This window comes from Panicum virgatum, chromosome 8N (assembly GCF_016808335.1).
Source record: "Panicum virgatum strain AP13 chromosome 8N, P.virgatum_v5, whole genome shotgun sequence".
Lineage (NCBI taxonomy): Eukaryota > Viridiplantae > Streptophyta > Magnoliopsida > Poales > Poaceae > Panicum > Panicum virgatum.
This window is the reverse complement of record NC_053152.1, coordinates 17,575,137-17,647,225: the sequence shown is the minus strand read 5'-3', so window position 1 is coordinate 17,647,225 and position 72,089 is coordinate 17,575,137. Positions and strand designations below refer to the sequence as shown.

General features: G+C 43.8%; 1 protein-coding gene and 1 non-coding gene across 3 annotated transcripts; both read left to right on the top strand.

Annotated features, from left to right (window-relative positions):
• The first annotated feature begins 17,292 nt into the window (after positions 1-17,292).
• Positions 17,293-32,292, top strand: LOC120685829 (light-inducible protein CPRF2-like). Of its 2 annotated transcripts, XR_005679788.1 has the most exons (8): positions 17,293-17,487; positions 18,763-18,970; positions 28,393-28,480; positions 29,281-29,455; positions 29,883-29,958; positions 30,043-30,168; positions 31,016-31,197; positions 31,863-32,292. XR_005679788.1 is itself a non-coding variant. In XM_039967934.1 (7 exons), the coding sequence occupies exons 2-7, from the start codon at positions 18,839-18,841 to the stop codon at positions 32,079-32,081; spliced, it is 816 nt and encodes a 271-aa protein (XP_039823868.1). In that variant the 5' UTR covers positions 17,294-17,487; positions 18,763-18,838; the 3' UTR covers positions 32,082-32,292. The 2 variants fall into 2 exon arrangements, 1 of the variants encoding a protein (XP_039823868.1); XM_039967934.1 differs by lacking the exon at positions 31,016-31,197 and having other exon boundaries at positions 17,294-17,487.
• A 38,925-nt stretch (positions 32,293-71,217) lies between these two features.
• LOC120687087 lies at positions 71,218-71,324 on the top strand. Its single transcript, XR_005680586.1, has one exon. It is a non-coding gene; the product is annotated as a small nucleolar RNA R71 (small nucleolar RNA).
• Positions 71,325-72,089: the final 765 nt, after the last annotated feature.

Below are 72,089 nucleotides of genomic sequence, written 5' to 3'. Positions count from 1 at the left end.
ACCAAAATATCAAATAATTAATATATAAAATCATAATTATACGTCTTTGGAACATCATTACTGAATTTAGATACAATGTAAAGTAATTGTACATATCTATCCAAATTCTAAATTCCTAAGTACATTGAGCGACATCATCATATTTTAATTAGAATCTACATTCAAAAGTTATTAGTCATTCCTAAGAGAAATATTCTAATTTAAACCTAAAGTTGGTAAAACCTATTGCAAAGTAATTGTACATCATTATTGAATATATATATATACAATGTAAAGTAATTGTACATACACTTAATGAAAATGTAAATAAAAAAAGTTCTCTAGCTAAATAAAAGAAAGCTCTAACTATATAAATTATAAACAAGTTAAATCTAATTTCTAAATAAATAAATCAAAATTCTATCTATATAAATTATAAATAATGTTCTAAATAAATCTAATTTCTAAATAAATAATACAAATTTCTATCTGAATAATTGAATTTTTTGTCTGTATAGATTATAAACAAAATAATTATAAATAATAGAAAGGGGTCAGCTGTGGCGCCCTTACTTTTAGTGCTCGTGGCGCTTGCAGGAGGCGCCGACCCATCAGGTGGCCGTGCGGTGGTGGGGTGGCGCACACGCAGTGAAGTGGCGCGGTCGGGGGCCTAGTGGCGGTGCGTCCATGCGATGTGGCCAGGGCGCGAGTAGAAGGCGCGCGTGGCCGACCGGATCGAGGTAGAGGGCACGCAGTGGCTAGGGCACGGGTTGAGGATGCGAGCGTGGAATTGGAGAGGAGCGCGGTGATGCGGAGGCAACGCAGACGGGCAGGCGCGGCCAAGAGGAGGGCAGAGAAGAGATGGCGGGCGCGAGCATCCACGGAGGTGCGCGTGGCTGCTGGCGGAGAGGAGGCCGGGGCGGGCCCACGTGGAGGAGGAGCTAGAGGTGGTGGCGGCGCGGACGCGGGGTAGGGCGGCGTGACCGCACGGATCGGAAAAGACGCGGAGCGGGCATAGATGGGGGCGACGGTGATGATCAACAACAGGATGTTGGCGAGGAGGAAGAAGGGGCACCTCCTATAGAGCTCGGGCCTTTGACGCTGCATGAAAAACTGCATCGATACCTTAAGGCTCGTTAGGTACTAAGTGGCCTTTTCACCTGTTACCAAGGCCCTCAATGGGCGAGAATGAGAAAATACCCCCATTTGGTACCGGGTGACTTTTTCACCTAGTACCAAAAGGTGGGGGTCCTTTTTCCTCTCCCGCCCATTTGGGCCTTTTCATTATAAACCAACTAATTTCTTAAAAAAGGAATACATATTTAGACAATTTAGAAAAAAAAATGTTGAATGTTTTATTGTTTATGTATAAGTAGGGAAAATATTTTTCTTTAGTTTTTTTGTCCTTGTTTTAATTTCTTTGCACAAAGTGTTTAGTTGTGTAAAAAAAAAATCAACTATGGGTTTAAAAGTTCCAAAATTTTAATGGATGTTTTATTGTTTATATCTAAGTAGGGGAAATATACTTCTTTAGTTATTTTTCTTTTTTGTCTCAAATCCTAAATAATGATAGGCTAAAGAAATTACCAAAATTATATGAATGCTGTGTTCTTTATACCTATCTAAGGAAGATATTATATATTATTGAAGTGTGGTGCGTGTGTGAGTGTGTGTTGGCGTGAGAGAGAGAAACAAAGATAGAGCGTGAGAGTGATTGGGTGTAATTAACAATTTAATATTATAAATAGTTGAAATGCGTGAGTGAGTGGTGTTTTCTTTCCTTTTTTTTCTTTTCTGCTCCTCTAATGAATTTGTTAATTGCCTAATAAATCAAATATAGCTTCAAAAAAATCAGAATTTATTTGAACGAGTATTGTTCATATATACGTTACAAAAATATTTTTTATTATGAAAGAGTGTGTTGTGTGAGAGAGAGTGAGTGTGACTAAGTTGAGAGAGTGTGAGTGTCCATGTGAGAGAGTGTGTGTAATTAACAAATAATATTACAAATAGCTGAAACTAATGTAATATTAAATGTTGAAAAGAAATATTAAATATTACATGATGAGCAAAAATACTAAATGTTGATGGAAATATTACATGAGATAATTATTCCACTAATTAATGGAATATTAGTTATGGATCACTTTATAATCGTCCCTTCATTATGATCATAGCATGCGTAGGGAGCCTCCTCTTCATATAAAAGGATACATGTCTCAACCTCCACTGCGAACGGAGTCTGTCTTCAATCTTGTTATATTCTTCATTTGTGACATCGTTAACTCCCGCGATTTTTCTTTTATCTTCCAAAACCATGTGGCGCTTTGTCTCATCACCTTCTGATAGTCCTTTGTTGATTTATTACTAGACTTGTCCTTCTTGGATTTGCTAGACATGTACTTAACATAGAAAACTTGAGTGACATCCTTAGCTAGGACGAATGGTTCATCTTGATATCCAAGCTTTTTGAGGTCTACTGTTGTCATTCAGTGCTCATAAATATCAGCACGTTTTCCAATCAGCTTCACCCATTGGCTACGAAATTGAGGAATCTGTAACCAAAATATGAGTTCCTTTTGTCATTAGAATCTACAGCATCCATATGGACACCACTCATTTGGTTGGTGCTCTTGTTGTCTTGGGCTCTTGTGTAAAATGCGTACCAATTAATTTCATATCCTTGGTACGTCAAAATTGAATTGGATGCTAGCTAGCCAGGCTAGTTCCTCATGAATTTCAATATTGCCCATGAGCTCCTTCTGCAACTAGGTGGCAATGCTAAATTATTGTTGTGATGCTTTGAGGTTTCAGACTTCATAGGGCACTTGCTTCGGACCATCTGCATGTGCTCCTCCATATACGGAGCTACCAAGGATGATTGTTGCAGAACTGTGAGGTGTGCTTTGTGGAACTGTATTAGCATTTACTAATTTCTTTCCAAGTGTGCCCTTTCTAATCAGCCACACCTCATGCCGTGATACTGGAATCCCAATCGAGCAAAGTTCATCCACAAAATCAATAGAAAATTCAATGGCCTCCTCAATCACATAACCCTTAGCAATGCTTCCTTTTCGGATGAGTATGATTACGAATCTATTTCTTTAAGACTGTAAAGTATCGTTCAAAAGAAAATATATTATGGGGAAAATAAGACCGAGAATACTAATTTCTTTGACTAGGTCAACCAGGAGATGCATCATAATATTGAAAAATGATAGAAATATCATCTCAATGTTCTCTAGACCTCCAACATATGATTTAGATCTCTCGATTCCTATTCAATTTCGTAGACTTCCTCCGCTTCGCGCAGCGTATGACCAGGATCATCTTCTGCAGCATGTCCTCTAGCATCCTCTTCCGGCTCACTCATTGCAGTATCTTCAAAGTTAGTAATCCTACCCTCTTCTTCGTCGTCACTATCCAGCATTTTCTCTCTTTCTCCATGCTTGGTCCAAACATAGTAGATGCGCATGAAACCTCTTGCGAACAAGTGACTGTGGATGGTTCTTACTGAGGAGTAATCCTTCTCATTCTTACAGAAAATTTAAGTGGACAACGAATGAAACCGTCATACTTGTGTTTCTGGCCACATCATTGAATTCATGCACACCATTAATGAACTCAATTGAGTGCCGATCGGCATTGTACATCCATCGCCGACTCATCTGGAAAAAATAAGGAGTAAATCAACAAATTTATTATGTTCAAATGGATAGAATTCACTACACTTATCAAATAAATGTAAAAAAATTGATAAATCTACTAATGCATCGTGTTGCAAAGTCATTTCTATGGATTAAACATTAGTTACAAATTAACCGATAATTGGATGCACAAGTCATTACTAATATTTTGGCACTCTTTATTTTGTTTAGACTTTCTTAGAACATTGATTGCTCGAGGATAAGGGATTAGTTCAGAATGAGTTGTCACATTTACAATTAGTTCCTTATTTTTGAACAATTAGGGTTCACAATTCTTTTACATACGTCATTAGAGTGTCCAAATAACTCTTTCATTGTACAAAATTTGAACAAAAATTGAATACGCTATCTCACGTGTGTAATAATTATTGTAAAAAAAATAAATTATATCACTTGCTAACCCCATCTAAAAAAATATCACATGTATAAGACAACAGTAAACTAACACAATTGGTAACTACATCTAAACAAATAATTATTATATGCATAATAATTAATATAACAATTATAAACTAAATTGGGTGCTAACTGCATCTAAAAAAATTTATCACATGAATAGTAAATATAACAACTATAAACTAAATCAAGTGCTAACTACATCTGAAAATAATTAATTTTGACACTCTTCAGTTTGTTTAGACTTTTAGAGAACCTTGGCAGTTTCGAGGACAAGGGATTAATTCAGAATGAGTTATGTCATTCACAATTATTCTCTTATCCTTGAAGTGTTAAGGTTCACAATTCCTTTATATACATAATTAGAGTGTCAAAATAATTCATTGATAACAATACCAAACTAACCCAATTGCTAACTACATTTAAATAATTAATTATTATATGCATAGTAATTAATATAATAATTATAAACTAAATCAGATGCTAACTACATCTAAAAATAATTATAATATGTATAAAAAATAATATAACTTCACAAGTATAAAAATCAGGTGCTAACTACATATAAAAATAATTATCACATTTACAAACCAAATTACATCTAAAAAGATTAAATACTAAGTCACAGAGATAATTGCTAACCTTTTTGACTAAAAAAATCCAAACACCCCACTCCCCTCCCTCGCTCCGCTGCCATTAGCCCGTTTTCTAGTTGCGATGGCATCAATCACCTGCAAGATATCAGTAATATTTTATCAATATCAATATTTTCCGACCCGTGGATTGAACGTATGTTTAACAGTTAATACAGGTGAGCGTACGTGTGTCTATACATGTCCATATTTGTGTTGAAAAAGATGGAACGTTGGATTGCTACACGACGTACGAGTGGGACATTTTCATATGCCGTGATATTTGGTTCTTGAATTACGGAATCTAGTTTGCAGAAGCTGTGTTGTGAATAATTGTAGGTTAAAAAGTTAAAAGGTACATGCATGTCTGGCAAACTGGATTTTGTATGGATTGGGTTGTTAGGGCATTCCCAACCCTCCATGAAGCTGGGTTGTGAATCTAGGAACCCGAAGTCTTTATTGTTCCATTCTTCAATTACCCAAAAAAATATGGTAGCCACTCAAAAAGTTTCATAAGAATTGGAAGAAACTTGGAATAACTTGTATGCAGGTTATATCAAGGGAGATGCATCCAACTTAGTCCTTCAATCTTTACTCGAGGACGAGCAAAGAGCTAGTGTGGGGGTGTTGTTGACGGCTGTTAAGTCCAAAATATATGCCGTCAACTCCTGCATAAAGACATGAAAAGAGAACATCAACAGTAGTGGTAGGAGTTATTACTAACGAATTCCATGAGTGTTGGTGAATTGTTGATTACAGGGACACAAGTCGGGAATAACATGAAAACACGCAGAAGACACAACAGAGATACACAAAACATCGCTGCTGCGTTACACATCCAAAAGAGGCCCATTTGACATAGAAAACAGACGAACAAAGCCCCGGCACCGACATACACAAGTTGGGGGCCCTCTTAGCAGTGTCCAAGACGAAAGGCGGCGCGAGAGGCGACACTTATGGGCCGGCCGAACCACAGGGTCGGCCGGCCCCATGTCGGCCCCTCTCGGCCTCATCTTTGGCGGAAAGGTCATCCTTATCCTCATGAAGGCGGTGCCCAGGGTTTCTATATTTAATTCTGGCGGGAACCGACCTTCTTGGGCTATAAAAGGGGGCCTCCATCACCCCTCACATCACACGACCTTCGGGTGATACTTTGATAATGATACGATGACCATTAACCTCCCAATTTGGTTAGTAACTAGATTTTTTTTGATGAAATAGGAGGGGCGCTGTCGTTGTAAACCACATGGGGGTTAGGATTAACCGCTCTTTTGAGATTCGGACAGGGGATGAACATGGTGTAAACTCCTACAATAGCTTGTGAGAGAATAAAGAGCACACGGGGGCCTTTTACCCAGGTTCAGGCCTCCTGGAAGATAACAGTCCTACATCCTGCTTGTCTGTATATTTCTTACTGGAGAATCAATCAGAGAGTACAAGGGCAGAGCTCGTGCACCAGCTCTGCCGTCTCTTTTTGGGGGGAGAAGAAGCCGTCCCCTCCCTTTTTCTGGGTCTCTCCTCGAGCCCCTCCTCGCGCCACGCGACCTAGTGCGTTCGTGTGTTGATCCATATAAAACGTCAACTCTTTCATCCTTATTTAGCGTGCCATGATGTATCGCCTGGGACTGCTGTGCACCGTTTGGAGCATGGTAGCCTTCGGCTCCTGTCTCCCGTCTGGTGCGTGCGCAGGCTTTGCAGCCTGTTGCCGTCACGCGCGCATCATGTTCTTCACATGCATGTATCTCCTCTTGATATCTGTTTCCACCAAATCAATGGGGTCAGTTAGGACAGTTTGGCCTACATACTTGCAATGCTTCTCGCCTACATATCCCTCTCTATCACTCTGTACCTCTTGCGTGAGAAGCATCCTAGCAGGGCCTGAAGGTTGAACAAGATGGGATCTGGGAGATGCTTCCCAATGCTGTGGAAGATTCAATAGGTATAAATTTGTAACTCTTTTTCTATGTAGGCCATTTTTAAAAGGGGTTTGATTCTTATAAAATAATTAAATAGAGCCACGACGGAAGCAAAATTCCGTGTCCATTCCTTGAAAAAAATTGCTCCAAGCAAAAAAGTAGGGAGACGAACTCAAAGCCTTTATGCGGCTTCTGCACTGCCAGAGAGAGAGAGAGGGCCGAGGTGCACCGTGCTTTGTGCCCCCCGTCGTGGTCGGCCATACCCATCTCTGTACCCGTACGTAGTGTAATGCGGTGGCCCATATCTGTTGTTATTAAAAAGGGACTGGCCCAATGCAACCATGCCCGAACAAATTGGATTCTCGTGGCGTGCAGAACTCAGAGATATTTGGACGAGTATCAGAGCTATATTTTTGCCCAATTCCTACATCAGATCACCGATTTCTGGACTTGAGAAAATAAAAAAAAAATCCTGGGCAACTACCAAATAGTATCAAGGCATTCTCAACCTTCTATGTAGGATGATTTTCATAGCATTAATTATACCGCTGTATAGAACTTCTAGCTTAATTATGTGACACCATAATAAATAAGAGAGAAAGACTGGAAAGGGAGGAAGAAACTGAGTTTCATACAAGACTCAGTGTCAACATGTAAACCAATACGTTAGACAGTACAATTTGAACATTAGGAGTGAGGTGGTTGTTGACAGTTTGTAACGTCATCGCTAGAATAGGGTTGTTAGGCCCATCTCCGGCAATGACACCAGAAATGATTGTTGGCATTTATCAGTGCCACCGTTAGGTTAGGTGCTCCTAGGCAGCCACACTTGCAGATTCCGAACAAGGTGCATGTATTTCATTAACCATGGATAATTCCGCAAGCGCAAGAATACCGCTGTAGCATTTTACCCGAGAGTATTTCGAGGTGTTATTTATATTTCCGCAGGAAAGGCGGCGACCAATGAGTATAGGCAGGTTGACTAGAGGTTAAAACAGAATAATCTAGAGCCTCTAATATAAATATTTAGTACTGAATATAATAAAATATGTAAATATGTAAAAAACCTAGGGGCCTTTGTGTGAAATTGTAGATGAGATCAGGAGGCCCGGCTCAATTCCGCCAGCTTGGCCAGTTCGGCCTGCTGGCGAGGCTCGTTTGCGGCCTGCTGGCGGCCTGGCGGGCGGGCAAAGCCCGCTAGCGGCTTGCTGGGCGGGTGAGGCCCATTGGCCGGTTCAGCCAGGCTGTGGCGGCCCATGCAGGTCTAAGAAGACCCGCATAAAGATGTAGGGGCGGTTTGGCAATGGCCCAAGCCGCCACCTCCCCTTGAAGCACCGTCATGGCCCCTCGGGGGCAAAGGGCGCCGCCGCCGCTGCTTTGCGGGTGTGCCGCCGGTTCCCATGTGCTCCGCCGCCGTTGCCCCTGCGCCCCTCCGCGAAGCGCCGCCCCTTGCAGCGTGCCGCCGCCGCCGTTTGGGGCCGCGCGCCGCCCCTGCGCCGCACGCGGTGCTGCAGCACCGCCGCCTCTTCAGTGCCCCGCCGCGCGGTTGCCTACACCGAGCGCCGCAGTCGCCGGTTGCGTACGCCGCTGGTGCCGTTCACACCCCCCGTCCGCACCTCCTTTTCTCCCCCTCTTACTTTGGTCCGCCAACACCCCATGCGCCGGCCATGGCTGGCCCACGGCCACCGCCGGCCATGGTTGCCGGAGGAGAGCCCTAGGGCGGCGGGGCTCCATGTGCCGCGCCAAATCCCCGGCCGTTCTGCTATGGAGGACTCGGTGGTGTCCTTGCTCCACAACACCTCTGCCACCATGAAATCGAAGGTCTGAATTCCTGTTTCCGGGGCTTTTGTATCCTTACCTTTGAGGAATCCTCGAATGGATATGGTGAATCCGTCATGGTGGTGCAGAGGCCATCGTGCCCGGTGCTTCATCTCGCAAGTTTTCTTGGGGTGGGCCTCGGCGAGATGTTTCTGTTCTCGCATGAACTCGGCGAGTTCTCCGGCAAGACTCTCTGGCCTCTTCGCCTTCTTACTCTCAATAGAGAGTATGCGTGCGTGATAACGTGTTAACATTAAGAGTAGAATGGAATGATTGATTCTCATTGATGGGATTGATTACATATATATATATATAAATATAAAATAAGCCGAAAGGATACGGTGTCCCTTGGAATTGACCCTTTCGTGATGACCCTTTGGTGAAAAATAACCGCCTAATGACTAATCAAACTAACTATTATAAAAATTGATAACTAATCCTAATTTCTTCATAACACAAAGAACTGGGCCAGCCTAGAGAAGAAAAGAGAGGAAGATGGGCTAGGCCAAAAAGAAAGAAAAGGACAGAAGAAAGAAAAATGGATTTCTTTTAACAAAAACAAAAAGGCTTCTCTTTTTTGTGAAATAAAAACAATTCAAATTCAATCATTTTTGTTTGGTGTTACATTCAGCGATGATTCGGCGGGAGGCATGTTTAATTTTGTGCGAACGTTGAGTGGTGCAAGCATTTCCGATAATCACTTCTATGAGCCAAATAACTGTCGTTCCTCTGAAATTCTAGAGCTTCTTCGGAAGCTTCTTGGTAAACCGGCATTGTCACTGACCACATGCATGAACGGGGACGACGTACTTGTAGTACTAGGAGTCTATGAGCATGACAGCCGAGCAAGGCTGCGATATTTGGATAACGTACGAGTGGATAGGGACCGGGCGAGTGGAGTGCAAAGACGCCCCCTGTCAGGACACTTGGACCTATCCAGACGGCCACTTGGGACGCAAGTTGGGGTCGGGAGGGGGATGAACCGACCGTGTACCTTTTTTTTTGGGGGGGGGGGGGGGGGGGGATGAACCGAGTACCTTTTAGTTGGGTCGCCTGATGACCACCAGTTCAACTACAGGAGATATTCTTTCTATGGTTCCCCGAAAAAAAAAATATTCTTTCTATGGTGTATGCCCTCTCTGCTTCAGCCTTATTTAATTTGCACACGACGAAATATGTTCAAGCAAGTGTAAGTAGTTTAAATTGTCAATTCTTGCAAATTTTATGCTTGTTTTGATTGTGTTGTCATCAATCACTAAAAAGGGGAGATTGTAACGAATATGGCACCATTTATGCCATTTCGAGTGATTTTGGTGATCGTATGACAGCGCAATCAATGGAACTAATGATTTTGTTAAGTGAATATTTCTAGATCCCAGGAATGAAGCAAAAAGGCCATACAAACCAAAACACGAAGAAAGAACTCAAAGAGACGCTGAATTGGACGAGTTCTGCAGAAAACAGAGGCACCAGAAGAACCGATGAGTATCGGTGCATCCGATGGTTGTCGGAAGATCCGACGCCCTAGTATTTGGTGCAAGACTGAGCGCCTCTGGAGATCAAATGAAGAGCAAGTAAAGCACCGGTTGAACCGACGATATCAAAACAAGCATCGGTGCATTCAACGTACCATGTTCCAGAGACAATGTCAAGTGCCCAGGAGCCAAGCCTTCAGCACCGGTTTAATCGACGGTGCATCGGAGCATACCATCAGAGCAATGACGACAGCAGAAGAGGGAGGCCCAACGGCTACTTCAGTTGCTGTGTGTGACCGATTGAACCAACACCTTCAGCATCGGTTTAACCAATGGTCCCTGGAGTTACTGCAACTGTGTCAGAGAAGCCAACGGCTACTTCAGTTGCTGTGAGTGATCGGAAGATCCGACGCCCTGCATCGGAAGTTCCGATGCCTACGCAGAAATGTGTCCAATAGCTCCAAACGGCTAGTTCAAGTTTGTGGCCTATATATATATAAGTTCCCCGGCCATTTGAAGCTTGCTGTAGTCCCAAGACATCTCATACACACACAAGAACACCTCCAAGCCATACAAGAGCTCATTAATCATATCCTTAGGTTTTAGCACTAGCTTTGCAAAGTGTGAGTGCTAGATTAGCTCTTGAGTGAGTGAACAAGCAAGGTTGAGATCCTTGTGGCTGGTTCTAGAGTGAACCATACTTGTATTACGGTGCGCCGGCCCCTTGGAGCAATTGGTGGCTCGCCGGCAAGTTAATGACTCTCCGGCTTGGTGTGGAGCGGCGTCGACGACATTGTGCGGGGAACGGAGACCCCTTCTTCGTGGGCAATCTCCCTTAGTGAAGATCGGGATCAAGGTGATCGTGATTGTGTTTGCGGAAGAGACTTAATTGCCGGGAAGCGATACTCTTCGTGAGTGCTTCAACAACGTGGACGTAGGAGCGCCTTTGTGGCAATCCGAACCACAGGATAAATCCTCGTGTCGAGAGTTCGCTTTTTCTCATCCCTCCCTTTAAGCTTCCGCATTTCATATTGCAACTTATGTGCCTTTACTTTCTTAGTGTAGTATCTTACTAGGATTGGCTATTGGTTGCAAAACTCTTTTGGGATGAGGGTTTCATACTAAGGTGAACCGTAGTTGTACATCTAGATAGCTTGATCTAGTTTAATTTTTGTACAAATTAGTTGGAGCCATAAGTTAAGGTTTTAATAGTGTCTAATTCACCCCCTCCTCCTCTTATATTAGAGCACCCGATCACTTTCAAACTGTCGTTCCTCTAAAATTCTAGAGGTTCTTCGGAAGCTTCTTGGTAAACCGGCATTGTCACTGACCACATGAACGGGGACGACGTACTTGTAGTACTAGGAGTCTATGAGCATGACAGCCGAGCAAGGCTGCGATATTTCGATAACGTACGAGCGGATAGGGACCGGGCGAGTGGAGTGCAAAGACGCCCCCTGTCAGGACACTAGGACCTATCCAGACGGCCACTTGGGACGCAAGTTGGGGTCGGGAGGGGGATGAACAGACCGTGTACCTTTTTGTTGTTGGGGGGGATGAACCGAGTACCTTTTAGTTGAGTCGCCTGATGACCACCAGTTCAACTACAGGAGATATTCTTTCTATGGTTCCCCCCAAAAAAAGATATTATTTCTATGGTGTATGCCCTCTCTGCTTCAGCCTTATTTAATTTGCACACGACGAAATATGTTCAAGCAAGCCATAGAGTATCAAAGTTCGTTGTTCTGCTCGACAACATCTAAAACTTTGCAGTTCCCAATATTTTGCATCTAAAAAAGTTGGTTGTTCTGCTCGACATTATTTTGCATCTAAAAATATAGTAGAATATTTAGAAAAGTTAGTATAAAAGGGTAATATTCATTGAGCAGTCATAAGTCAATGTGTAGCGTAGTAGTATGGAGTGGTCGTGCAACTCACGATGTCGTGGGTTCAAATCAACATGGATGCAATTTATCAAATCACCATGGATGCATTTGGATGCATTTTATACATATTACAATAAGAAAATGAGGACGTTGTATGTTGAAATTAAACATTTAGAGTATCTAAATCTAAATTACATAAAATGATTAAATCTACAAATAACACATGCGCATTCATGGAACACTTTAACAAGAAAAAATATTATATGTATGACTCTTTGAAATTACATCACTCGAATAATATATGTACACGAAATTCACTAAATGCTAAGTTAGCTAATTAACTTAAACTAAATATAAATTCTAAATAAACTGAAATATCAAATAATTAATATATAAATCATAATTATACGTCTTTGGAACATCATTACTGAATTTATATACAATGTAAAGTAATTGTACATATTTATCCAAATTCTAAATTCCTAAGTACATTGAGCGACATCATCAAATTTTAATTAGAATCTACATTCAAAAGTTATTAGTCATTCCTAAGAGAAATATTCTAATTTAAACCTAAAGTTGGTAAAACCTATTGAAACGTAATTGTACATCATTATTGAATATATATATATATACACACACACACACAATGTAAAGTAATTGTACATACACTTAATGAAAATGTAAATAAAAAAAGTTCTCTAGCTAAATAAAAGAAAGCTCTAACTATATAAATTATAAACAAGTTAAATCTAATTTCTAAATAAATAAATCAAAATTCTATCTATATAAATTATAAATAATGTTCTAAATAAATCTAATTTCTAAATAAATAATACAAATTTCTATCTAAATAATTGAATTTTTTGTCTGTATAGATTATAAACAAAATAATTATAAATAATAGAAAGGGGTCAGCTGTGGCGCCCTTACTTTTAGTGCTCGTGGCGCTTGCAGGAGGCGCCGACCCATCAGGTGGCCGTGCGCCGGTGGGGTGGCGCACACGCAGTGAAGTGGCGCAGTCGGGGGGCCTAGTGGCGGTGCGTCCATGCGATGTGGCCAGGGCGCGAGTAGAAGGCGCGCGTGGCCGACCGGATCTAGGTAGAGGGCACGCAGTGGCTAGGGCACGGGTTGAGGATGCGAGCGTGGAATTGGAGAGGAGCGCGGTGATGCGGAGGCAGCGCAGACGGGCAGGTGCGGCCAAGAGGAGGCCAGAGAAGAGGTGGCGGGCGCGAGCATCCATGGAGTTGCGCGTGGCTGCTGGCGGAGAGGAGGCCGGGGCGGGCCCACGTGGAGGAGGAGCTAGAGGTGGTGGCGGCGCGGGCGCGGGGTAGGGCGGCGTGACCGCACGGATCGGAAAAGACGCGGAGCGGGCATAGAGTGGGGCGACGGTGATGATCAACAACAGGGTGTTGGCGAGGAGGAAGAAGGGGCACCTCCTATATAGCTCGGGCCTTTGACACTGCATGAAAAACTCCCTCGATACCTTAAGGCTCATTAGGTACTAAGTGGCCTTTTCACCTGGTACCAAAGCCCTCAATGGGCGAGAATGAGAAAATACCCCCATTTGGTACCGGGTGACTTTTTCACCTTGTACCAAAAGGTGGGGGTCCTTTTTCCTCTCCCGCCCATTTGGGCCTTTTCATTATAAACCAATTAATTTCTTAAAAAAAGGAATACATATTTAGACAATTTAGAAAAAAATGTTGAATGTTTTATTGTTTATGTATAAGTAGGGAAAATATTTTTCTTTAGTTTTTTTTGTCCTTGTCTTAATTTCTTTGCACAAAGTGTTTAGTTGTGTAAAAAAAATCAAATATGGTTTTAAAAGTTCCAAAATTTTAATGGATGTTTTATTGTTTATATCTAAGTAGGGGAAATATACTTCTTTAGTTATTTGTCTTTTTTGTCTCAAATCCTAAATAATGATAGGCTAAAGAAATTACCAAAATTATATGAATGCTGTGTTCTTTATACCTATCTAAGGAAGATATTATATATTATTGAAGTGTGGTGCGTGTTCTTTATACCTATCTAAGGAAGATATTATATATTATTGAAGTGTGGTGCATGTGAGTGAGTGAGTGAGTGTGTGTTGGCGTGAGAGAGAGAGAAACAAAGACAGAGCGTGAGAGTGATTGTGTGTAATTAACAATTTAATATTATAAATAGTTGAAATGCGTGAGTGAGTGGTGTTTTCTTTCCTTTTTTTCTTTTCTGCTCCTCTAATGAATTTGTTAATTTCCTAATAAATCAAATATAGCTTCAAAAAAATCAGATTTTATTTGAATGAGTATTGTTCATATATACGTTACAAAAATATTTTTTATTATGAAAGAGTGTGTTGTGTGAGAGAGAGTGAGTGTGACTAAGTTGAGAGAGTGTGAGTGTCCATGTGAGAGAGTGTGTGTAATTAACAAATAATATTACAAATAGCTGAAACTAATGTAATATTAAATGTTGAAAAGAAATATTAAATATTACATGATGAGTAAAAATACTTAATGTTGATGGAAATATTACATGAGATAATTATTCAACTAATTAATGGAATATTAGTTATGGATCACTTTATAATCGTCCTTTCATTATGATCATAGCATGCGTAGGGAGCCTCCTCTTTATATAAAAGGATACATGTCTCAACCTCCACTGCGAACGGAGTCTGTCTTCAATCTTGTTATATTCTTCATTTGTGACATCGTTAACTCCTGCGATTTTTCTTTTACCTGCCAAAACCATGTGGCGCTTTGTCTCATCACCTTCTGATAGTCCTTTGTTGAGTGACATCCTTAGCTAGGACGAATGGTTCATCTTGATATCCAAGCTTTTTGAGATTTACTGTTGTCATTCCGTGCTCATCGATATCAGCATGTTTTCCAATCAGCTTCACCCATTGGCTACGAAATTGAGGAATCTGTAACCAAAATATGAGTTCCTTTTGTCATTAGAGTCTACGGCATCCATATGGACACCACTATTTTAATTGGTGCTCTTGTTGTTTTGGGCTCTTGTGTAAAATGTGTACCAATTAATTTCATATCCTTGGTACGTCAAGATTGAATTGGATGCTAGCTAGGTAGGCTAGTTGCTCATGAATTTCAATATTGCCCATAAGCTCCTTCTGCAAGTAGGTGGCAATGCTAAATTATTGTTGTGATGCTTTGAGGTTTCAGACTTCATAGGGCACTTGCTTCGGACCATCTGCATGTGCTCCTCCATATACGGAGCTACCAAGGATGATTGTTGCAGAACTGTGAGGTGTGCTTTGTGGAACTGTCATTAGCATTTACTGATTTCTTTCCAAGTGTGCCCTTTCTAATCAGCCACACCTCATGCCGTGATACTGGAACCCCAATCGAGCAAAGTTCATCCACAAAATCAACAGAAAATTCAATGACCTCCTCCATCACATAACCCTTGGCAATGCTTCCTTTTCGGATGAGTATGATTACGAATCTATTTCTTTAAGACTGTAAAGTATCGTTCAAAAGAAAATATATTATGGGGAAAATAAGACCGAGAATACTAATTTCTTTGACTAGGTCAACCAGGAGATGCATCATAATATTGAAAAATGATAGAAATATCATCTCAATGTTCTGTAGTACTCCAACATATGATTTAGATCTTTCTATTCCTATTCAATTTCGCAGACTTCCTCCGTTTCGCGCAGCGTATGACCAGGATCATCTTCTGCAGCATGTCCTCTAGCATCCTCTTCCGGCTCACTCATTGCAGTATCTTCAAAGTTAGTAATCCTACCCTCTTCTTCGTCGTCATTATCCAGCATTATCTCTCTTTCTCGATGCTTGGTCCAAACATAGTAGATGCGCATGAAACCTCTTGCGAACAAGTGACTGTAGATGGTTCTTACTGAGGAGTAATCCTTCTCATTCTTACAGAAAATTTAAGTGGAAAATGAATGAAACCGTCATACTTGTGTTTCTGGCCACATCATTGAATTCATGCACACCATTAATGAACTCAATTGACTGCCGATCGGCGTTGTACATCCATCGCCGACTCATCTAGAAAAATAAGGAGTAAATCAACAAATTTATTATGTTCAAATGGATAGAATTCACTACACTTATCAAATAAATTTAAAAAATTGATAAATCTACCAATGCATCGTGTTGCAAAGTCATTTCTATGGATTAAACATTAGTTACAAATTAACCGATAATTGGATGCACAAGTCATTACTAATATTTTGGCACTCTTTATTTTGTTTAGACTTTCTTAGAACATTGATTGCTCGAGGATAAGGGATTAGTTCAGAATGAGTTGTCACATTTACAATTAGTTCCTTATTTTTGAACAATCCGGGTTCACAATTCTTTTACATACGTCATTAGAGTGTCAAAATAACTCTTTCATTGTACAAAATTTGAACAAAAATTGAATACGCTATCTCACGTGTGTAATAATTATTGTAAAAAAAATAAATTATATCACTTGCTAACCACATCTAAAAAAAATATCACATGTATAAGACAATAGTAAACTAACACAATTGCTAACTACATCTAAACAAATAATTATTATATGCATAATAATTAATATAACAATTATAAACTAAATTGGGTGCTAACTGCATCTAAAAAAATTTATCACATGAATAGTAAATATAACAACTATAAACTAAATCAGGTGCTAACTACATCTGAAAATAATTAATTTTGACACTTTTCAGTTTGTTTAGACTTTTAGAGAACCTTGGCAGTTTCCGGGACAAGGGATTAATTCAGAATGAGTTATCTCATTCACAATTATTCTCTTATCCTTGAAGTGTTAAGGTTCACAATTCCTTTATATACATAATTAGAGTGTCAAAATAATTCATTGATAACAATACCAAACTAACCCAATTGCTAACTATATCTAAATAATTAATTATTATATGCATAATAATTAATATAATAATTATAAACTAAATCGGATGCTAACTACATCTGAAAATAATTATCATATGTATAAAAAATAATATAACTTCACAAGTATAAAAATCAGGTGCTAACTACATATAAAAATAATCATCACATTTACAAACCAAATTACATCTAAAAAGATTAAATACTAAGTCACAGAGATAATTGCTAACCTTTTTGACTAAAAAAAATCCATACACCCCACTCCCCTCCCTCGCTCCGCTGCCATTAACCCGTTTTCTAGTTGCGATGGCGTCAATCACCTGCAAGATATCAGTAATATTTTATCAATATCAATATTTTCCGACCCGTGGATTGAACGTATGTTTATCAGTTAATACAGGTGAGCGTACGTGTGTCTATACATGTCCATATTTGTGTTTAAAAAGATGGAACGTTGGATTGCTACACGACGTACGAGTGGGACATTTTCATATGCCGTGATATTTGGTTCTCGGATTACGGAATCTAGTTTGCAGAAGCTGGGCTGTGAATAATTCTGGCGGGAACCGACCTTCTTGGGCTATAAAAGGGGGCCTCCCTCACCCCTCACATCACACACCACCAAGGGACCTCACACACCACTCAAGAGAAGATGTAGTGCTCCATTTCAAAGGCGAGGCCCTGCTGAGGCTAGTGCTTAGAGTAGGAGGAGGGTGAGGAGTAGTTTTGGGAAGCACCGGGCCTGTCGGCGGTCTTCTCCGGTCTTATACCTCTACGGATGCTAGCTTCTTTCTGAGTAAAGTAAGTTGGTATTTGTGATTCCTGTTCTTGCATAGTACTATTACTTGAGTGAGATCAGTTCTCTTACTCACGGGTTCATCGTTCTGTATTTATACAGAGTGCCATAGTTTGCTACGAGAGCTCAAACGTAGTTAGACTATGGTAGTAATCAGTAGCACAGACATGGTGTCTGGGCTAAGGGTTACCTTCGTTTGCCTTATATCCCACGGTCCGTGAGATAGGCCGTAGGTGGTGACAGCCCTGTCGGTCCTTCGTAGTCCTCCACATTCGGATATAGCGTAGAGCTATTGGCCGGAGTCTCCTGACCATTTCAGGGGTAAGCCGGTGCCCGAAGCGAGTATTCTGGCCGAGAAATCGACCTTTAACTCATCTTTAGTGCTACCGCAGGAATCCTCTCCATCCTCGCCACTTATCTTTGTATGTCCTTGGACCGACTAAGTTAGAAGTTAGTGCACACACGTTCCCTGTGGATACGATACCCTTGAATACTCACGGGTGAAAGCTACGACGGTATCCGTGCGCTTGCAGATTTATTTCGCATCGTTAAAATACCCAACACTTATGTGGCACCATAATAAATAAGAGAGAGAGAGAGAGGAGAGAAAGAGGAAGAAACTAGGTCTCATGTAAGACCTGTCAACATGTAAATCAATACGCTAGACACTATAAGTTTGCCTTGGGAATGAGATGATGTCTTCATAATAAATGAAGAACAAATATTATAGGTGGAGAAAAGAGAGTGACTTTAATATGAATCCATACTAAGACATCACGTGTTATGCTTTAGAGTGTATTTTGTAAAGGTGGTGTCTTGATGATGTGGCAATATAGATACTACCTATAGACACTATGGGTTGGGATTGCCCTTAGGTTTGCATGTCAAAACTTAAAAGTCTACAATGCACTTAACCGTATTGAAGTCCCAATAGATAGAGTCCTTGGAAGTGTGTGTAATTTCCCATCATGCCCACAACCCAGTGGTAACAATCTAAGTTTGAGTGGATTGTTAGATTGTTAGAATGTATAAGATATCTGGATTATAAATCTGAGACCAAAAGCTGTAAGTTTGGTTCCACTTGTGGCTTGTTAAAGTTGGAGCCCATATGATCAAAACTAGCACCTTTTCCGATATTATTTAAGAAATGCAACTCCTATACGTTTTACCTGGCACGAGAAATGCCGAGATAGTTTTCATTTGTTGCCAACTTGCGCTACCAGCGTTACTGCTATAAATATGCTCCCTCCCCCCCGTCTTCACTGTCCACGATTGTTCAGGTTGCTCCAAGTTCCCAGCCTTCCCCCTCATCGAGTACGTGGTTGTTGGAGAAAAAGAAAACGAGTCCATCGAAGAATGGTGGACGGCATCGATGACGAGGTGGTGGTGGAGCTGCCCTGCGGTGGAGGCGAAGGTAACCCCGCCGCCTACGCGGCTGGGCTCAAAAGGAAGCTGGACTTGTACTGCGCCGCTGTCGCCAAATCCATGGTACGGTTTCTACTCCGCTAAGATCACTTTTTATTTTGTCTTTTACTTGCGCGGTTGGTATTTCTACTCCAGCTCTTGTACTGTTTGATTTCTATCCCTCAAGGTAGACTTCGAATTAAGCTGCTAGCATTGCAGTTTATCACCACTTTAAGAGGAACTTTATTGCATCTATTTGGAATCACAAACAGAAAATAAAGTTGTCTGCTTCCAAAAAGCCGACACTACATGGCAATAAATTAGTCAAGAAAGTCGTTTGAACTATGCATAATATAATTATTATTGATGTTTCTCGAAAATATTGTAATTTTGTTGCTCTTATTTATGCTCCATATATTTCTATCAACTAACCACACAATAGTATACAAAAATTTATTTACATGTTGATCCTACCTATATATAAAGCATTAAATAGCTTTAGAGACAGACCCAGTAGTCTGTGTCTGTATGGTAGATTCGAGGCGGTTAGAGACGGAATCCCGTCTATGGATTGTACATGCCCTTAGGTAGACTTGAAAAAAGTTACGTGCCTTGTTGTATCAGCTTATATAGACTACGTAGTACACATATACACAGCGTTGGAATATTTTGATGGAATGCCATTAGCCTTAATTAATTGAACGAATGAATCTAATGTTGTTGGAGTCAGGCCAATAGGATCTCTTTTTTTTTCGTTTAGATTTTCTGAAAGACTGTGATTCCTTTGTTTTTTTCTATTTCTGGTTAAAACCGACAGGAAAGAAAATAAGGTGTGAATTTAAATATACGACGGGCATATAATTGGATGTTCCACACTGTCTACGTCTAGTTTTTTTTTATGAAATGATTGCAAATTCAGAAACGCTCACTGGTCAGTTTCATTTAAACAGTGTTTAGTTCGGCCCTATATGACACAAAAGTTATTATACATAGACAAATTATCTGTACAAAACTTTTAAATCAAATATATTTTGCAAACCAAATATTCGGAAGAGTGCGGAGAAAATTTAGAGATAAAATTTTTGAATATATAGTGGTGAACACAGAACTTCGGAAAGAAATTTTAAACCAATAAACAAAAGTTATAACTGAAAATGCACGCTAGGACCCAGCGCTCTGACGCTCTGCCGAGGAGCTCCGCACGACGTGCCTGCCCGCCGAAATCGCCGATGCTCCCCATCTCTGCTGCTCTGCGCGGCCCCCGGTGCGCCGCCGCTCCCCTCGCGCTGCGCTGCTGGGCAACAGGCTTACCGTGCCGCCGAGGCGAGAGCACATGGGGCCGGCGACCCCGCTCCTGCTCCCACACAGCCGGCCACCCCGCTCCCGCATCTGCTTTGATGAGAGAGAGGAACGTGAAAGAAAAAGGAAACGAGATAACTACGGAGTAGTCGAGTAGATAAGGACGGGCGTACGGGAAGGAGGAGACAAGGCTGTGGACCGGAAGATGGGTTCCGAGCGGAAGGAGGAGACCAGGTTTGCGGTTTGGAGGATTTTGGGCCGGGCCGGGATGTTACCGCGGGAGGGTGGGAGGCGCCTGTGCTGTGGGTAGTGGGCTGAATTGCTTCGCAGGCCGAAAACGAGAACAACTGACGGGAATTCCGGTATACAATACAGTAACTGTGAAAACGGTCGGGAGAAGATCCCTCCTTTTTCTGTTCCTGTTCCTGCCGATTTTTTCTTGTTCCTGTTTTTTTTGCCGAAATTGTTAGATATCTAGGCAATTTTCGGTATATTTTAATTCTAAATATTAATATCAATTTCATGATATAGATGAGTGATAATGTGTGTACAAGATATGTGCATGTGTTCATGTTATTCTCACTAATAAGCATGAACAAAGAATTAAACCAGAGTAGGTTTAGTAAGTACTCCAAGGCGGGATCAGTGCCGGAGGCACCGGTTGCGCCGTTACCAGCTGGAATAGACATGATATTCGACTGGCCTTGCTCGAAGTAGCCGAACTATGTCGATGCAGTAAGATGTTCGCAGTGCAGTCCCACGAACGGTTATGCCGGGAAGTAGTCGAAGTAGTCGTCCCACGAACGGTCACGCCGGGAAGTAGACGAAGTAGTCGTTCGCACGAGCGGTTACGCCGGGAAGTAGACGAAGGAGTCGTTCAGGGAGCGAGCAGTCGCGTCAAGACGCTCCCCAAAAATCTAATTGCCCGCATCCCGCGCAGGACCTTGAGCGAGCAGAGGTTCCGGAGGCCCTGCTCTCGCTAGACCTGTGCGTGCAGTGCTAGCGGTGGGGAAGGCATAAAGCAGCAAAGGGAGAAGGGAGAGGTCTCCTGAAGAGGAGTACCTGGATGAGTGCTTGAGATGAGTGAGGATGAGAGGAGAGGGTGCTGGTTTATATAGGCACGAGATGCCTCAGGTTCAACGAACCTGGACGTCATGAATGGCTTTGATGAGCGGCAGTTAATGTGCCTCAGGTTCAACGAACCTGGACGTCGTAAAGAGCCTTCAATGTCCGGTCATTAGTGACGACATTAACCCTCTGTTTTAACACTCTTTACTGCAAAACATCCTTCTCATCTCAGCACATCACGTCGCACCGCACCGGCACCTGCACGTCACGTCCGGCCGCGCACGCGCACGCGCACCGCACCGCCCGTCCGGCCGGCCGGCCGCGCCGCGCCGCAGCCTCGGCCCCGGCCACGGCCACGGCCCGGCTCGGGGAGGCGAGCGAGCGTGCGCGCGTGTGGTTCACTGTCCTCCTCTTACCGGCTTCACAAGTGGTGTACACGAAGTCCACCTTTTAAGTCGGTTGAGATCCTCCTTAATTCCCGGTACGGAATTAAGCATTGATTCCCTAGCATTAATAGTGGGCTTTAAATTCTTTTAATGCTTTAGAATGAATGGGCCAAGCCCATTACTCCAACAATCCCCACCAAGAAATTCAAGCCACACTAGAAATGCCCTCATTCCCTCATTGATATACCAGTATTCGACAGAGACTGTTAAGTTGAACTCCCATCTAGGACAAAGGCTACATTTATTCACAACTGTGCAATGGACTATGCCTTGAATTGCCAGTTTTGTGCAAACAAGTTTGACCAGAGGCCTACACTGGTACTAGGCTGCAAAAGCATCCCCGCGGTTTGGAACTTATAAGTCATACTCCAGGCCCTTCATGAGTTTCTAGAGAATACCCAATTCTCATAGACCATGACCAGTGGTCAAACTCATATAGGTGTGTTCCTTTCAGATGTTCTGTAGGACAACATCTTTGTTTCAAGAAAACAACTCATTTGTTTAAAAGAAACCACCTGGCACACATTAAGGTATAGACCAACCTGCCATACAGATTAGAAGAGAAATGCACCTTATACACGGAATGAGCCCTTTTCACAAATGTTCTCTTCTAACAGTCAGACTTTAGTTTGTTTCACCATCCTAATTCACGGGATCTCCGATCACATAGGACATGTTTCCACTATAGAATGACTCACGTGGGTCTCAAGCCCAATTCCATAGATGCATTGTCTATCACATTTCGTGAAAGACCCTTTGTAAACTGATCTGCCAGATTTTTAGCCGTCTGAACATAGTCCAGGGCTATAACTCCGGAGTTTCTCAATTTTCTGACAGATTTCAACCGCCTTTTCACATGTCTAGATGACTTCATGTTATCCTTTGAACTATTCACCTTGACAATTACCGTTTGATTGTCACAGTTCATTAGGATTGCCGGTAACGGTTTTTCAACTATCGGCAAGTCCATAAGGAGCTCACGAAGCCACTCAGCCTCAACAGTGGCGGTATCTAATGCTGTGAGTTCTGCTTCCATAGTTGACCTCGTTAAGATGGTCTGCTTCCAAGACTTCCAGGAAATAGCTCCACCACCAAGTGTAAACACATATCCACTTGTGGCCTTTATCTCATCAGCATCAGAAATCCAATTTGAATCACTATACCCTTCTAGTACCCTTGGGTACCCGGTGTAGTGAATTCCATAGTTCATTGTCCCCTTCAGATAGCGCATTACTCTTTCAAGAGCCTTCCAATGATCATCTCCCGGGTTTGAAACAAACCGGCTCAGTTTGCTTATAGCAAACGAGATGTCAGGTCTTGTAGCGCTCGCTAAATACATTAATGAACCAATGATTTGAGAATATCTCAGCTGATCTCGCATTATCCTTTTGTTCTTTCTAAGAATTAAACTGGCATCATATGGTGTTGAGACAGGTTTATAGTCGCTATAACCAAAGCGACTTAACACCTTCTCCACATAGTGAGACTGTGTAAGAATCACCCCACCATTGATCTCTTTTACCAGTTTTATATTAAGGATAACATCAGCTTCTCCCAGATCCTTCATCTCAAAATTTTGAGATAAAAACTCTTTGACTTTCTTAATCACATTAAGGCTAGTGCCAAAGATCAGTATGTCATCCACATACAAGCACAAAATCACTCCTTCAGCCCCACCATAGCGATAGTACACACATCTGTCAGCTTCGTTCACAACAAAGCCGGCAGAGGTCAAAGTTCTATCAAACTTTTCATGCCACTGCTTAGGCGCTTGCTTGAGACCATATAAAGATTTTAACAACTTACAAACCATTCCTTCTTGACCCTTTGATACAAACCCATCCGGCTGATCCATATAGATCTCCTCTTCTAACTCTCCATTGAGGAAAGCCGTCTTAACGTCCATCTGATGAACGAGAAGACCATAAGAGGCTGCCAGGGAAAGTAACACTCGAATTGTGGTCAATCGGGCAACTGGTGAATAAGTGTCAAAGAAATCTTCTCCTTCTTTTTGGGTATAACCCTTGGCCACAAGCCTAGCCTTGTACTTTTCAATAGTACCATCTGGCCTAAGCTTTTTCTTGAACACCCACTTGCATCCAAACGGTTTACATCCATAAGGACGTTCAACGACCTCCCAGGTTCCATTAGACATAATAGAATCCATCTCACTCCTTACTGCTTCCTTCCAATAGTCAGCATCAGGAGATGAATATGCCTCTTCAATGGTTCTGGGTGTATCATCTATGAGGTATACAATGAAATCATCACCAAAAGACTTTATAATCCTTTGTCTCTTGCTCTTTCTCGGAGCATCATTGTTATCCTCCTCAGGATTTTCTACAAGTGTATGTTCATTGTGTTCTATCGGCTCAGCAGAGCCATCATCCTCGATGAACTCTTGCCTAGATGAACTTGTTTCATCTCTCATGGGAAAAATGTTTTCAAAAAATGTAGCATCTCTGGACTCCATTATAGTACCAACATGCATGTCAGGTACTCCAGGTTTCACTATTAAAAATCTATATTCAACGCTGTGAATAGCATAACCTAGAAAGATACAATCCACAGTTTTAGGTCCAATCTTACGTTTCTTGGTTATTGGCACACTCACTTTTGCCAAACAACCCCATGTACGTAAGTATGACAGTGTTGGCCTTTTCTTCTCCCATTCCTCGAATGGAGTTATCTCTTTATTCTTTGTAGGAACACGGTTTAGGACATGACATGCAGTCAATATAGCCTCACCCCACCATTCCTTGGAAAGTCCCGCTGTATCTAACATGGCGTTAACCAAATCCATTAGAGTGCGGTTCTTTCTTTCGGCAACCCCATTTGACTGAGGTGAATAGGGAGGCGTCCTCTCATGAATAATACCATGTTCCTCGCAGAATAAAGTAAATAAATTTGAGAAATACTCGCCACCACGATCTGACCTAACTCTTTTGATCTTTCTCTCAAGTTGGTTTTCTACTTCAGCTTTATAGATTTTAAAGTAGTGTAAAGCTTCATCTTTTGACTTCAACAAATAGATGTAACAAAATCTATTACTATCATCAATCAAAGTCATGAAATATTTTTTACCACCTTTTGTCAACACTCCATTCATTTCGCACAAATTGGAATGAATTAATTCTAAGGGTGCCAAGCTCCTTGCCTCCGCGGTCTTATGAGGCTTACGAGTTTGTTTTGATTCAACACATACATGACACTTAGAATTTTTGACAAAAGTGAACTTTGGAATTAAGCTCAAATTAGCTAAGCGCATCATACAACCAAAATTAATGTGACAAAGCCTCGAATGCCAAACATTTGTTTCATCAACGTTAATAACATTGTATGCAATTTTATTACAAACATCTAACAAAGAAAGACGGAACAAGCCTCCGCTTTCATAACCTTTTCCAACAAAAGTACCAAACTTAGACAAGATACATTTATTGGACTCAAAGATTAATTTGAAACCATCTCTACACAGTAGAGAGCCGCTGACTAAATTCTTCTTGATGGTGGGGACATGCTGCACGTTCTTCAGCTGCACGGTCTTCCCCGAAGTAAACTTCAGATTTACCGTACCAACACCAAGAACACGCGCATGTGATCCGTTCCCCATCAGCAAGGAGGAAGTCCCGCCGGTCTGGTAAGAAGAGAACAAAGAAGTATCAGCACAAACATGAATATTAGCACCAGTGTCAACCCACCACTCGGGTGAACCAAAGACTGAAAGAACAGTAGGTAATAAATTACCGTACCCCGATGTTCCTCCAGGCTCGCTAATAACCATGTTGGCGGAGTCGTTGCCTTTGCGGTTCGGACACTTTGCAGCAAAGTGATCCGTACTAGCGCACACATAGCAAGCTCCCGTCTTCTTCTTCTTCTTCTTAAAAGTGGTTGTCTTCTTAGTCTTTGGTTGGTTCTGCGGTGGCTTTTTCTTGTTCTTGTGGGAGTTGTTCTTCTGAACAAGATTGGCACTTGAAGCACCAACAACTCCTTTCCCACGTATGTCCTTTGCTCTCGCCTTCTCCTCAACATCAAGAGTCCCTATGAGTCCATCTATTGTGAACTCCTGTCTCTTGTGTTTTAGAGAAGTAGCAAAGTCCCTCCAAGAAGGTCGCAGCTTAGAGATTATACCTCCGGCCACAAACTTATTGGGTAACACACATGGGGACTCTTTGCTGCAATTTTTGAGATCTTTTGCCAGAGTATGTATTTCATGAGCCTGTTCCACTACAGAACGGTCTTCGACCATCCTGTACTCAAGGAACTGCTCCATGATATACAACTCACTCCCGGCGTCAGATACTCCATATTGAGCCTCAAGAGCATCCCACAATGCTTTGCCAGTTGGCAGCCGGATATAAGAATCCACCAGGTTATCACCGAGAACACTAATGATCAAGCCTCGAAAGAGGATATCAACCTCATCGAACGCACTCCCTTCCTCTGGAGATAATTGTTCAGGCTTACCCTCTTTCACATGGATCACTCTCGATAGTGTTAACCACAGTATAAGCCGCTCTTGCCAACGTTTGTAATTTGAACCATCAAAAGGTGGTGGTTTGATTGATGCAGCAAAGCTAGATACCGAAAGCCTATTAACACAATTAGGTTTTTGGATTGTTAGATATCTAGGCAATTTTCGGTATATTTTAATTCCAAATATTAATATCAATTTCATGATATAGATGAGTGATAATGTGTGTACAAGATATGTGCATGTGTTCATGTTATTCTCACTAATAAGCATGAACAAAGAATTAAACCAGAGTAAGTTTAGTAAGTACCCCAAGGCGGGACCAGTGCTGGAGGCACCGGTTGTGCCGTTACCAGCTGGAATAGACATGCTATTCGACTGGCTTTGCTCGAAGTAGCCGAACTATGTCGATGCAGGAAGATGTTCGCAGTGCAGTCCCACGAACGGTTACGCCGGGAAGTAGTTGAAGTAGTCGTCCCACGAACGGTCATGCCGGGAAGTAGACGAAGTAGTCGTTCGCACGAGCGGTTACGCCGGGAAATAGACGAAGGAGTCGTTCAGGGAGCGAGCAGTCGCATCAAGACGCTCCCCAAAAACCTAATTGCCCGCGTCCCGTGCAGGACCTTCAGCGAGCAGAGGTTCCGGAGGCCCTGCTCTCGCTAGACCTGTGCGCGCAGTGCTAGCGGTGGGGAAAGCAGAAAGCAGCTGAGAGAGAAGGGAGAGGTCTCCTGAAGAGGAGTACCTGGATGAGTGCTTAAGATGAGTGAGGATGAGAGGAGAGGGTGCTGGTTTATATAGGCACGAGATGCCTCAGGTTCAACGAACCTGGACATCATGAATGGCTTTGATGAGCGGCAGTTAATGTGCCTCAGGTTCAACGAACCTGGACGTCGTAAAGAGCCTTCAATGTCCGGTCATTAGTGACGACATTAACCCTCTGTTTTAATACTCTTTACTGCAAAACATCCTTCTCATCTCAGCACATCACGTCGCACCGCACCGGCACCTGCACCTCATGTCCGGCCGCGCACGCGCACGCGCACGCGCACCGCCCGTCCGGCCGGCCGCGCCGTGTCTCGTCTCGGCCACGGCACGGCGAGGCGAGCGAGCGCGCGTGTGGTTCACTGTCCTCCTCTTACCGGCTTCACAAGTAGTGTACACGAAGTCCACCTTTTAAGTCGGTTGAGATCCTCCTCAATTCCCGGTACGGAATTAAGCATTAATTCCCTAACATTAATAGTGGGCTTTAAATTCTTTTAATGCTTTAGAATGAATGGGCCAAGCCCATTACTCCAACAGAAACAGTATACGATCGGTTTTTACCGGATACGGTGCTGGTCGGGACGGGATTTTCCAGTCCCGTTTTCAACCCTACGAGCGGTCACCCGCAGAATTAGTTTAGAAATCTGGTTCACCGTTGTGTTCCCTCAACTCCACGCCATCCACCTCCGCCCTACCTACTAGTACCTTGTCATCCATCTCAACGCTTCCTTCTCCACCGCAACCCCACACCACACAGTAAGTAATCTCTCTCCCACTGCACCTCTCCAACTCTGGAGATGCACACTTGCACAGACAAAAATAATATGCATCCGCATGAGATGCAACAAACAAGTGTAGAGCTTATAGTTCATTAATTAATTTAGAAAATAAATTCAATACTAGGCCTAAACTAGAAAAACAAGAGCCAACAATCTTAACAAAATTTTATATTATTATGTAAACGAAATTTAGGATGTTGAGGGGCTAGAAGCCATAGTGTCCCCCATGCTTCACCTGGATGCTAGGCACTAGGGTACTCCACCCTGGTCGGACCGCCTTCCACTACAGTGGAAGCGCATCCGACAGGATTCGAACACAGGTTGCTTACTCCAAAACCGGAACAGCTAGCCACCCAGGCCTCGTTCCGTTCCCTAAATTTATGAGTACAAATTAAAAATGGTGAGTACAAAAATGCATTATTTTCCAAGTCTTTGTATTATTGGAAAGTTGATTTCGGCACAATCATTTATATTGATCGTTGCAACCATTGGTTCGGCGTAACTCTGTGCTATTTATATTGTTGTTTTCCTTACTGTATCTTTATTGGCAAGGAAAGTGCAATACTAGTGGCTTTCCAGAATCCAGAGCTTAACAGTGACGACAACCCTCGCGTACTGCTGCCTGCACCCAACCACTTGAACTTCAATTTTTGTGATGCTAATGTAAGTCCATTTCAGGAGGCCAAATCACAAGAATCCTCGTTGGGCTACTCCGACTCACAGGCTTCAGGCACTTCACAATTGACTTCTCAAGCTTCTTCTGCTGGTATTTATGACTATTGCCATTCAATATGGCATACATGTCAGTTTATCAAGAATTTAGGCTAAATTGTTCATGCCACTAGTGTGTCTGTGAAAGCCTAGAAGACTCGCAGGTAGCGAGGAGTACGTCACACACTCAGAGAATACACACGTACACTGTGGTTTTGGTGCCGCCATTGCTTGCTGCATTTTCTTATTTCTTTCCTATTTGTACACAGGCATGTTAGCTGCAATGCACTAGGAGTACTGCCGAAGGGTGTTAGATGTCAAATCCACTCCAATTAATTAATAATCACTCTGTTGACACCAAATTTCTGTTATCCTAGTGCTCTTGTTTGCTTAGCCTTGCCACTTTGGTACTTATGAGCTATCCAATAGAAACCCAACTCTCCACCTGCAAAACTTACATATATACAAGATCTGATATCACCAGCACTCTATGTGAAATAGATTAATTGATGCTCAAGGAATCCCGGAGTTGAGTAGAAATCAATTCTGGATTATCTTTGTGGTATGCTGATGTCGATATGGCACCCATTTGAGAAATGTTCAAAGACTATGACTAATATGGTTGAGGTTAGATATAATGGTGATAAATAAAAAGTTTGATATGCTGACATTCACTTTGTTGGTGAGTTGCATTATTGGGCATGCAATTCTATTGGCACCAATTTGCATTGGCAGTGTTCAGATATGCTGCATTTGTGGTTTGGAAAGTGTATAATAGCCCTTTTTTACATTTGAACTCTCGCTATTGAATTTTATCTAATTCTAAATTCTAATGTACTGTTTTGGTTTCTTCAGTTGAACACACAGGTGATGGAGGTGGGGCAAGCCTAGTTACAAATAACTCAAATGTCCTCGGTCGTGATGACTATCAAGGAGACCCAATTAACAGTGGTACATCTAAGGAACAGTCAGACGCCTGTGTCAATCTTGAGGAGAAAGGTGACCCTGCTAATGAGAAAAAAATGAGGAGGTAACATATATTATTGTATTGCAATAATTTCTTGAATATATTAATGAAAGTGTTCATCAGTTTTAACAAAGGTCCCTCTAATAGAAACCATATTTGATTTATGTTGAGTGAAATATTGATTTAATTATCTTGTAAGAAGTCGATGTACTTCTGTTTCCCCACTACCTTCCTCTGCATTTATTGGCAAAAAGGATCCAATCACATCAAGCTCTATCAAATTTTAGATGCTATTGTTCTTAGATTCCTAGGAGTTAGTCATTCAGTTTGAAGTAATGGGTTCTGGAAATCCCATACTTTTTTCTCCCAATAGTTTCCTCTTTTTACATATACATTGGTAACCTTTTACCTTGATCTACATGCAACATGATACAGCTTCGTTAAATTTTCATTATGAATTGGCTTGGTTAAATTTTCATGTTGTCATCAGAATGCTGTTAAATCGAGAATCAGCTAGGCGTTCAAGAAGGAGGAGGGAAAGTCACCTGTGCGATCTCGAATCTCAGGTTCTATATCTTAATAGATGAATGTTCAAGTTAATGTCATACTGAAATTGAAGTAATCATGCTAACTACTATATGATTCTCTAGGTTTCCAGGTTAACATCTGAAAATGCATCTTTGCTAAAGCGCATGGCTGATATGACTCAGAAGTACAAGGATGCTACCCTTGACAACAGAAATCTCATAACTGCTGTTGAGACAATGAGGACAAAGGTTCGTTCGTTGATGCTGTAAACATTTTTATGTTATTTAGAGGAAAGCGTATATATGATTTTTATAAATACACGCATACTCAACCTGTTGAACATGTACACACACACATATCATATATACATTATGCATTAGATGTCACGTGCATACACACACCCTACTGCTATGAACAAATTGGAAAGAAACGGTGCAGATAGATATTGAGATTTAAAGCTCAAAAAAGAAAAGATATTGAGATTTACCAAGTCATATATGAGTCTTGGTGTCAACTAGCACAAGGAACCTAACCAACTGATGAGTTTACCGTTCACTGTTCCTATGAAATCTTAATTGCATCGTTCACACAATATGGTACCTTCGTCCATCAGTCATAGGGACTTCATAATTTCATACAGACTAGACCAATGTTTCCGTTTGTTTCCCTAAAGAAAGTAAGGCTGCCCTAAAAAAAAAAGAGGCGTATGTGTTATGGTGCTTGAGGTTACCCTTTCGTAAATACTATCTCCATTCACTTTTGATAGCTATATTTCACTTGACACACAATGATCAAGAAAAATAATTTTACTTATCATATAATAAGTGTAACAAACTTCTTTCTTGGTCTTCCAATGATTTAAATGAGAACTCCTTGTTATTAGTGTTATTTATTGTCATAACGCATGCCAATAGTAAATATATTTATCATTTCTGAATATTTGAGTTTTTAAAATACATCTATCAAAAGTGAATGAAGGGAGTAATGACTTAATGACTATAGTACATAGTTAGTTTGTTGACTCACGTACATGCAATCCGGCCCAATTCAAAATGGATCCACCGGTCAAGCTGAACGTGGGGTGCTCGTCATCAGCTCCCACGGTTCTGGTGATCAAATTCCATCAAGAAAGCGATGAGCAGACCAAGCTGCGACTAGGATCATGCGTCCTCAGAGATTGTATTACAGAAGAAGCATCATCACACCACTGCTCCATCCATTGCAGCCTCATCTCACCATGGTAGCATTGCTGCAGCCATGCAGTTTGTCAACGTCAGGTTTCTCCCTCTCCCCCTCGTGTGGTCTTGCTAACCATTGCCAGTCTGTAGCATCGATCCGTTGCCCCATGCGAAAAGGCTATTCTGTCCTTTGACAATTGAAATATCGCACGTGATAAGTTAGAACTGGATACTACCATCGAAGCATTTATTAACTCTGTATTTTTTGTACCACTGGTAAAGGTGTCACAAACTTTAGTATATCGAGAATTTTTATAATGATTGAAAAAATAAGAGTCGTTTATCTGAAAGAATTGTACGGTGCTCAAAGGTAAAAAGTATCTGGAAATGCATAGACAAAAGTACCAAAAAGTGATGTATGACCAAGTACCAAAAAGTGGGACCGAATACTAATTTAATTTAATTTTTGTAAATATCTTCCATCGATCAACGGCTAGAAAAAATTTCAAGACAAAAGTACTTGAAAGTACCCATTGGTACTTTACAAATATTGTAACAAAGCTCTTTAAGAGAATTTTCTTGTAAAATACTTTGCAGATTTGGCTTATATGTGACTAAGTTGTTTCACTCATGTTCTAAAAGAAATTGAAAATATAATTCCTTAACAAGTACAAACACCATGACATACCGATGCATGGTTACAACACTTTAAACAATTGCATGTCTTCCTTAATTTGTAGTATTAAAGAAGTTATTGTTTTCAGGTGAACATAGCAGAGGAAGCTGTTAGGAGGCTATCAGGAACAACACTCCTCTTATCCAGCACATCTGAACTACCTCCAAGCATGAGTTCGACTTCATTTGCATCTGATAATGTGGCTTCTCCAGCTGTCAGCATGGAACATAGTATGGAACATTTTCTTCTGTCGACACTTTACGAAGATCAGACAGCCTGCCCTCCCAAATGCAGAAATTCCCTTTGACAAGTGGGGAGCTGGGCACCTTGTCGACCTCTCTGTGATGGGTTGCATGCTAGGAGAGCCTGAAGAAGAGGATCCATGAAGAATCAGAAATTTCTGAGATTTTATATCACTACCACAGAACTCGGGAATGCATGGAATCGATGTGTTGTTGTGTAGTAGTGTATCAACATGTACTGTTTTTTTAATAATAATATTATCATTTTGGGCATCACTTGCAAACTCATCCTGCAAGCATGGGCGTTCACTCCATGCTACCGGTGACGTGAAGTAATTTTAAGTGACCAGCTCTGCAGCTGCTCCGTCATGATTAGCCTGAACATCCCCCTTCGCCAGATCAACCTGGCGGAGGACATCGACGCACTGCGCTGCGCCGCTCCTACATCCTGTCCGCGGCCGACCTGGACGCCGCGGTTGTGCAGGTCTCCTCCACCTGCCTTGCCAGGCCCTCCACCCCCACCCTCGCCGCGGCGACGACCCCGGCGGCGGTGGGTAGCAAATTAGCAATGGTCTCCCCTCGGATGATGACGAGGAGGGCGAGGACCTGGCCTTCGTCCGCAGCATCCGCGAGTGTCAGGCAAGGCATTGCCATTCAGTGGGTTCAGTCTTCAGAAGCATTCAGTCTTGTGGCGCCAAGGGAAGTCGGCGTTCATCATACCGCTTCAGCGACTTCGTCTTCATCGTCCGATTGTCATCTAACGGCTTCCGACAACTTATGACGTGCTACAGCAGTCAGTGCGCTGTCGTAGAAGAGTAGCTGTTAAGAACTGAACTTAGCATCTGTTTAAGCGTCTGTTAATTAAATCCTTAATGTAATCAGGCCGCCAACTGTTAAAAGGCTGAGTAGGTGGCTTGTCACACTTTATCGTGGAAGAAGAACTTGTTCTGTTAGCTAGGGTTAGCTGTAGGCGCTGTCTCCATGTCGGCGTGGAGATCAGACCACCGCTGTGTACTGGTACTAAATTTCCCTATTGCAGTTACATCCTAGCTGAATTTTTCTTTCGTTCTTCTAATCCATCGATCTAGAGTATCTTAGTTTAGTCAGAATAGTTCGTTCCTCACAATTGGTAATCAGAGCTGGTTGTTCCTTGGCCAGAATTTTTTTCTCTTTTCCAAAGCCATAGTTCTGGATCTAGTCGGATTGGCACGGTGAATAGGTGGTTTCGACTCACTCGTGCAAAATCCCACCCATCCCACCCGGATCCATGAACAACACCCCCCAAATCCCATTCATTATCAGTTGAATTGAACAAGGCGAGGGTTGCAAGACAAGTTCTTGTGTAAAAATCCGGGAGCCATGGTCAATTCAGAACCGAGGAGGCATTGGTGGCGAGTTACCAGTAGCAAGGGTTGCAGGGCTTGTCCTTGTATAAAATTTCGTAGCTACTTTCGTAACTCAGGCGATGGTAGACCGATCTTGCAGATCTATCTTGGGGAGAGCTTTTCTCGAATCGAATTTGCAAGAAGGAGATGGTGCAGCCAAGTGACTCTGATGTGGTTGCTTATGCAACAGCCATGGAAGTGGATGGAATTCGCCGTAGCTTGGATTCCTTTATGAAGACCCAGGAAGAACGCAACACTACTCAGGAGCATACCCTGGATAAGATCCTTGGAAAGATTGATAAATTATACGTTCGAGAAGAATCTCGAATTGCCGAAGATAAGGGCTCTAATGTTAAGGGCAAGCCAGTTCATCACATCCACAAGTCTACTCATTTCGGTCCACCATATCAGCAAGGCTCTCGCTATTTTTACATCCCTCCTGACTCAACCAAGGCCCAATTCTTCAATAGTTCTGACCATGGAGAGACTACTAGAGATCAGGAGATGAGAGAAACTGACTATGATTTGCATGATTGCCCCAGGAGTGAGATGGAACTAGCAGTCTTTTATGAAGCAGCCAATAGAGACTAGAACAATACACTGCCTTCCTCTGCTATGTATACCCACAAACCACCACACCTTGCTGTTCATACTACCCCAACACAGCACATGGATTATCAGCCACAAATCAATCAGAGGCAACAGCACTTTGCATCCCAGATGCAGTTCCAACAAAGAGTGGTAGCAAAGGACCCAAATTATCATTTCCTGAATTTGATGGTAATGATCCTGATGGCTAGATTAGGAAGTCTGAAAAATTCTTTGAGCTTGCTGCTGTTCCTACTGAGGAGAGGGTTAAAATAGCAGTTATGTACTTGAATGTCAAAGCTAAGTATTGGTGGAGAGGCATAGGATGCAATCCTTCCACATTACCATGGCACCAATTTAGTCGATTGTTGGAAGATAGGTTTTTGGAAATTTCCATTGCTGAAATTATTGGCCAATTCCACAATCTCAAGCAAACAGCTATTGTTCCTGAATACATTGACAAGTTTGAAGAGTTTATGGGTTTGGTGAAAGGAAACAATTCATCTCTACAGGAAGATTATTTTGTCTCCAGTTTTATTGTAGGCCTTAAGGAGTATATACAACATCATCTGCAATGCCACAAACCATCCTCCCTCACTCAAGCTTTCTAGTTTGCTAGAAGGTTGGAACAAGCTAATCCTCCACCTAGGAAGTACACCATGTACCCCCAATTGCAGAAACCAGTGAAACAGTGGCCCAAGGAACAAAAACCACCTGAGCCTAAAGAGTGTTAACCCTACAATAGCTGATCTGAGAGCAGCTGGGAAATGTTTCAAATGTAGGGAACCATGGGTTCCAGGACATACAAATGTTTGTAAAGGAAAACAAAATTTCTCCATGATGCTTGTTGAAAATGAAGAAGGCAAAGAGGAGGTTGAAGTAATTGATGATACAACTCAGTCAGAAGATGGAGAATTTTATGATGCTCCACCCATTCCTGTGGCTCAGGTCTCTATGCATGCCTTATGTGGCTCTACTTCATCTGCAACTATATTTACACTAAAATTGCACTTTGGTAAAATTACAGCTATTGCTCTGATAGACACTGGCAGTGATATTCCATTCATCAATGCAAAATTTGCTACAAAGCACAAGTTTCAGATTTCAGCTACATCACCTTTACAAGTAGCAACTGCCAATGGTTATACAATGTTAAGTGAAACAGCTTGTTCTGTTTGTTCATATTCCATCCAAGGCCAGGAATTCAATTCTGATTTCAAACTTTTAGAGTTGCAAGGTTATGATATCATCTTGGGAGCTGACTAGATCATTGCTCATAGCATAGTGGGCTTCAACCTGAGAACTAGAAACTCACTGTGACTAAGGATGGTGTTCAACACATCACCTTCTAGGATGAGTCTCTACCACCCCACAACTTGCTTATTAGCCCAAAGAAGTTGTGCCATGTTTTGAAGAAGCAAGCTTGTTCATCAGTAGTTGTACTCAACACCATCTCTCAAGAGACTGTTCCTGAGAATCTCCAAGCCTTACCACCTGCCATCTCCACAATTCTACATGACTACCAGGATGTATTTCAGGAACCTACCGAATTACCACCTCCAACAGAAGTGGATCACTCCATTGTATTGCTGGATAACACAAAAGTGGTTAATCAGAGACCTTACAGACTTCCATTTCATCAGAAAAATGCTTTAGAGGAATTGATCAAACACATGTTGGCATCTCAAATGATTAGACCAAGCATAAGCCCATACTCTCCTCCAGTTATTTTTGTCAAAAAGAAAGATGGAACCTGGAGGCTTTGTGTGGATTACAAACAGCTTAATTCCAACACTGTGAAGAATAAGTATCCAATACCAATCATTGAAGACTTGTTAGATGAACTGTTTGGAGCTCAGATATTTTCTAAAATTGACTTGAGGTCTGGATATCATCAGATAAGAATGAAGGCGAAGATATCCACAAAACAGCATTTTCTACACATCTAGGCCATTTTGAGTATGTGGTTATGCCATTTGGACTAACCAATGCTCCAGCCACCTTTCAGTCACTAATGAATTAAGTTCTGGCTCAACATCTCAGAAAATTTGCATTGGTTTTCTTTGATGATATTTTGATATACAGCTCCACTATGGTTAATCATGTGCTCCACTTGAGATCTGCCTTGGAAGTTTTGAGAAGCAACAAGTTGTATGCTAAAATGAGCAAGTGCTCTTTTGCTCAAAGTGAAATAGAGTATCTTGGTCATATCATCAGTAAGGATGGAGTAGCTACTGATCCACAAAAATTGAGCATCATCAAGCAATGGCCTTCACCTACCACAATTACTCAGCTCAGAGCATTTTTGGGATTAACGGGTACTATAGAAGATTTGTGCAAGGTTATGGAGTGATTTGTAGACCATTATATGACGCATTGAAAAAGGATGCTTTTCTTTGGTCTGAACAACAAGAGAGAGCATTTCAGCGTCTGAAACAGGCTATGTCAACACCCCCAGTTTTGGCTCTACCAAATTTCACATTACCTTTTGTATTAGAAGGTGATGCAAGTGGACATGGTATTGGTGCTGTTTTAATGCAGCAGGGCAAGCCAATAGCCTACTTCAGTAAAACATTGGGCACAAAGGCAGCAGCCTTATCTACATATGACAAAGAAAGCATAGCAATCTTGGAAGCTTTAAAAAAATGGAAACATTATTTGGCTAGTTCCTCCGTAGTGATTAGAACTGATCAGCAAAGCCTCAAATATATTCATGAACAGAGACTGGTTGATGGAATTCAGCACAAACTTCTGATAAAATTGTTGGGCTTTAACTATGTGGTGGAATACAAGAAAGGCAAAGAAAACAAAGTAGTAGATGCCTTATCCAGAGCTAGTCATGCTGACTTATTAGCCCTCTCTTGTGTAGTTCCCGTATGGATTGAACAAGTAATTACATCTTATAATGAGGATACAAAGTGTCAAGATCTTCTTGCCAAACTCAGCATTGACAAGGCAGCTGTTCCATCGATGACACTGCAGAATGGTATCCTAAGGTACAAGGGCAAAATATTCATTGGAAGCACTGGAAATCTGAAACTTCAGTGGTTGGACAGTTTCCATCAATCTGCACTAGGGGGACATTTAGGTGAGTGAGCTACTTACAAAAGACTCAAATCTGTGTTTTATTGGACTAATATGCATCATCAAGTTAAGGAGTATGTCAAGGCCTGTCCTATATGTCAGAAAAACAAATCTGAACATAATCCCTATCCTGGCTTGTTGGAACAATTGCCAGTACCAAAAATGGCATGGACACACATCTCAATGGACTTTGTGGAGGGTTTGCCCAAATCCAACAGCAAAGATGTGATACTAGTTGTTGTTGATAGATTTACCAAATATGCTCATTTTCTCACATTAAGCCACCCCTTTCAAGTACAAGATGTCATTACCCTCTATATGGACTACATCTTCAAACTGCATGGCCTACCCACTGTCATAGTGACAGATAGAGACAGAATATTCACAAGTAACTTATGGCAAGCATTGTTCAAGTCATTGGGAGTTAAACTTCACCTTAGCACGGCTTATCATCCAGAAACAGATGGGCAGACCGAGAGAGTCAACCAATGTCTGGAAAATTACTCGAGACGCATGTGGTTCACAACACCAAAAAAATGGTATTACTGGATTTCTCTTGCTGAATGGTGGTACAATACATCTTACCACACATCTCTCAATATTACACCCTTCCAAGCTCTCTATGGTTTTCCTCCACCACAAGTTGCTGAGGTCATTCTACCTGACTGCCCAGAAGATGCAGCAAGAGCTATTTTGCAGACTAGGCAGTTAGCAAACCAACTTATCAGGGATAATCTATTAAAAGCACAAGTTGTATCAAACATCAAGCTGACAAACATCGCACAGAAAGACAATTGGAAGTGGGTGACATGGTTTATCTGAAGATACAACCCTATAGACACTCATCTCTCAGCATCCATAGATCCCTCAAGCTTCACTCCAAGTACTATGGACCTTTCAGAGTGCTCGAAAAGATTGGAAAAGTGGCCTACAAAATCTTACTACCTGACAGCTGTCAACTCCATCGTGTGTTCCATGTAAGTCAATTGAAAAAGCACATTGGCCCTAAGGTAGTACCCACACCTGATCTTCCACTGGTTGATGCTCATGGCAATATCAAAGTTGCTCCACTTGACATTCTGGAAAGAAGGATGATCCCTTGTCATAATGAACCAGTCGTCCAATGGTTAATTCACTCGTTGTAAGCATCTAGGCCCTCAAGGTATGTTTCGGTGATTAATGACAACCATTATTGTGACTAATGAGTTTGTGCAGCTTAATAGATCATTATCGCTCATTTGGTCATATGTCAAAAGAGGCCCCTCAATTTCGGTTATTCAAAAAGGCGATCTCGGTTTTCAACTTATATATGTCAAGGCTAAGGATCTTTCTAGTCCTAAGTGTCACAAGGTTGAGAAGGACACTTAGGTTAGTATAGGTTTTATAGTTTTGTAGTGATCGCACTATTAAGAGGGGTTAAGGCTAAGTAACTTGAGCATGGACATGATCATTTGAAAATGGATGCACACTATGGTCACTCAGGTTTCTAGAAGTTCAAATAAGTGGTTCTCAAACTATATCTCAAGAATATTTGGATTTCATTCAAGACTCAAATCAGAAAAGACAAAATCAGAAAAAGTCAATACACCGGTTTAACCGACGCTCTCAATTTTCTATACGTCGGTTAAACGAAGTCAGCAGAGTCTGGACAATTCAATACACCGGTTAAACCGACGTGTTTGAATTTAACGTCGGTGCATTAGTCCAGAGTTGGTTTTTACAGGGTATTTCATGTTCTATACACCGGTTAAACTGACGATGTTTGAATCAAGACCTCGGTGCAATTGACCAGTGAGATGGTTTTTCAAAGGAATTCAGAAGTTGTACTCACCGGTTAAACCGACGATAGGTTTGAGTTAACGTCGGTACAGTTGTCCAGAGACTTGGTTTTTCAGTTGATCAGTGGACAACTACACTCACCGGTTAAACCGATGATACGTCGGTTAATCTGCCCAAGTTGTAACGGCTAGTTTTCAGAAGGGGCAGTTTACATTCATCGGTTAAACCGACGATGACTATTGGAGGTACGTCGGATTAACCGGCGCTACGCAGTTTTCTGCAGCTTTTCTCCAACGGCTCTATTTGTGTGAGCTGCCTATATATACCCCTCCAATGGGTCATTTTGCTACTCTTGACACCAGGCAACATCCAAACACTCATACTATAGTCAAGAGCCACATTGAGCTTCATCCTTCACATATTTGTTCATTCAATCAATCAAGAAACAAGATTAAGGACTTGAGTAGAGAGAAGCTTGTGTGCATCCGTTCTTGGTGATCGGTTCTTGCTCAAGTGAAGGCCTTAGCTTGTTACTCTTGGTGATTGGCATCACCTAGGTGATCTTGGTGATCGAGGTGTTTCTCGCGGAGCTTGCCAAGGATTGTGGGAGCCCGGAGAAGAAGATTGTACGTGGCTTGAGCTCCACCACGCCGGGATGGTGAACGGAGACTCTTAGTGAGCGCCCAAGTCTCGGTGACATAGGAGGTGACAAGACTCTTAGTGAGTGTCACAACGTGGACTAGGGGTGTGTGCCAACACATCGACACCACGGGAAAAATCCGGTTGTCTCTTGCACTCTCACTCTTTTCAAGCACTTACTTTCATGCAATCTTTCATGTGCTTGACCTTAGAGATCATAGCTTAGCTCTACCTTGCTTAGTTTCCTTTCTTAGTTAGCTTGTGTAGTTTGCTTTGTTTAGCCGGTTGGTGAATTGAGCCTTACTAGCTTTGCATAGGTTAAGGTTGTTTTAACTATCTTATAAATTTGAAAAAGGCCCAATTCACCCCCCCTCTTGGTCCATCGATCCTTACAATTGGTATCAAAGCCTCGTTGCTCATTTGGATCATTAGGCTTCACCGCCTAGAGCTATGGCCAAGATGGGTGGTTCACCGCCTCACTTCGAGGGCAAGAACTTTGCTTATTGGAAAGTTCGCATGGCCGCATACCTTGATGCGATTGCCCCCGAAGTGTGGTTGGCCACTAAGACCGGGTTCACCGGAACTCCCACCACCGAACAATTAAAATGGAATGCCAAGGCTAGAAATGCAATTTTCGAAGCCATTAGTGAGGAAGTCTTTGCTAGAGTTAATGGCTTGGATTTAGCAAGTGATATTTGGAAGGAGCTCATTGAAATTCATGAAGGCTCCACTAAAGTTCGTGAGCAAAAATATCACTTGTTTAGAGCTAAGTATGATTCTTTTAAAATGCTAGCTCATGAAAATTGCAATGATATGTACTCTCGCTTGAATGTCATTGTCAAGGACATTAATGCACTTGAAGTTTCTAAAATTGACAGTGGCTCCATCAACCGCAAGATTCTCATGCTCCTTCCGAAGCCCAAGTACAATATTATCAATGCTATGCTTCAAAAGGAGAATCTTGATACAATGGAAGTAGGAGAGCTTGTGGGCGAAATTCGCGCTCATGAAATGAGTATCCTTGGTATGACCGAAGAGCCAACAACAAGCAAATCAATTGCTCTCAAAACCAAGGCCAACAAGCACCGCAAGATCAAGATGGTCAAGCAAGAATCTAGCTCAAGCAATGAAGAAGAAGATCATCATGAAAGCTCATCCGATAATGAAGAAGATGGGGAACTTGCTCTCATGATGAGAAAGTTCACACGCTTGAGCGACAAGATAAACAAGAAGGGCTACAACTTTGACCCCAAAAGAAGGATGTTCCGGTATAGGGAAGATGTCAAGTACAAAACATGCTACAATTGTGGGGAAAAAGGACACATCTCTCCCGATTGCCCCAAGCCGGACAAGAGAAAGAAGGACAACAAAGGCAAACATCGCCATGATTCAAGTGATGATGAAGAGGATGAGAAGAAAAACAAGAACAAGAAGCTTGGGAAGAAGAAGAGCCATGACAAGAAGACAAAGCTCTTCCCAAAGAAAAAGGGCAACACCAAGAGAAGCTTCTTGGTGGAAAAGCAAGAGTGGGTGACCGATGTCTCATCAAGCGAAGATTCAAGTGATGAAGAAGACATTGTCACCATCGCCCTCACAAATGAAGAACCATCGCTACATCCACCTCCAATGTGCCTCATGGCCAAAGGTAACTCTAAGGTATGTGAGAGTGAAGATGATAGTGATGATGAGCTTGACCCTAATGAGTTTGCTAACCTCATTAATGAGTATACATCCGTTATCAAGAGGGAAAAGGGCAAAGTCAAGGTTCTTGAGAGCACTCATGCCAAGTTAGAGTTTGCCCACTCCGATTTGCTTGGCAAGTACAAGGACTTGCTCAAAAAGCACAATGAGTCACTTGTACTTGCTAAGCAAGTTGAAGAGAGCCACAAAAAGCTTAAACAAGAGCATAGAGAGTTGGCTCACAAGTATCAGGAACTTGAATTTGCCTATGAAGCAATTGACCCAACTCTTGAGAACTTTGCTCATGAAACTATTGAGAAGGTCAATGCTTCTACTTCATGTGATGACCTACTCATTAATGCAAATGCTACTAATGCTTTGCCCGAGCTTGTACCTTCTAGGGAAAAGGAATTGATGGATCAAGTAGCAAGCCTCAAGAGTAGTGTGGAGAAGCTCTCAAGAGGAGAATACATCCACAAGGAGATTCTCTTCAACAACGCCCGTGACTATGGCAAGAGAGGTCTGGGTTCATTTCCGGAGCCAAACATAGCTACTACTCCGTCTCCGGAGATCAATATTAGCTTCATCAAGGAAGTTGGTTCATATTGCCAACATTGCCAAGTCACCGGGCACCACACTAGGGAGTGCACTTTACCATCACGTCCTCTTCCTAATTTACCCAAGAATTACTCATCAATGTTTCAAAATAACCATTTTCTCTTGAGTAAAGTGAAGGGCAAGGTGAAGGCCAAATTCATTGGCAAACTCACTAAGGAGTCAAAGAAGAAGCTCCCCAAGCAACTTTGGGTCCCAAAAGCTCTTGTCACACATGTGCAAGGCCCAAAGCTTGTTTGGGTTCCTAAAACTCAAAAGTGAATTCTCATGTGTGTAGGTGAACTACAAAGCTGGTGGAAAACATTGGGTACTTGATAGCGGTTGCTCTCAACACATGACCGGCAATGATAGCATGTTCACCTCTCTTGAAGACCCCGGCGATCATGAACATGTCACCTATGGTGATAACTCAAGGGGAAAAGTTTTAGGTTTGGGTAGAATAGCAATCTCTAAAGATTTATCTATTTCTAATGTTTTGTTTGTAGAAGCACTTAGTTTTAATCTCATTTCTATTGCTCAATTGTGTGATCTTGGTCTAACGTGTACCTTTGACAAGAATGGTGTTGCAGTAACTCTTGAAGAAGACAAGTCAATGGTATTCACGGGGTTTAGGCATGGCAATATCTATTTAGTGGACTTCTCTTCAAAGCAAACAAGCACCATGACATGCCTCTTCACCAAGTCTTCTCTTGGGTGGCTTTGGCATAGAAGAATTGCTCATATTGGCATGAGCAACCTCAAGAAAGCCCACAAGAGAGGGATGATCACCGGCTTGAAGGATGTCCATTTGACAAGAACAAATTGTGCAAAGCATGTCAAGCCGGGAAGCAAGTAGCAACACATCATCCCATCAAGACGATGTTGTCTACCTCCAAGCCGCTCGAGCTTCTACACATGGATCTCTTTGGTCCAACTATATACAAAAGCATTGGTGGTAACCTCTATTGCCTAGTAATTATTGATGATTATTCACGTTACACTTGGGTCATGTTCCTAGGCGATAAGGGTGAAACTCCGGAAATCTTCAAGACATTCGCAAGAAGAGCTCAAAGGGAGTACAACTCTCCAATTGTGAAGATTCGGAGTGACAACGGCACTGAGTTCAAAAATATGAAGATTGAAGAATTGTGCAATGAAGAGGGCATCAAGCATGAGTTTTCCGCCACCTACACGCCTCAACAAAATGGAGTGGTGGAAAGAAAGAACAAGACACTCATCACCCTAGCAAGAGCAATGTTGGATGATTATAGCACGTCCGAGAAGTTTTGGGCGGAAGCAATCAACACGGCGTGTCATGCATCCAACCCAGTGTATCCTCACCGACTCCTCAAGAAAACTCCATATGAGCTCATCACCGGGAAGAAACCAAATATATCCTACTTTCGAGTCTTTGGTTGCAAATGCTTCATCTATAAGAAAAAAAGGCTCGGTAAGTTTGAGAGTAGATGTGATGAAGGTTTCTTTCTTGGTTATGCATCAAACTCCAAAGCATATAGAGTATTCAATCAAACCTCCGGGTTAGTTGAAGAAACATGTGATGTGGAGTTTGATGAATCTAATGGCTCCCAAGAGGAGGTTGTTGGCTATGAAAATGTAGGTGATGAGGAGATTGAAGAAGCTTTGAAGAAGATGTCCATTGGGGATATCAAGCCGGAAGAGGTGCATGAAGGCAATGATCAAGGTGGAGGACCTTCCTCATCTACACCAAGCACCTCCACGGCGCCCCAAGTGGATGAAGATCAAGAAAAAGATGATCCACTACCTCAAGAAGATGTGCCAACACCAACACCCCAAGTCCAAGAACAAGAAGAGCAAAGTGTTCCACAACAAGCACAAGTCACACAAGATCCACCCCAACAAGCATCCACGCAAATACCGCTAGTGAAGCATGGTCGTATCTCCAAGGATCATCCAATTAGTCAAATTATTGGTAGTCCTTCCAAGGGAGTAAGAACTCGTTCTAAACATGCTTCATTTTGCGAACATCACTCGTTTGTTTCTTGTATTGAACCCACTAGCATAGAGGAAGCACTTGAGGACTCGGATTGGGTGATGGCCATGCAAGAAGAGTTGAACAACTTCACCCGCAATGAAGTTTGGGTCCTCGAAGCTCCTCCGAAAGACAAGAACATCATCGGCACCAAGTGGGTCTTTCGAAACAAGCAGGATGAACATGGGGTGGTGATACGCAACAAAGCAAGACTTGTGGCAAAAGGCTTCTCTCAAGTCGAAGGTTTGGATTTTGGTGAAACTTTTGCTCCGGTCGCAAGACTTGAAGCTATCCGTATCCTTCTTGCTTACTCTTCACATCATAACATTAAGTTGTATCAAATGGATGTGAAAAGTGCATTCTTAAATGGCGTTATTAACGAACTTGTTTATGTTGAGCAACCTCCCGGGTTTGAAGATCCGAGGAATCCTAACCATATTTATAGGTTGCACAAGGCACTCTATGGGCTCAAACAAGCTCCAAGGGCTTGGTATGAGAGGCTTCGTGACTTCCTAATCATGCAAGGCTTCAAGATCGGGAGGGTGGACACCACGTTGTTCACAAAAGACGTCAACGGGGATCTTTTCATTTGTCAAATTTATGTTGACGATATTATCTTTGGCTCAACTAATGATTTACTAAGCCATGAGTTTGCTACCATGATGTCTAGGGAATTCGAGATGTCCATGATTGGCGAATTGACCTTCTTCCTTGGTTTTCTAGTCAAACAAATGAAGGAAGGGACATTCATCCATCAAGAAAAGTATACTAAAGATATCTTGAAGAAGTTCAAGATGGATGAGTGCAAGCCAATCAAGACACCCATGGCAACTAATGGGCATCTCCACTTGGATGTGGACGGTAAACCGGTTGATCAATCCCTCTATCGTTCTATGATAGAGTCTTTGCTTTACCTTACCGCATCTAGGCCCGATATAATGTTTAGTGTGTGCTTGTGTGCCCGCTTTCAAGCTAACCCAAAGGAATCACACCTTTCGGCTGTGAATAGGATCCTTCGGTATCTCAAGCACACTTCTAGCATAGGCTTGTGGTACCCCAAAGGCGCTATTAGATCTCTTGGGATACTCGGATTCGGATTTTGTCGGAAGCCGTGTGGATCGCAAGAGTACCTCCGGGGGTTGCCACTTGCTTGGGCATTCTCTAGTTTCTTGGTCAAGTAAGAAGCAAAATTCCGTGGCTTTGTCCACCGCGGAAGCGGAATATATAGCGGCCGGTGCATGTTGTGCCCAAATCCTATATATGAAGCAAACCCTTTTGGACTTTGGTGTGAAACTAGATAGGATACCACTCCTTTGTAACAATGAAAGTGTCGTAAAAAATTGCCAAAAATCCGGTTCAACACTCTCGCACAAAGCACATTGATATTCGCCATCACTTCTTGCGTGATCACGAAGCCAAAGGAGACATATCTCTTCAAGGTGTGAGATCCGAGGAGCAATTGGCGGATATATTCACAAAACCTTTAGATGAGAGTACTTTTGTTAGGCTAAGAAATGAGCTTAATGTGTTAGATGCGGCAAACTGTCATGTAAGTTGCCATGTCATATAGGAAAATGCATACATATAGGACACTTGTCTAACCATGGTAAGATAGTGATGAGCGAGGGTTTAGCTAGAGGTGGTGGTCCACTTGTTTTCCTCTAGGCTTGTAGAAAGGCTCATCATGAAGAAGCTTCCCGTGGGTTCAAACTTGACAAGTAGATCTTAATTTCTTGTTATGCATTTCTTGTCATATAGATGTGCACTTCATGTTTACTTTACTTTCGCATATGGTTGTAGCTTGCACCATCATTGCATGCGTAAGGGTCACAAAGGAGATCACTTGATGAAAATGAGACTTGTTTCATATACAAGATCTTAATTCATGAAAAGTGAAAAGAGCAAAATGTTAGGTGCTGTTATTGCCTAGTGAGCAATGTCATGATGAGTTTGAAGCTTTCTATCTTCAATATTCCTATGACATGGCTCATACATTTTATTTGGCGTTTTGTCTATCTTGCGGCCTTTCCTTGTGTTTGAAAAGAAAATTTATTTAAGCAAGTGTGCTATCCTATTTATTTTGAGGGGTAAAGTCGCCTATGCAAGTCCATTAACTTGAGTTTATTTGAGTTTTATAAGTTTATTGGACTAAGCATAGAAGAGTGAGCTGAGTGAGGAGTTTTTGGCTTCATCGGTTAAACCGACGCTTAGAAGGTTTTAACTCAATGGTTTAACCGGCGTTACTAAGTTGTGGCTCAGCTCAGTCAAGTTTCAGGCGTTCAACCGGCGTATACAAAAGTGACAGCATCGGATCAACCGGTGATCATAAACACATATCGGATCTGTCAATCAACCGGTGTTAGCAGCAATCAACCGACGAGTACAAATTGCATATCATCGGTTCAACCGGTGTTCAGTTTCAGATCTGCAGGAGTCTCGGGTGAACTGCACTGACGCAATCAACCGGCGCTCAAACCCTAGGCGTCGGATCGACCGGCATTAAGGAAATCCGCGAGGTCCACCTGTCATATATCTCTCTTGCCCGCCGCCGGTTCCCTTCTTCCTCTGTTTCCCCCGATTCATCCCGACTCAATCTCGAGCCGTCGCCGCTCCACATCGCCGTTCCACACCGCCGCGCCCTCGCTCACGCCGCTGCTCGCCGCCATGGTCGCCAACCGCTGTTCCAAGCCACCGCCGCGCGCCCTCGCGCTCGCCCGCGTGCGCCTCCGTGCTCCAGTGCCGCCCGTCCATCCTTGCCACGCGCGGCCTTCACACGCTCTGAGCCGCCACTCCCACACGCCGTGCCACCCACGCAGCCGCGCCTTCACGCTGTTCACGCCGCAGCCGCAGCCGTTCAGTGCACGCCAAGTGTTCAATAGTTTGTCTGTTCGAGATGGGACGCGAGAAGAGGAAGGGAAAGGAAGTTGTGGTCGAGAAGCCCGCTCGCAAGCGGACTCGTGCAGAGAAGGAGGCCGAGAGGGCCGAGATGGTGGCCAAGGCCGCCGAGGAGCAGGCATCAGGCCATGCTCGTCCGTTCCAGATCAGGGAGGACCCCAGAGGCAAAGGTAGAGGCAGAGGCTGGGGCATGGGCAGAGTCAGAGGTGCCAGGGCCACCAGAGCCACGACAGCAGCAGCAGCACCGACAGATTCAGATGGTTCTGACTCAGAGGCAGCACAGTCAGAGGGGCAGAGTTCTCCACAGCAGTCGTCTGAGGGAGGTTCCCCGCCAGCGACAGAGCGTCGCACTGGACCGAGGACTCGGGGAGGACACCAGCCACAGGAACCCCGCAGGTCCGCAGTAGCAGCAGCAGCTCGCAGAGCCGAGGCCCTAGAGGCCGAGCGCGCAGTGTTCCGTATGGACACTGTTGTGCAGTCTGGAGCCAGGTGTGATGCTCCAGAACTTGACCCGAGCCAATGCGGCCAAGGACAAGAGGCTCAGGTGGAGTGTTGAGGAGGAGGTCTGGTTCCCAGTGACCCGAGACAGCAGAGTCGACAGGAGGTTCTGGACTCTGCTACAGGCCAGCTTCTACGAGACTTTCCAGCGGAGGGGCCACCGGATCTTCCCGCACAGGGTTTGTTGACGCTTCTTAAAGCGCCAATTTACGTACCGCAAGCGCACGGATCGTGTATAGCTTTTTCCTTAGAGTATTCCCCCAAGGTTTATCAATCCACGGAACAAGTGTATTACTATGCTTAACTAAGCACTAATGATGTTGGTAAAAGATCTATATTGAGTGTATGAGTGTGAAATAGATCTAATCTAACCAATCTAATCTAATCTAGACTAGTGAGCAATGATAGATGTGTGCACAAGATATGAAGAACATTTGTCCATAGGGTCTAGGATCACTAGAGATGTAATCGCCAAGCAACGAAGAACGGATCTAATCTACCAAAGGTGTGTTCCAAGATCAAAACCTTTCCCAACCGCATACTGTCACTACACGAGGATAATCGGTAACGAATCAACAAGAACACGATAGTTGATGTAATCTAAGTAAACCATGCAAGAGCAAAGCAAACTCAAAGCCAAGTCGCGAACTATTAGGCATCAAAGCATCATCAACAAGAATCGTGATAGATCAATCTCCTAAAGGATTCGGCAATTACAATCTCAAGATCTCCTTACAACCCCATGAACAAACGAGGACTTTACCCCATGAAGCTAAGCGAAGCGTAGTCGATCATGGTGATGAAATCTCCGGCAAGGGATGGATCCCTTGGTGTCCTCCAACTTGCAGCGGCGCCGAGGGACGATGAGGCCTCCGGTGTCGCCTTTCTCTTGTGTCTAACTCGAATGTATCTCCGGATGCTCTTCTCTGCGATCTCTGCGATCCCTCTGCGGTGCTCCCTGCGATCCTCTCTTTTGACGGCGGCTTCGGGGTATTTATAGGCAGATATGGTCGGTGGTTTTGGTAAAACATAGATTAGGGTTGACGCATACTTCGTGCCGAAGAAAACCGAGACCGATTGGGCTCCGAAAAGGGCTAGTCCGGCCGGCCCAAGGACTCCAGGCCGGCCGGCCTGGGCCTTTTCTTGCCCCTTTCGGTCCCATCTTTTGCGTGTTGATTCTTCCTTTTATTCCTCATCTTAGCCCAGTTGTAACCATGCGTCAAAACATCTCCGAAAATGTCCAAATTCCTGTCAAAATACAACATGCTCCAAAATCCAGGACAAAATCGAAAACGGTCAAGTTCGGGTGCCAAGTGGCGGGTTAGTACATGAATCATCCCGAAGAATTTACCAAAACAACTCCTAATCATATAGTAAAATAGGTACTTAAGGAGCGCCAACATTCCCCCCATGCTTAGCTTTTGCTCGTCCTCGAGCAAATCAATCATCAATCATCAAATCATCAAATGGGTTGCTCAAGAGTTCTTGAACTGCAAAATTTACTTATGCAAACAAGTCTAACAATATTTCTTCAAACAAAGGTCAGAGGAGCAGCGAGGATAATCATATCATGGGCGTTTAAAAACTCATCCAATATTACTCCACAACTCTTACCTTTAGCCGGCAACTCGAATATCGACAACACTTACTTTTCTTGCCATCCTTGGAGGTTTTTCTCTTTTTTTTAGAAGTAAAATACCCTGTAACAAAGGTTAGACCAAAAATTCTTGCACAAGCCCTTTCATGTCTCTCAATATAAGTGGCTATCCTATTTTTATTTGCAAGCTCTCATCTCCCAAAAGTCTCTCAAGTATAAAGTGGGGCAATAGGTGAGGCTTAGCAAAGTATATACATATATTGTCAAATTAAGAAAACCTTCTAATGATTGCTTACCTTCCGAGCCAATGATCATGAGAGTTTCTCCATAACGTAAAGGGTTCAAGGGTAAGAAGATTTAGAATGGTGGACATGTGCAAAGGCATACAAAAAGATTGACTTCAAGGCACAAGAATCGTCCTCGTTGTCGGATTGCACATGGTTGGAATTGAGGATATTGTTCTCAAACAACAAGGTAATATCTCTTTGCACTTCTCTAACCATAGAATCCCTTCATTTTTTTTTCTTCTCATACATTTTTTTTCTTTCTTTCTTTCTCCCGAATTTTCTTTCTCTTCTCCGAACCTTTTCATAGGACACTTTCTATAAAACATAGATAGGCAATTCTCCGAAGTGTCTCCCTGAATTTTTGGAGCCCGAACCGAGACCAGAGAGGCCTAGGCCGGCCGGCTCAAGGGGTGTAGGCCGGCCGGCCTGGGGCTTTCCCAGGTCCGATTCGGTCCATCTTTTGAATACTCCTTCCTTTCTTCATCCCAAAGTTATGTTTTATACAAATCATGCGCAGAAACAGAACGTATCCTCACAATTGGGTTGTGGTCAAGGAAAACGATAATAAACAAGATAATCTCGGGTTCGGGTTTTGGAATCCGGTAGATTTCATGAGTTGTTCCAATGAGGAATTCTCATTACCGACTATTGACGTGGCTAGCAATTCAGAAATGAAAAATACGGACATGATCATTGCTCGAAATTAAAACTCCCAAGAGAAAGATATCCTAACTCAACTCAATGTACATCCAATACTTATGGTGGAACGAATAAAGCTTTTGGATGACAGGATTTTTACTCTCGACTTGTCAAGGACTTGATCAACCTTATGTTTGTAGGGGTTTTATTATTTTTATGAAATTAAAGTCCTCCAAATCATGCCTTACTCGCAAGCGTAATCAAAACCAAGTGCTAGATCAAAGCTCAAGTGTGGGTATTAACATAGACGAATAATCTACTAAGCTCCACAAATACGAAATAAATTTCAAGACAATGCTCATGAACAATTGCTTTAAAGAAAATAAAGTAAAACTGAATGCATAAATAAAATTGCACGATCCAACAAAAACAAAGACTCTTTTTATTTTGTTTTCATGACTCAACACTAATTTAAGACTCACTCTCACACATGCGAAAAATAAAGCACACAATGCTAAACTATGACTCTCACACATGCGGAATTAAAGCACACTGACACGACGAACTTTCGAGTAAACAAAGACCAAAATTTAATCTAGGAGTCGTCACACCTCCCCCCCCATGCTTAGATTATGCGGCGTCCTCGTCGCAATGATATAAAAGACGGGTGTGACGCTCGTTGGTGGTCTCAACAGCACCTCGGGCAATTGCATCTTGGGCGCCCTCCTCCTTGCTTTTGTAGATCTCCGACCATCCCGAATAACTTCCTTATGTCTTTTTCGGCCAAGCTCTCGATGTCGTCCATCCTTCGATCCATTGCCACGATTCGATCATGGAACCTATCAATGATGGCGTGGAGATCCGCGATTTCATTGCGGCATTTGAAACAGCAACCGGAGTAATGCCCGCTGCGGTTGGGGCTGTCGTCCTCGGGCTCGTCGTCGTCCTTCTTCTTCTTGCTGCTATCACCTCCGGAGGGGTCGTCTTCCTCTTTTCTCTCCTCTTCGGCCCACCCCGGCCAATCATCATCGTAGTCATCCCCCGCATAATCCTTCAGCTCCGGGGTGTGCTCGATGTAGTTCTTTCTTTTGACTCCGAGGAGGCGCAAGGAACGCCTAGGTGCGGGTGGCTTTTTGTCTTGTCGCTTCTCGCCTTCGTCTTCGTCGCTGCTGATGACGACGACCACCCTTTGGGCTTGAGCTAGCCTCTCGTTGTACCATTGACGGCCCTTCCCTCCGACGCTCATCCGTGCTTGGGTATTGAATTTCTTCGGAGGGGCCTTCGCTTCACATCGCTTTGCTTCAACAAGGAGGGGCTGTGCACCGGTTGCTGAGATGGGGCTAGGCGTCTTTGGCATGGGGGTGTCAGGCGTCCAACCCTTCTCCTCGATCTCCATTGCTGCAATCATGGCTCTTGCGCTCGCTGGACCGGCCATTGTCGACGTCTCTCTCGAGGTGGTGGTGTAGATTGAAAAGTATGAGAGAATAGATCTACCCTACCCCTCTATTTATGTCCCGAAAAGACTTGGACGAGAAGTACAAAATCTCTTCGGTTTTGGCATGCGAAATATATAAGGCACAGCTTTGAAATTTCCTTATCTCGCACCTACCAAAAATTGAGACCGATTCGCACACGAGGAGGCTTAGGCCGGCCGGCCTAGGGGTGTTGGGCCGGCCGGCCCAGGGGGTTTTTCAGCCCCCTGGACTCCAACTTTCTCCGAGGTGCACACCAATAAATTAGAAGCCTATGTTTTACTCAAAGTTCGTCCAGAATAGAAATAAAACTATGAAAATAAAATCTAAAAGAGAATATTTACAAACTTACCTTGCTTAACGTCGTTAGGCTTGACGTTCCGGTTCCTCCTCCATGGTGTATATGTCGATGTAATGAAGGGGCACGACGTCGAGCTCCAAGAATACCTTTAGTCGCTGTCCATTTACCACATATTGGTCGCCTTTCGTATCCATGATTGTCACCGCTCCCGTGGGTGAAACCGAGTGTACGACGTATGGTCCATCCCATTTGCTTTGTAATTTTCCTTTGCCAAAAAGTTTGAATCTTGAATTGTAGAGTAGGACCTTGTCTCCTTCTTTGAATTCCTTGTTTTGTAATCGTTTGTCATACCATCTCTTCATTCTTTCTTTGTAAATTGATGCACTATTGTACGCTTTCAATCTTAACTCCTCTAATTCTCTTATTTGGATTCTCCTTTTAATTCCAGCGGCTTCCGCATCAAAGTTCATTTCCTTCATTGCCCAATACGCCTTATGTTCTAGCTCAACCGGCAAGTGGCATGTTTTTCCATAAACAAATTGATAAGGAGTCATACCAATCGGGGTTTTATGTGCCGTACGATATGCCCATAGTGCATCATCTAGTCTCTTCGACCAATCTTTTCCCCCTTTTACCACGGTCTTCTTTAAAATATCCTTCAATTGCTTGTTCGAAGTTTCCGCTTGTCCGTTTGTTTGGGGGTGATAAGCCGTGGACACTCTATGTTCAATTCCCAATTTCTTCAAGCATTTACCAAAGTCTTTGCCCGTGAAGTGTGTTCCTCCATCGCTTATCAAGATTCTCGGTACGCCATATCGAGGGAAGATTACCGATTTAATCATGTGTATGGACTCCTCCGTTGATGCCTTCCGACATGGCATAGCTTCAACCCATTTCGAAACATAGTCCACCATCACCAATATATGCTCAAATCCATGTGAGTTCACAAATGGTCCCATGAAATCGATTCCCCAGACATCAAATAGATCTATTTGCAAATTGTAGTTCAATGGCATGGCATTCCTTTGCGAGATATTCCCCGTCCTTTGGCATTCCGGACAAGTCGAAACAAATCTTTTCGCGTCTTCATGCATCTCGGGCCAATAGAATCCACTAGCCCATACCTTAGCTTGAGTTCTAAAGTGCCCATAATGTCCTCCATATCCCGACGAGTGACACTTTCTTAGAACTTCTTCACGTTCCTCTCTCGGTATGCATCTTCTTAGGACTCCATCTTCTCCATATCTATATAAGTATGGTGGATCCCAATAGTATTTTCTTCTTTCCGTGATCACTCTTCTCTTTGCATTCTTGTCCAAGTGATCCAAGGGCATCCCTTTTATTGCCCTTATTATTTCATTCATCCAACTATCTTTGTCGAGAATTCTATATAGGTGATCATCTCTCATTTGATCCTCGATCGGTTCTTTTCCATCATCTCCATGGTTCATCCTTGATAGGTGGTCGGCCACAACATTTTCTGCCCCTTTCTTTTCCCTTATCTCCACATCAAATTCTTGTAGCAATAGGATCCATCGAATCAAGCGTGGTTTAGCATCTTTCTTGGACAAGAGATACTTGATTGCCGCATGGTCGGTATAAACTATCACCTTTGAATTTACTATGTATGATCTGAATTTTTCGAAGGCGAATACCACGGCAAGCAATTCTTTCTCCGTTGTTGCATAATTAACTTGGGCTTCATTGAGAGTCTTGCTTGCGTAGTAGATAGCATTTACCTTCCCCTCTTTCCTTTGTCCAAGAATGGCTCCTACAGCGTAGTCGCTTGCATCACACATGACTTCAAAAGGTAGATTCCAATCCAGAGGCTGCATGATAGGAGCACTTATGAGGGATTGCTTGAGTGTTCGAAATGCGTGAAGACAATCACTATCGAAGATGTATTCCACATCTTTTTGGAGAAGTTGTGTCAATGGCTTGGTGATTTTTGAAAAATCCTTTATGAACCTCCTATAGAATCCGGCATGACCGAGGAAGCTCCTCAAAGACTTGATGTCCGTAGGTGGTGGCAACTTCTCAACGGTTTCTATCTTTGCTCTGTCCACTTCTATCCCTCTCTCGGAGATAACATGACCGAGAACAATTCCTTCTTTCACCATGAAATGACACTTCTCCCAATTAAGCACAAGATCAACCTCTCCACATCTTTCAAGAACTTTCTCCAAATTTGCCAAGCAATTATCAAAGCTAGTACCATGCACCGAGAAATCATCCATGAATACCTCCATAATCTCTTCTATGAAATCTGAAAATATAGCCATCATGCACCTTTGAAAAGAAGCGGGCGCATTGCACAACCCAAAAGGCATCCTCTGATACGCAAAGGTTCCATACGGGCAAGTAAATGTGGTCTTATGTTGATCATCCGGATGAATAGGTATTTGGAAGAATCCCGAATATCCATCAAGGTAACAAAAGTGTGAATGCTTTGCCAACCTTTCTAGCATCTCGTCAATGAATGGTAGTGGAAAATGATACTTCCTCGTTGCCTTATTCAATTTTCTGTAATCGATGCACATCCTCCAACCCGTGATGGTTCTTTGTGGTATCAATTGCTCCTTCTCATTTTTCACAACCGTGAGTCCTCCTTTCTTTGGAACGCAATGAACGGGGCTTACCCATTCACTATGAGGCACGGGGTATATTATTCCGGCATTCAACAATTTGATAACCTCCTTCTTCACCACATCACGCATAGCATGGCTCAACCTTCTTTGATGCTCTACGACCAGCTTGTATTGCTCCTCGAGTTGTATACGATGTGTGCAAAAAGCGGGGCTAATACCTTTCAAGTCGTTAATCGAGTAACCGATCACCTTTTTGTGCTTCTTCAATAAATTCAGCAACTTCTCCGTCTCTTCCGGGCTCAATTCGTCGCTAATAATCACCGGAAAAGTCTTGCCATCTCCCAAAAATTCATATTTCAACCCCTTGGGGAGTGGCTTCATCTCAACATCGGGTGCACCATCCTCTTCTTGATCTAACTCTCCAATGTCTTCAAATTTTTCTTCCTCCAAATTCCCGTGTTGCGGCTTCAACTCTTCCATCGTTTCTGCTAGTTCTTCGTCTTGATTATCTTGAGCATCTTCGTTCTCCAAAGCGCGTTGGAGAGGATCCCTGAAAGAATCAATGGAACGAACGCTCTCTACCTCTTCGTTATCAAGAGGTAGAGGTGAAGCAATAGACGGTTTTGAATGAAATTCGAATGCGCGCTTTTCTCCATCTAGATCAAAAGTGACAATCCCTTTTCCAACATCTAGAACATCATTTACTAATTTGAGAAAGGGTTTTCCAAGGATTATGCCTTCATGCTCATCATTACTAGCATTAATCACAAAAAAATCGGTAGGGATTTTTTTACCCGCTATAGCAACATTTAGATTTCTAAGCACTCCTAGCGGTTTGATTAATCTACCATCTCCCATGATCAATTTAATGATTGTGGCATCTAGGTTTGATGTTTTGTTAAAAAGCTCAACATAAAACTTGGAACTCATCACACTAACATGGGCGCCAACGTCACATAGAACATTGCAATATTCTATTCCTTCTATCATGCAATCAACACGAGGTGTGGGTGATGGATTACCTTCGCCTTGATCGCTTCCAATCGCGTATACTTGGGCTATGTGCACGTAGGGTGATGATTCCGAGTTCACTCCTAGGGTCCTTTTGATCTCCAGCACTTTGTCCAAGTCAATCTCTTCCTCTTTTTCTTCAAAAAGTTTCCGAATAATATCACCGGCTGATTCCTTGCCAAATGTGTATCCCGTGTGATTATCCGGCGGGAAGTCTTCAGCTATCACCTTCGCCATTCCTCGCTGATTTGGATGCGGTCTTGCTTTGTCGAACAATCTTCCGAAGTCAATTGGTATCCAATCCATTTGCTCAAATTCCCTTAGCGATTTGGCGGTTCCCATGGTTCTTCCTTTCTTTTCTGGGTCGTCTTTCGTTGCACTCCGGATTGATGCTTCTTCATCGTGGTTTGTCTCTATGACTTTCCCATGCTTCGGTTGTTCTTCCTTCACTTCCGATGCCTCTTTTCTGAAAATTCCAGCAAGCACCCGCACTTGAGATTCTTCCTCGGAGCTTGCCGAACTTCGTTTTTCCCAATCTCTTCGCATGGCCGCCCCCTTGCTGATCTTTTGTAGGAGTTGGCCAGCTTCCGTGAGTGTTTTCTCCATGAGATCTCCTCCTGCACACATTTGGACAAACTGCATGCACTCGGGGGATAGGGAAAAGTAAAAGGTATGCATGAGTACTTCACCGGAAAATCCGAGCTTCGGTCCTTGTTCAATCAATCCATTGAATCTATCCCATGCTTGATCTATCCCTTCTTCTTCTCCTTGCGCGAAGTTGATCACTTGTTTCCGAATATGTTGAACCTTGCTTAACGGAAAGAACCGTTCGCAAAATTTCTTCATCAAGTCATCCCAATTTCCTTTTACCTCGAAGGATGCAAGTGCAAACCATCTTCTCGCTTGTTCTGCAAGTGAGTATGGGAAAAGATTCCATCTAAACCAAGCTAGCGGAACTCCGTCTTGTTGTACCATATTGCATAGCATTGTGAACCACTTGATATGTCTATATGGATTATCCGTCTCATCTCCTCTAAAGGGGTTTGCTGCCGCCATCTTGATGATTTGAGGCTTGATCTCGTACTCGGTGGCTCGCAACACCGAATCTGATTTTTGCATGTCGAAGTCCTCCGATCGCGGGTTTGCATAATCCCTTAGTGATTTTTCTCCTTCCTCCACGTGTTGAATGAGATGGCCCATCTAGACAATCAAAACAAAAACAAAAACAAAATTTTTTCTAGAGAAAAATGTTAGGTGTTAGTAACCAACAAAATTAATACAAAGTTAAACGTAGCAAAATCGCTTGTTCCCCGGCAACGGCGCCAGAAAAGCTTGTTGACGCTTCTTAAAGCGCCAATTTACGTACCGCAAGCGCACGGATCGTGTATAGCTTTTCCCTTAGAGTATTCCCCCAAGGTTTATCAATCCATGGAACAAGTGTATTACTATGCTTAACTAAGCACTAATGATGTTGGTAAAAGATCTATATTGAGTGTATGAGTGTGAAATAGATCTAATCTAACCAATCTAATCTAATCTAGACTAGTGAGCAATGATAGATGTGTGCACAAGATATGAAGAACATTTGTCCATAGGGTCTAGGATCACTAGAGATGTAATCGCCAAGCAACGAAGAACGGATCTAATCTACCAAAGGTGTGTTCCAAGATCAAAACCTTTCCCTCCCGCATACTGTCACTACACGAGGATAATCGGTAACGAATCAACAAGAACACGATAGTTGATGTAATCTAAGTAAACCATGCAAGAGCAAAGCAAACTCAAAGCCAAGTCGCGAACTATTAGGCATCAAAGCATCATCAACAAGAATCGTGATAGATCAATCTCCTAAAGGATTCGGCAATTACAACTCAAGATCTCCTTACAACCCCATGAACAAACGAGGACTTTACCCCATGAAGCTAAGCGAAGCGTAGTCGATCATGGTGACGAAATCTCCGGCAAGGGATGGATCCCTTGGTGTCCTCCAACTTGCAGCGGCGCCGAGGGACGATGAGGCCTCCGGTGTCGCCTTTCTCTTGTGTCTAACTCGAATGTATCTCCGGATGCTCTTCTCTGCGATCTCTGCGATCCCTCTGCGGTGCTCCCTGCGATCCTCTCTTTTGACGGCGGCTTCGGGGTATTTATAGGCAGATATGGTCGGTGGTTTTGGTAAAACATAGATTAGGGTTGACGCATGCTTCGTGCCGAAGAAAACCAAGACCGATTGGGCTCTGAAAAGGGCTAGGCCGGCCGGCCCAAGGACTCCAGGCCGGCCGGCCTGGGCCTTTTCTGGCCCCTTTCGGTCCCATCTTTTGCGTGTTGATTCTTTCTTTTATTCCTCATCTTAGCCTAGTTGTAACCATGCGTCAAAACATCTCCGAAAATGTCCAAATTCCTGTCAAAATACAACATGCTCCAAAATCCATGAAAAAATCGAAAACGGTCAAGTTCGGGTGCCATGTGGCGGGTTAGTACATGAATCATCCCGAAGAATTTACCAAAACAACTCCTAATCATATAGTAAAATGGGTACTTAAGGAGTGCCAACAGGGTTCTTGACTGGGTCTCACTGAGGACAGCCGCAGGGGGAGCAGACGTGAGAGCACACTTCGCTCACTTCAGAGGACTGCCCAGGCTGCTAGAGATGGAGCAGAACCGTTATATCGAGGACTGGGTCAGAGTGTTCTACGCCACAGCTTGGATAGCACCCGAGCGCAGAGCCGTGCACTTCATGTTTGGGGGGCAGGACTTTGGTTTGTCGAGGGCGACCATTGCTGGTATACTTGGAGTTGACTTGGTCGACGTCTCGCTGCACGAGAGGGTTTACGGGGACTCAGATCCACCCTGCAGGGCGATGGTTGGCGGGATTGCTCCTTCTCACGAGGCGATCTCTCAGTGCTTCCGCCAGCCGTTCCCAGCCTCTTATGCCAGAGTGCCGAGCTTGCTGACTCCAGAGGCATACGCTGTTCACATGGCACTCCGGAGGACTCTGTTACCGAGGAGTGGCTACCCAGAGGGGTTCACAGGTTTGCAGCAGCTCTTGCTCCTACACATCCTCACTCATGAGCCATTTGATATAGTTGACTTTATTCTGGCTGAGATCGAGGATGTGATCACTGATGGGATGGGTGTGGTGCGACAGTTTCCTTATGCGCACTGGATTAGTTACATATGCTCTATGATAGTTCCAGCAGAGTCACCCATCAGCGCCCCTTACCGTCACGACGAGGCTCCCAGGTTCCATGTCTACCGACCCACAGCTCCACAGGACAGGAGGAGGGGCAGACACGCAGATAGAGCTGCGATGGCTCGACTGTCACCGGAGGTTCAGGCACGAGTGGCAGAGGAGGATGAGGCACTCCTGGCAGCGGAGGCACAGCTTCCCGGGGGAGATGATGAGATTCACTGGTCTGAGCTTGAGTCAGACTCCTCCGAGGACGTAGAGTACTTTCCTCCAGCTGCCCCAGCCAGTCACGACCACGAGGCAGGAGGGTCCGGAGAGACAGCTCCTCCAACTTCAGCAGCTGCTACAGTCTCTGAGTCCCAGGTGACTCAGCCGTCCGAGCTCACTGCACTACTACAGCAGCTTGTGACTCAGCAGAGGGAGGACCGACTTGCTCAGGAGGAGGCCAGGAGAGCCCATGAGGCTCAGATTGCAGCTATTCAGAGAGAGGCAGCCCGAGAGCATGCAGCGACAGAGGAGCGTTTTGTCGGCCTCATTGACAGAGTTTCACAGAGGACAGACGCTCAGTTCCAGCAGATGCAGCAGAGCATGATGGCGATGTTCGGGATGATCTCCCAGCTTTACTCTCACACCGGACTCGCCCCACAGCAGCAGCAGCCCAGACTTCAGGGTGTTGGAGCACCTCAGCTTGCAGTCACACCAGCTCCTCCTCCTCCAGCCCCTACTGCAGCTCCAGCTACTACAGCGACACCGGAGACCACGTTCTCGATGTCCGCACTCTTTGGATCTGCCGGTCGTCCGCTCTTTTCACCACTGCCAGCGACCACACTCTTTCAGGACTCACCGTCAGCGGTTCAGTCGGTCGCCCTCCCTACCTCACTTCAGGCAGCACCTTCAGGGGGAGGAGCAGTAGAGGAGTCCCTGCTTCCACAGTCGACGCAGCCGGCAGCCTCAGCGGTCACTTCTTCAGATGTTGATACTTCTTCTGCTGACCCGGTTACGACTTCTACGGATCCTCTACCAGGCAGTGCCAGCACGAGAGCCTCCACGACAGTCACTCCCCCAGTGAGCTCAGACCCAGATCAGCAGCTTCCGTCTGTCACCGAGGGTGAGGGTTCTCCGTCCGACGACGACGACGACGACGACCCGGACCGCTTCCTCGCCGTACCGCGACAGCACGACCCGTAGCTCGCCTTTTGGTACTTTGATGCCAAAGGGGGAGAGGTGTTAGGGGGAGCCTCAGAGTTAGGGGGAGGGTAGAGCTAGAGAGAGCTCGTAGTTTCAGGACCTTGCTTATCTTCTTTGTATCACATTTGGTATTAATTCATGGATATGTACATTTGTCGCTTGAGTATGCTGTTCTTTGAGACATATCTATGGATTTCGTTTGAGCCGTTGAGCTCTTTGGTCCTTCTTCGAGTTTGCTTGTGTTTCTCCTGTTTTATCTTTCTCGCTCTCTCGTTTATTTATGTTTGTGTTGTCATCAATCACCAAAAAGGGGGAGATTGTAAGCATCAAGGCCCTCAAGGTATGTTTCGGTGATTAATGACAACCATTATTGTGACTAATGAGTTTGTGCAGCTTAATAGATCATTATCGCTCATTTGGTCATATGTCAAAAGAGGCCCCTCAATTTCGGTTATTCAAAAAGGCGATCTCGGTTTTCAACTTATATATGTCAAGGCTAAGGATCTTTCTAGTCCTAAGTGTCACAAGGTTGAGAAGGACACTTAGGTTAGTATAGGTTTTATAGTTTTGTAGTGATCGCACTATTAAGAGGGGTTAAGGCTAAGTAACTTGAGCATGGACATGATCATTTGAAAATGGATGCACACTATGGTCACTCAGGTTTCTAGAAGTTCAAATAAGTGGTTCTCAAACTATATCTCAAGAATATTTGGATTTCATTCAAGACTCAAATCAGAAAAGACAAAATCAGAAAAAGTCAATACACCGGTTTAACCGACGCTCTCAATTTTCTATACGTCGGTTAAACGAAGTCAGCAGAGTCTGGACAATTCAATACACCGGTTAAACCGACGTGTTTGAATTTAACGTCGGTGCATTAGTCCAGAGTTGGTTTTTCCAGAGTATTTCAAGTTCTATACACCAGTTAAACCGACGATGTTTGAATCAAGACGTCGGTGCAATTGACCAGTGAGATGGTTTTTCAAAGGAATTCAGAAGTTGTACTCACCGGTTAAACCGACGATAGGTTTGAGTTAACGTCGGTGCAGTTGTCCAGAGACTTGGTTTTTCAGTTGATCAGTGGACAACTACACTCACCGGTTAAACCGATGATACGTCGGTTAATCTGCCCAAGTTGTAACGGCTAGTTTTCAGAAAGGGCAGTTTACATTCATCGGTTAAACCGACGATGACTATTGGAGGTACGTCAGATTAACCGGCGCTACGCAGTTTTCTGGCAGCTTTTCTCCAACGGCTCTATTCGTGTGAGCTGCCTATATATACCCCTCCAATGGGTCATTTTACTACTCTTGACACCAGGCAACATCCAAACACTCATACTATAGTCAAGAGCCACATTGAGCTTCATCCTTCACATATTTGTTCATTCAATCAATCAAGAAGCAAGATTAAGGACTTGAGTAGAGAGAAGCTTGTGTGCATCCGTTCTTGGTGATCGGTTCTTGCTCAAGTGAAGGCCTTAGCTTGTTACTCTTGGTGATTGGCATCACCTAGGTGATCTTGGTGATCGAGGTGTTTCTCGCGGAGCTTGCCAAGGATTGTGGGAGCCCGGAGAAGAAGATTGTACGTGGCTTGAGCTCCACCACGCCGGGATGGTGAACGGAGACTCTTAGTGAGCGCCCAAGTCTCGGTGACATGGGAGGTGACAAGACTCTTAGTGAGTGTCACAACGTGGACTAGGGGTGTGTGCCAACACATCGACACCACGGGAAAAATCCGGTTGTCTCTTGCACTCTCACTCTTTTCAAGCACTTACTTTCATGCAATCTTTCATGTGCTTGACCTTAGAGATCATAGCTTAGCTCTACCTTGCTTAGCTTCCTTTCTTAGTTAGCTTGTGTAGTTTGCTTTGTTTAGCCGGTTGGTGAATTGAGCCTTACTAGCTTTGCATAGGTTAAGGTTGTTTTAACTATCTTAGAAATTTGAAAAAAGCCCAATTCACCCCCCTCTTGGTCCATCGATCCTTACACTCGTCCAATTTGCCAGCTTCAGAAGCTACTTGGGAGGATGCCTTGTTTATCAGGTGGGTTTTTCCATCATTCCATCCTTGAGGACAAGGATACTAGGAGGGGGGGGGGGGGTTGTCAGGCAAGACATTGCCATTCAGTGGGTTCAGTCTTCAGAAGCATTCAGTCTTGTGGCGCCAAGGGAAGTCGGCATTCATCATACCGCTTCAGCGACTTCGTCTTCATCGTCTGATCTTCATCTAACGGCTTCCGACAACTGATGACGTGCTACAGGAGTCAGTGGGCTGTTGTAGAAGAGTAGCTGTTAAGAACTGAACTTAGCATCTGTTAATTAAATCCTTAATGTAATTAGGCCGCCAACTGTTAAAAGTCGGAGTAGGTGGGTTGTTACACTTTATCGTGGAACAAGAACTCGTTCTGTTAGCTAGGGTTAGCTGTAGGCGACGTCTCTCTGTTGGCATGGAGATCAGACCACCGCTGTGTACTGGTACTCAATTTCCCTATTGCAGTTACATCCTAGCTGAATTTTGCTTTCGTTCTTCTGATCCATCGATCTAGAGTATCTTAGTTTAGTCAAAATAGTTCGTTCCTCACAGCGAGGACCTCCACCGCCTCAACAAAGCCCCACCGGCCTACCTGCCGCTGCCGAGCGACGTCCTGGGGGCGGCGATTCCTCGCTGTGCTCCTTCTGCACGTGGCCGCCATCCGATACGGACGTGGATGAGGACGATCTCAAGATGCTCCTCACCATCTAGCGCCACTTCTCGCACTACCACTGCGGTGGGCCCCCTGCGATCTGCTTCATTCTTATCTGGTTTTGGAATCGGAATTTGCTACTCATACGGTCTCGTAGAAAATTGGCTTGTGGGCTTGTATGTGGTGCCAAATCATCATCTAGCAGTAAATTTCGCGCTTGACAGACACCTGAAACTGTGAACGTGACACAAATTTTATGACAACAGACAATGCTCCGAACAATTTGGTCATTGGAAACATGAATAGTTGTCCTCTGATTCTAGAGTTTATAGTCCTGCTTCAATTCTCGTTGTTGTGGTGGAATTAAAAAGACCAGTAATAAGTAAATATCAGCACATTGGAATGATGGACTGAAAAAATGGTGATCCCGTCCCCTTCTATTCAGTTTTGCGTTCCAAATTCATTTCCTGCCCTCCATACTTTAATTAGATGCTACTAGTTTGCTTGTTTCTAGACCCGTTCTTTAAGCAGGAGGTCATGGCTTGCTTCTCGACCTGTTCTTAACCCTGCTATTGGTTAGATGCCCTAATTTCTTGCTATGTTAATCCTTGATTGCAGGCTGTTGTGTGCCCCGGCACCAAGGAGGACGCCCACCATCTGTTCGTTGAAATGCTCTGGCTGTGGATATGCTGCAGCATCACGCCTCTTGGCACACCGAAGACGCCATCGCAAACATAGGGAGCGCGCCGGGATCGGGGTAGATCGAAGATCTTGAGCATGCCAAATGAATCGACACTGGTGCCATTTGTGTTGATGGTTTGTTGCCCTTTGCCTACCTCAACAATTCTACTACATTTTGCCTGGTACCGAATATATTTTTCAGCCTCCTAATCAAATCCATGGTTTGCTTGAACTACGTGGTGATGTGATGACAGTGAATTTTAGTGAAGTAACTCATCATCTTGAAAGCAAAAAAAAAAAACACTTGCAGTCTTAGAAATTGCTTGCACCATACAGAATGCCGTTGGTGATCTGAATGCGAACACTTCTGATGTACGGAGTATACTGTTTGTATTGGTATTGTAGTGTACTTCTAATGTGTCATTTTTGCTTTGCACTATGAAGTTTAGATAGATGGAGGATGAATGCTTATCCCATTCAAAATGGTTGATATTGGTCCGAACAATTTCAAGTTTTTCTCTCTTGTACCCCTGGTTGGAATTTGGAGATTTCTATACATCAATTTGCTTGTTTTTTTCGCGATCGTGCCTGAGCACGTTTTCTTTAAGAGGAAAGTAGTTACAAACACAATCATGATGCGGCCAAGCAGAGCTTGACCAACACTAGAGCACAAAGGACTAAAAAAAGAAACACTAAAAAAGCACCCACACAAACAAGGAAATACAACGACAACACGAACAGCAGCAAAGCAACACGGCGATGACAAAGGGCACAACCCACACTTCTAGCCAGAACCCTACAACTGGACCCGCTAGCGGAAGCAACAACGTCAAGGGTGCAAAGGTCTACGACCTAACAAAGGTGGCAAAGCATCCACCAGAACAACCAACCACAGTGGCAAAGCATCCGCCTAGAGCAACCTTCAACCAATGCGACGACGGCGGCAAAGCATCCGCCAGCGAAGAGAATTCGACGACCAAGCGCGACCGGACAATGCAGATGAAATGAAGCGAAGGAAGGTGCAGAAGCTGAAACTCTCTAAGAAGAGCATATGACCACCACTAGCAAAGTTTCCAAGACAATGCCTCCACGAAGGAAACGATGCCACAAGAACCGTCATCATCCGACCAACATGTTCTAGGTTTTCACCCGGAAGGCAAGCCGAAGAGGTAGGAAAAGGGCGGAAAGATGACGCCTTCAAGAAGGTAAACGACACCCGAGGGCGTCATCGTCATCAGCCCACAATCAGATTCAAGGCTTTCGCCACCACCCCTTTCCAACCCAGAGCCGATGGCGGACACAAGCAGTGGCGCGACCATAGACACGAGGCCACAACATGGGGCCGGCAGCAGCAGCCACGGCCAACGGCCACCGAGAGCTGCGAGGACTAGAGGTCGGCGGCCGGCCACCGGCCTCGACGAGGGCGGCACGAGAAGAGGTTCGCCCAGGCCGAACGGCAGCATGGCTGGGAGCCCCCGGCCACCCGAGGCAAGGTCCACCCCGGGTCGCCTGCGGCGGTCCAGGAGCCCTCGGTCGCCCGCGGCGGTCCAGGAGGCCGCGGCCACCCAAGGCAAGGTCCGCCCCGGGTAGGTAGCACCGCGGCCAGGTGATGCGACGAAGGCACAGCTAGGAGCCCCCTACCACCCGAGGCGGCAGCGGCGTTGCGGCCAAGGATCCCCCGCCACCCGAGAGTTAGCGAGCAGGGGCACAAGGGTGGCGGCACACAGCGCGTCCCACACCTGAACCGACGGCGGCGGTGCAACCGGACCTGAGCCGGCGGCTGCGACGCAACCATGCCTGACGGTAGATCCGGCCATGGGGTGCCCAGTTCTGGCCCCGGCGGCGGCGAGGAACGGTGAGGTAGTTGTATAGGAGAAGGCAGGAGTCGGGACAGAGAAACGAGGTGTGGGGAGGCGTGGGGGCCGACTTCGGGTCGGCCACGGGCCGCCGCCGCCCGGACGGTTGCCGCAGCCGGCGGCGGCCACCGGAGGCTGACCGGGGCGGGGAGGTGGGCGGCGGCACGGGCCACCCCCTGTGTCGTTAATGAGAGCGATGCAGGGGGGGGAGGGGATCTCTTTGCTCACGATGCTTGTGGTAAGGGACACCAATTTGCTTGTCAAAACTATATCAGTTGTACTTTTAGAATAGAACTCTTATGCAGGTTTGATTAGATTCTGGTAATGTTATTGTGTTCACTTCTGCTCCCTGAATGGTGCTAAGCATGATTGTATAATTTTGCTTTATGCTTTATAACAGTCAATTTCTAGAATATTAGTGATTGATTGGAATTGGAAGTTCCATTTGTTCACCCAGGAAAAGACAGGGCATAAAAAGAAATGGTGCTATGATAAATTTTTTTACCCAGGGTATCTGTGATATGCTTGTCGCGCAGTCATTATTGTGAAATGTGAAGGTTAGTTCTTTTCTTGAAAAGGAGTATGTCTCAGTCCTGGTACATGGGAGGGCTATGTTTTGATATGGGAACCACATTGACTGAAAGATCATTGCACTTTGGGCTAGAGTTGTTTGAAAGAAAAATAGAATTGCACTGTGTGGGGCTTCACTGAAATAAATTAGGGCTTCAGAAACTTGGTGATTGCAGGAGGCCTAGCTGGTGGATGGGTAGCCATATGGTCTAATCAAGCTGACCTGAAGAAGCCTAGAAACGTGTTATGAGACATCATACTTCACATTTAAGATATAGTGCATATAAGTAGTTTAGCATGTAGTATTAAATCTACTGCCTTGCTAGTTTCACTACTACAATTCTGGATTTTGCAAGGCACTTTAAAAAGACTCAGAGGCGGTCATAAAAAATAACCGCCTCTGTTAATGCCTAGCATTAACAGAGGCGGTTACCAAAACCACCTCAGAATATCAATTAACAGAGGCGGTTATGTTATACATTACCACCTCAGTAAATACTTCTATTTTCTGAGGCAGTTGTATTATACATGTCCGCCTCAGTAAATAGGTCGGGCCCAATAATAATCCAAAGAGCCTGGTTCACCAAACCCTAACCTTTCCTCTCCCTCACTCTCTCTCTCCCTTGGTCCCTCTCCCATTCCACGCACCTCTGTCTCCTGCCTCCATCCCCTCCCGCGCATGTAGATCTGCGGCCTTGAAGGCGCGCGCAGCGGCTCCGGGTCCGGCGCGCCCTCTCCCTCACGGTGCTGTTGGAGGGGCGGCCGCGCCACGGGCGGACGGCAGCAGGTGCTCCCTCCCCCCTCTCCCTCCCCTCACTCTGTCTCGCGTGGAGGTCGGCCGGTGGCTGGCACCGGCCGGATCCGGCAGCAGCGGGGCCGGATCCGGCGGTGGCCGGGCTCGAGCGGTGGTGGCGCGGCCCCGAGGACAGAGCCCCCGCCCTGAGCACGCGCGGTGGTGCATAGCCTCGTCACCGAGCGCGCGCGGCGGCGCGGCCCCGAGGATGCGGCCACGGGCAGGCTGGTGGCGGAGGCCGCGCACAGCAGGCAACGGCGGCTGCCGCACTCAGCGGGCGGTGGCGGCAGCCGCGCGCCGGCTGGCGGCGGCGCGGTGGGCGGGCAGCCGGTGGTGGCATGGCGGTGGCCAGCATCAGCACCTCATATGGGCTCGGCAGGCTCGGCTGTTTTTTTTATCTTTTTATTTGATTAACAGAAGCGGGCACAAAAAATGCCTATGAAAATGTTGTATTTACACTGACTATAGCTCTGAGGCGTTTCCAAAAACCGTCTCTGAAAATAAAAAATGCACGCCTCTGAAAAGATTTATGTAGTAGTGTTTTTCTATCATGAATTGCAATATTAGTTACCATATGTTACATCACAGAGTGATAATATGATTGCTTAAATATGCTATGAACTTCAACACATATAGCTAGAAGTTGTAACAATCAATATTACTGCATGCCTGTTCCTTATCGCTTGATACTATATTTTTCTTATATGATTATATTATCCTAATATTTTGAGTACATGTTAAAATCTGCATCATGTAGACATGTTCAATTATGCTTCTCTTGTCCCCAGGTAGGCAATACAGTCACCGACAACTACTACGACAACATCGGCATCGGGTGCAGTTGAGCATTGGCGAGGAAATTCGTTGCTCATACTTCATACTCCTTCGGCTGTCCTCAACACCCCTGCGATCCAGTGGGCTGACGGAGTACCTGGTTGGCTCTAGAATCAGACGGGTATACTAGCAACCATTAAAGGTTCATACTTCATACTGCTACCGTGACATATCCTCCTTCCTACTGCTACGTACCTGGTGTTGTAATTCTATTTAGTGTTGCACTGCGCATGGCATTCGGCTAGGGTTGCTACTGCTATATTCCTGCAGAAGTTGTAAGACATTGATACAATACCACCATGCCATCTCCAGAAACTGATTTATCCCGTACAGTTTGATAGATAGTCCTAATTTTTGCCTGATTTCATGTGGTTGGTGGGATGGAAATCATTTTTCTACTCCAAATCAATTAGGCACTACGCATTGGAGCTGGAAACCTCCAGGTAAATGCTATTGTGCCTAATTAACACTACTAGAAAAAGAGCCATTCTCCCACCTCCTTTTAGTACCGGTTCCTTTAAACCCGGTACTAATACCAATTTAGTACTGGTTCTATAGCACAGTGCCCCCCGGGCCATTTAGTACCAGGTCATAACACCACCCGGTACTAAATGGTGGCGTTTAGTACCGGTTGGTGTTATGACCCGGTACTAAATAGCTCCCGGGCCCCCCAAGCCATTTAGTACTGGGCCATAACACCACCCGGTACTAAATGCCACCATTTAGTACCGGGTGGTGTTATGACCCGGTACTAAATGGTCATGGCCCGGTACTAAATGATCAGTCCCGGTTACATCAAAAGGATAGCATTTTCAATACACTCACATGTGCTGTGTGGGTGGGATGGTAGAGGAGACTACACCCAAGGCCACAGGTCACGAGTTCGAAACTCAGCACATGCGATGTATTTTTTTTCAAAGGATAGTATATTTAGTACCGGACGCTGCGACCGGTACTAAATGGAAGTCCATTTAGTACCGGCTAGCCGGTACCGGCGGGGGCAGCCAGTACTAATGGCCACCAGCGCCCGGTACTAATGTACCTTTTTCCTGTAGTTTAAATATGCTTAGCTCTCTGCTGCAATTTGATGGATGATGGCTTGATTCCAATGTAGACCTGTGAATTGATGCATGATGGTTTGATTCTAATGTAATGCCTGATTCAATCGCAGGCATTTGGAAAAGCAAAATTAAGAACTAATGGAAACATACCAAGCAACGTCCCATGTGAGTTGCACAATAAACTTCAGGTGAGCCGCTGATATTATGAGCTTGTTTGCTGCAGAAGGGCCTCTTCCAATGGTACGTCCTTTGCCTACCTATGGATGATATGGAATGTTCATATTATTCTCTTGGAGATAGCATTTTTCCTATAAAGCCAACTGTGTTTTTCTTTTTCCTTTTTTAATTTAGAGTGCTAAGCTATTAGATGTATATAGCTGACTTTACTTGTAAAATACGGCTATATACATCTAATATAAGCAAACTTCTAAATTTCACTTAGAATGTGGGATCTGAAGATGAAATAACCTACCACTCTGCTAAGAGTATTAAACTTTTTACTCCTTCTCTTTTAGTGTTCAATAAACAGCTACCAGGTCTGGTAAAATTTATATTGTGAGAAAGAATTTTTAATTTGCATCTTCTTCTACTATTTGGACAATTTATCACCTATGTCTAAGACCAAAATGATGTTCTGGCAGAAATAACTTGTGTCTCCTACTTTTCAAGCAATATATAGCATCCATATTTAAGATCAAAAGGAGATGCTGTGACACAAGTAACATTTATCTGTGCAAGAAACAGTATGTTGAACCTGGAAATTTGAGTAAAGTAGCACAATTTGAGAAGCTATTTACATTTAATTGAAAAATGAAATATGCCCAAACTATATGTGAAGGAGTCTGCTTGTTATGGGAACTGATGTTTACCCAACTGTAAGCCAGTCCACATCATTGCAGGCATTTTACAAAGTAATTGCAGAACTGATAAAACAACACATATTTCCCACAACTCTTTTCTTTGGAGTAGAGGTTTGAGAAGTTACGTGTATAACAGTTATTTCCATGAAGGATCCAATCCGAGCTAGCTACGCGCAGCACCAAGTTTGCTGGAGGATACGGATCAGTGCAGGGGGAGGGCCGGTGCTGGCGTGAAGGGGTGTTGGCCCTCGCGAGCCCCGACATAGCAGGGAGAGGCTTCACAGTTCCAGGACGATCTCTCACAGGAGATCGTACCCAGACCCGGGAAAGCAGGGTGGTGGCCGTAGCCGTTGGTTTCCTGATAGTAGACCGGTGTCTCGTTATCACGGAGGGTCATTCCCGACTAGCTACAATTCGGGTGGGTCGCGTACTCGGTCATGCACGACTCTTGATCCGGCTTTGCTAACTAGAGTAGGGTTACTTAACTTCTACCTCCCCCTAGTTGTGTTTTCCTGCCTGTCTACAGCTGAGTTGCGAGGAGAGGGAGTTCTCGTGCCGACTGGGTGAGTGGGAAGATCGAAGGAGTGAGTGATCCGGGAGTCCGGGATGCCGGAATGACCCGTAATGAGGAGAGTTGTGTTTATTTTTTAGTTACTGTTATGCATAGGAAACCCTTACCTTTTCTTGGCTATATTTTTTACCGATGCATCCACAAAGCTTGCATACAGATGATGATGTGAACCTATCCCGTCCTTGGGGATAGTCTGGCAAGATGCATGATTCGAGGAGTTCGACACCAACAATGACTACTGATATGACTGAGGCTCGGGCTATGCTCAAGCCTGCTTGTGGGAAAGGAGTCCTGAAGATGGAGGCTCTGAAGACTAGTTCCGCTATCGCTTTCTGTTTGTTCTAAGAATTCAAGTCAACGTGCTTGTAAAGGGAGAAAACTATTAAACTCTCCAGAATTATGTAATAATTTAAACCCATGATTGTACTATTTTAGTGGTACGACTTTGATATTGTCTGAAATGATGAATCTATATGTGATAGCATCTGATCCAGGGACTATCACGATGATACAGGGAGTCGAGTTCGCCTTACAGGATCCCGGTTTGTTTTAGTACCCTTACTAGAATATCCTTAGCAATGCCCTCAGGGTGCTGTACTGTTGAGTCTGCCAATTGTAACAGCATCGGTGTTTGAGCCAACATTGAGTAGTTTAGCTGATCAAATACTACCTTGGGCAAGACAATGACACTGGCACCTAGGTCACATAGGGCTTTGTCGAAGTTCTGTGTCCCAATCGAACATCTGATGGTAGGACACCTGGGATCCTTCTTCTTTTCAGGTAATTGATGCATTATGGCGGCACTGCATGCCTCGTTAAGCTTGACTACTTATGTAGTTGGTAATGGCCGCTTGTTGTCGATTATGTCCTTGAGATAGCGAGCATAAGTCGGGACTTGAGTACCACCCATCAAGGCCACATTAATGTTCACTTGTTGGATCATCTCCATAAAGTGGCTGAACTGCTCATCCGTTGTTGGCTTCTTTACTCTCATGGGAAACAAAAGTACTTGGGTATCATAGAATTCATGTGGTGCCATCTTCCCATCGTGGACCTTCTCGGAATCATCTTCCGTAGGTGGCTTTTCCGCTGCATCATCTTCCTTCTTTCTGCTGTCATGGTTAGGATAAGGTGGATCACAATGGTTTTACCTCCTCTCGTGGTCACGGCATTGACATTCTCCACAGCAGGGGCTAGAGCAGTAGCCAGCTGAGCTAACTAAGTTTCAAGCATTTTGTTGATGCTCAGCTAATTCTTGGTAGCGGTGGATAATGCATCCAGCTTGGCAAGAATTGTCTCCAGGGGCTTGTTGTTGGCGGTCAGCTCCTTCTGGATAGTTTCATTTGACCTTTGCTTGGCCGTAGACCAAGTCCCTCAAGGTAGGTTGGTTAGGATTCAATGAATTTCAATTTCTTTTACCTCCTTGATAACATTGGCGTGGTTGATTCCACCCCTGACCTTTTTGTGGACGAAACCCATTATTGTTCTTCAGAAACATTGCTTCTTGGGTTTTCGGGCAATCATTGCTTGAGTGTCCATTATTTCAACAGACTTGGCATGTCATGCGAACATCCAAGGCTTGAAGTGTCTGTGTTTGAGCCTTGTCTTGGGAATAGCCCTCATATTTCTTGAGGAGGAGATAAATCTCTGTAGCGAGCATGTCTGTTTCCTTGATTGTATGCATGCCTAGCTGACGTGATTGGAGTTGGTCATCGCTCCATCCTTGGTTGGACACCATCTTCTCAATTAAAGATGTCGCTCTTTCACTAGTCAGTGAGAAGAAAGCTCCACCAGCAGTAGCCTCTGCATGATCACGGGCTGTCTGAGTTAGCCCGTTGTAGAAACTTTGAAGTATGAGCAAATTGTCTGTCCTATGGTGCGGACACACAAGGATGTACTCCTGAAGTCGCTTCCAAGCTTCAGGAATGGTTTCATCAGATGCTTGCTGAAAGCTCAAAATCCTTCCAGGAAGAGCATTTGTTTTGCCCATCGGAAATAACTTCACGAAGCATACCTTGGTGCAATTATCCCAATTATTTACAATACTCTTGTTAGTATAGAACCATTGCTTCTCTCTCCCCGTGGGAGGAAGTGGAAACAACGCACTTGGAGTGGGGAATGGAGTCTACAAATCGAGAGGGTTTAGCTTTGATTTAGAATTGTGGCAGGTGGTACATTGCTGCACAAACCTCTCCACATCACGCCTCATCTTAGGGCAGTAGAAGTGGTCACTCAGCAGCATGTAAGTCTTTTCTCTCCCAAAGTAACCCATCAATCCACCCATATGTGATTCCTACAATAAGGGTAAACAAATTCACGAATCTAGAATACACAACTTGTTAGTTGGGAATAAGAACCCATAATGAAAATGGTATTTGTCTCTGCGAAAACAAGGTCAGTGGCAGATAATTCCTCTATGATCTCTAATCCTGGGACCTTTACTTCTAATTGATTAAGCAAAACACTTTTTCAAGATAAGGCGTCAACAACAAACTTTTCATTCCTTTTCTTGTACTTGACAATACAGGGAAAAGGATAGATGAACTCAACCCACTTGGCATGCCTACGGTTCAATTTTGGATGGTCTTTCAAGTATTTCAAAGCTTCATGATCAGAATGAACGATGAATTATTTGGGTCAAAAATAATGTTGCCAACTTTCAAACACATGAACTAGAGCATATAATTCTTTGTAATAAACATGATAATTCCATTGAGCACCACCAATTTTCTCACTAATG

What these genes read in the sequence shown, in the direction of transcription:
- LOC120685829 (XM_039967934.1), top strand. Translation starts at nt 18,839, where the DNA reads ATGGTGGACGGCATCGATGACGAGGTGGTGGTGGAGCTGCCCTGCGGT. An exon ending in CCGCTGTCGCCAAATCCATG is followed by an intron (nt 18,971 to 28,392) that starts GTACGGTTTCTA and finishes AGTCCATTTCAG; the next exon opens with GAGGCCAAATCACAAGAATC. An exon ending in TGTGCGATCTCGAATCTCAG is followed by an intron (nt 29,959 to 30,042) that starts GTTCTATATCTT and finishes ATGATTCTCTAG; the next exon opens with GTTTCCAGGTTAACATCTGA.